Source organism: Scyliorhinus canicula, chromosome 2, assembly GCF_902713615.1.
Source record: "Scyliorhinus canicula chromosome 2, sScyCan1.1, whole genome shotgun sequence".
Lineage (NCBI taxonomy): Eukaryota > Metazoa > Chordata > Chondrichthyes > Carcharhiniformes > Scyliorhinidae > Scyliorhinus > Scyliorhinus canicula.
The window spans coordinates 47,459,978-47,531,730 of record NC_052147.1 but is presented as its reverse complement, the minus strand read 5'-3'; the positions used below and the strand labels follow the sequence as shown (position 1 = coordinate 47,531,730).

General features: G+C 48.2%; 1 protein-coding gene across 4 annotated transcripts; it reads right to left on the bottom strand.

Annotated features, from left to right (window-relative positions):
- Window positions 1–14,012: 14,012 nt before the first annotated feature.
- LOC119953300 (tumor necrosis factor alpha-induced protein 2-like) lies at window positions 14,013–65,157 on the bottom strand. 4 transcript variants are annotated; one of them, XM_038777439.1, is made up of 13 exons: window positions 64,940–65,157; window positions 63,267–63,392; window positions 62,335–62,490; window positions 54,656–55,301; window positions 53,606–53,717; window positions 53,291–53,413; window positions 48,580–48,680; window positions 37,558–37,656; window positions 36,316–36,442; window positions 35,830–35,952; window positions 26,428–26,583; window positions 20,379–20,500; window positions 14,013–16,565 (listed from the first exon to the last, which is right to left on the bottom strand). In XM_038777439.1, the coding sequence occupies exons 2-13, from the start codon at window positions 63,289–63,291 to the stop codon at window positions 16,409–16,411; spliced, it is 1,947 nt and encodes a 648-aa protein (XP_038633367.1). In that variant the 5' UTR covers window positions 63,292–63,392; window positions 64,940–65,157; the 3' UTR covers window positions 14,013–16,408. The 4 variants fall into 4 exon arrangements, with proteins under 4 accessions (XP_038633367.1, XP_038633359.1, XP_038633377.1 ...); XM_038777431.1 differs by having other exon boundaries at window positions 63,267–63,358; window positions 64,940–65,155; XM_038777449.1 differs by having other exon boundaries at window positions 63,267–63,358; window positions 65,024–65,101.
- Between the last annotated feature and the right edge of the window lie 6,596 nt (window positions 65,158–71,753).

Genomic DNA, 71,753 nt, shown 5'->3' with positions numbered 1-71,753 from the left:
CAGCACCTCGAACGTCCCATCGAACCCCTGAGGTGGCGAGTTGGGGGACAGTGTTCGGGGTGGCGGGGGGAGTGGGGTTGGGTATCGAGGCATTGATGGGTCACTCACTGGCTATGCACCACTACATGGCACCCCCATGTATCTGGCCCCGCCTCCTGCCACCTCCGAGCGCGATCCTGGGGGTGACCAACTTCCCAGCAGGCCCTGTCCCGTGTACACCTCCAACATCCGTGCCCCACACCACTGGCCACCCAGCCCAGCCCAGCCCATTCCTCACACCCTTCAGACAGTTCGGAACGTTGGTGAACAGTTTATTGTGATAAATACAAGTATTGTGCCCTAGCTCCTATCATTAACCTATGTGATTCATCCATGCCAACTTAACTGGGATCTAACTTTTTTACCTTACATTCCCCAATGCTCCTTCTAGTGGGTCCCCCAGTCAGTATATCAGAAGTGAAGGCCGTCTGCTGCGTGGGGAGTGTAGCCATCTAAGATGGACACTGGGCTACAAAATGGAGAACTGCTAAGGCTGCAGGGAAAAACAGTCTTAGTGAGGACAAGCAGCTTGCAGAAGACTAATTTGCATTCTGCACGTACAGAAACCAGTTTCTGGCCAGGTGCAGAGTTTCAGCCAAAGGTGCAAATGGGAAACAGATCTGCATAGTAATGAGGTGATCCAGATCCAGACCCCGCACAATAGAAACATTTAAGTATCAATGGATCCTTTTCCGTAGACGCCCAGACAGAATGGCGCCACAGCAACCAACACAAAGAGCCGTAGGGACCGCCCCACCCATCGAGGACCGACCCTCAGATTGGGGGGTTTGGAAGATATTGATTGGGAGAGGCCCAATCGATACCTGGCAGGTGAAAGAACCGCCCCAAGGGGGCACGGACTTCTAGGACCTATAAGAGTAGGTCCCGCACATGGTTCGGTCTGCTTGCTTGCTCCGGCCCAAGTCTGTTGTTTGCTACATCGCATCCTGACTCCAGTTTCATCACCAGCCGTTGAGCCTCAGCCATCGAACTGTAAGTGCCAATACAACGATCGCAACGTGATCCAGACCTTGCTAGATCTTGACAACTTTACGAATCAGAAAGTTGCGGACCAAGAACGGGATGAAGGCCTTGTTCCCTGACCTTGCCTGTTCCTGTCTAGATAAGTATTTAGTTGTTTAGTATTAGAAGTAAGTTAGTCTCTTTAGCGTATGCATGTGTATTTATTATATTTGTTATAATAAACACCAATCGTTTGGACTTACTAATCAGTGTACGGATTTATTACTTTGAACCTGACCTTGATATACTAGTGACGGTGTCTCAATACGGCACCTGGCGACTCCGAGCATACTTACATATACAGAGCCATTGCAGTGTTAAGCACACGGCCTTTAAACGGAGGCGTGTTAATCACACTCCAGTAAAACGTGCAACAGGGGATTCAGAGGTGTTGCAGTGTTCTGGCACCTCCCCTGCGGGAGTCACTGGCACAGGTCCCATCACTTCCTCCTCCTTTGGGGTGCCCAATGGCACCCGGGCTACTCCTTGGGATGGGGGTGCGGACGGAGCGAGCTCTGGGGGTCTTGCCATCAGCTGGCACTGTGAGTTCTGGAGACCCGCTCCGGTTTCGACCAGGGTCTCCATGCTTGCGGCCATGGAGCACAGGGACTGGGTCACATCCCTCTGGGACTGTGCCATGTCACTGAGTGGCCGTGCCAGCTCCTTCTGGGACTGACTAAGGTCAGCCAGTGCCAGGCCAATGCCCTCGGCGCCCGCAGTCATGAACCGTTGTGACTGGGCCATGCTCTGGAGAGCGGCTGTAATGTCCAGGTGGCTCTGGTACATAGCTGCCTGTGACATGGCCGCCCTGTCCAGTGCCTCAGCCACCACCTGCACAGAGTGCCCCAGGCCTTGGACATCTTGACCCATGGCTGATGTCTTCACCCCCAAGGCCTCCACAGAAGACACCACCCGTGCAGTGTTGGCCTGGGTGGCATTCATGATCGCTACTCACTCCCGCCTTGTAGGCGGTTGGACTCCTCCAACTGCACCTGCAAGCGCTGGATGGTTGCTGACACCCCCTCCTGTAGTCCCCGGCTCTGCTCCTGCATCTCCAGCATTGATGGGACCGCCCTTTTGCAGAAGCACTAGACCTGTCTGGACACCAGCTAGTCCCTGGGATTGGGGCGCCCTCTGACCATCCGCCGCCTCAGGGGTCCCTAATGCACCGCTGCAATGTGTGTGGTTTACACCAGTTAGTGTCCCAGGAGGCTCTTCACTATAGGCCAAACTGAGGTGAGTGTCTCTGGGATGGTGGAAGGTGCTGGTGACAGCAGGGAAGAATAGTCAGTGTTGGCCTCGAACATGTGCCAACATGTGGGTGTTACGGGGTTGCGGCTGGAGGCGCGAGTCACCGGCAGGTCTTGGTAACTGCCCGCCGACCAGGTCCAACACCCTCTGCTCTGCGACGGTGAGGGGCCACAGGCCCGGTAGGCCCAAGGCAGTCTTCTCTCTTTCCCTGCGGTTATGGGCCACCATCTCCTGGGGGGACAGATAATGCACAGTGTGAGACACTTGAACGCGGGTAGCACAGGGGGTCTGTGGCCAGTGGCTTGTGTGTGCAGGGCACCCGGCCATGGTGGGTGGTTTGGGTGTTGGCATGTGGTGCTGGGTGTGGTGTGATCGGACTGCCAGTGGGTGGGGTTCGATTGCCCTTTAGGGCGGGTGGGGGGAGGAGGGGGGGGGCTACGTGTGTGTGGGACAGGGGTGGTGCCAAGGACACAGTGGTGGTGGTGACTCACCCTGGTCACCCTGTGGAGGTTGTGCAGTCTCTTCCTGCACTGCTGCTCGGTCCTGATGGTAGGGCCCACGGTGGCAGGTGGCAGCCGCTTTCCCTTCAGCTCTGCATCGGCCAAGCTTGGTGCCGCTATTCGGGGTGGCATCTTTGTGGTTGGAATGAGAGTGTGTGGGGAGTGGAGTGCTGAAATGCGGCTGCAAAGTGACAATCCCGGTCCTGGCTAATCACATGTGTTGGAATCACACTAGTCCCACGTGGGGCCGCTGCTAACACATTAGCATGTCCTGGATGGGTCCGGGTCCGGCACCACCATCGGGGCTGTAGAATACCCGTGATTCAGCCCCGGGATCAGCATTTCTGTAAAACAGTCTCTGAAACGGAGAACCCTGCCGTTGTTCGATAGTTTTCTGTGCCTCTTATCTAACTGTCTTTGCCTTTCATCAATAAACCCCTTTCTTTACTATTGGAAGCCTCCAGCGTATGTCTTGAGCCACCACAACCCATCTGAAAACTCGTTAACAATTGGTACAGGAACTCTGGCGTAGAGAAGGATAAAGGGCAGGATTCTCTTTCCCGCCACACCCACTTTCTGGTGCCCCCGCCAGCAGCTGGATCCTCCAACCCGTCAGCCAGCCAATGGGGATTCCCATTGTGGACACCCCCGTGCCGTCGGGAAATCTGCGGGCGTGGGAGCGCTGCCGGCAAAGCAGAGGATCCCGCCAACGGAGAATCCCGCCCAATATTTAGAGGCCAGTAAAATGTTGCAGAATTTCTAGACTCAAGTCTCAAGCAAAGGGCATGGTAGATACAAGGGGGTCTTAAATGGTAAGAATTTGCAGCATTTGCTGTGCAGAGGGACCTGGGTGAATCACAACAAGTTGGTTTGCAGATGCAGCAGGTAATTAAGAAGGTAAATGAAATTCTGTCCTTCATTGCTCGAAGGGTGGAGTTTGAAAACAGGGAGGTTATGTTGCAGCTGTATAGGGTGCTGGTGAGGCCACACCTGGAGTACTGTGTACAGTTTTGGTCTCCTGACTTGAGAAAGGATGTATTGGCACTGGAGGGGTGCAGGGGAGATTCACTAGGTTGATTCCAGAGTTGAGAGGATCAGCTTATGAGGAGAGGCTGAGTAGACTGGGACTATACTCATTGGAATTCAGAAGAATGAGGGGAGATCTTACAGAAACATATAAAATTATGAAGGAAGTAGTTAAGATAGAAGCACAGAGATCGTTTCCACTGGTGGGTGCAACTAGAACTCGGGGGCATAGCTTCAAAATAAGGGTGAGCAGATTTAGGACTGAATTGAGGAAGAACCTCCACCCAAATGGTTGTGAATCTGTGGAATTCCCTGCCCAATGAAGCAGCTGATGCTACATCCTTGGATGTTTTTAAGATAAAGATAGATTTTTGAACAGCAAAGGAATTAAGGGTTATGGTGAGCGGGTGGGTAAGTGGTGCTGAGTCCACAAAAAGATCAGCCATGATCTTATTGAATGGCGGAGCAGGATTGAGGGGCCAGATGGCCTACCCCTGCTCCTTGATCCTATGTTCTTATTTAAAATTGAGGGTCACCGAATGCAAACGTTGTGTCTATTTGAAAATGACAAAACTTGGTATGATGTTGGCTAAGTTTTCAAAATGGTAGAAAAAAAGACATGAACCACACATGACTACAATGGAATTTTAAACTTGTTAATTTGAAAAAAAACATTTTTTTCTTGGCCGTCAACTCCACTCCATATGGTATGGACCAGTGAATACCTTCCACTTAAATATCTGCAGCTGTCGGAATGCATAAAACATTCGAAACATATTTTGTAAATTGGAAATTGGAAAACAACAGAGCGATGAAAAACATGCCGTCTGTAGAAAGAGCACGAAGAAAATTACTGACAGAGTGATGGGCCAGGGTTTTGCCAGTCGCCAGGAGCCTGGGAGGCCAGGGAGCCAGTGAGTTGGATCAGGCCCTGACACAGTCTAACGGTCAGGGCTTTATTGATAGTGGGATCAGTAGTGGAGAGGCTTCCTGCTGCAAGGAGCCGGGCAGCCAATTACCATAATCAAAGGCTGAATTAAGGAGCATACTACAATGCCATTGACATTTTCCAAGTGGGACAAAAGCCACACTCCCCCCCCCCCCCCCCCGTCACATGGGGAGGATGATAGCCGGAATTCTTAACGCAGAGAGCTGCAGAGGCGGGCTTGTTAAGTATGTTTGATGCACTGTCAATTACGACAAGACGAGAGTAGAATGTAATTGAGGCTTTATTATACAGAGAGGTGTAGCCTCCTACAGCAGCTGACAAAATGGCTGCTGTACAGTGAGCACACACATTTATACTCCGCCTACTGGGTGGAGCCAGCAGGCAGGGATCTACCCCTGTACCTGCAGTACAGGGGCCTTACCATATATACAGTATAATACATCAGTGGTGACTATCACATTCACCCCCTGTTAAAAATGAGTCCAGCGGGGTGGTGGAGAACTATATACATACAAATTCTTTTAAAAATCACAGAGAATGTTACAAATCTAGGCGGTCTGGTGCCTTGATCTGTCGTTGAGAGTGCCGCAGTGCTGGTGGCGACTCCGGTGTCGGCTTGGTCTTCGGTGACTTCGGGAGCGTGTTGAAATCCTCTTCATCCCCGGGTGGGAGAAAGGGGAGGATGGATTGTCCTGAAGCGGGGCTGTGGTGGGGTGCGCCGGGGGAAGGGAGGGTGGCGCCGGGGGAAGGGAGGGTGGCGCCATGGGGAACCAGCTGGTGCCAGGTCCCTGAGGGAGACTGTGTCTTAGCGGCCGTCGGGGTACGCTATGTAAGCGTACTGCAGGTTGGCGTGGAGTAGCTGTACCCTCTCAACCAACAGGTCTGCCTTGTGGAGTCGCACGTGTTTACGGAGGAGAACGGGTCCTGGAGCTGCCAGCCATGTTGGGAGCGAAACCCCAGAGGTGAACTCCTGGGGAAGGCAAAGAGACGTTCATGGGGGATTTCGTTAGTCACGGTGCACAAGAGCGACCATTCTCCCGCTCGACCTGTCTGTTTCCCCGGGGATTATAGCCGGTCGTCCTGCTCGAGGCAATGCCCCTGTTGAGCAGGAACTGGCGCAGCTCATCGCTCATAAATGAGGATCCCCAGTCGCTGTGGACGTTGGCGGGGAAACCGAACAGAGCGAAGGTGGTGTTGAGGGCTGTGATGACAGACATCATATCAGGGCATGGGATGGCGAAGGGGATTGGGAATATTCACCGACCACACTGAGGAAGTACATGTTTCAGTCGGTGGAGGGGAGGGGTCCTTTGAAGTCCATGCTGAGGTGTTCAAAGGGGTGGGAGGCCTTCACCAGGCGTGCACGGTCTGGCCGGTAGAAGTGCGGCTTGCACTCCGCACAGACCTGGCAGTCCCTGGTGATAGCCCTGACTTCCTCGATGGAGTACGGCAGATTGCGGGCCTTTATGAAGTGATAAAAACGGGTGACCCCTGGGTGACAGAGATTGTTGTGCAGGGTCCAGAGTTGGTCCACTTGTGCGCTGGCACATGTACCTCGGGATAGGGCATCAGGGGGCTCGTTGAGCTTACCGAGACGATACAAAATCTCGTACTTGTAGGTGGAGAGCTTGATCCTCCACCTCAAGCTTTTATCGTTTTTGATCTTGCCCCCCTGTCTGTTGTTGAATATGAAGGTAACCGACCGTTGGTCAGTGAGGAGAGTGAATCTCCTGCTGACCAGGTAATGCCTCCAATGTCGCACAGCTTCTACGATCACTTGGGCCTCCTTTTCACGGAGGAGTGCCGAATTTCAGAGGCATGGAGGGTACGGGGAAAGAATGCCATGGGCCTGCCAGCCTGGTTGAGGGTGGGGTGGCCAGAGCGACGTCTGATGCATCGCTCTCGACTTGGAATGGGAGCGTCTCGTCGACTGGGTGCATCGTGGCCTTGGCGATGACGGCCTTGATACAGTTGAAGGCCTGGTGAACCTCGGCCGTCAGGGGGAAAACTGTGGAGTGAATGAGTGGGCGGGCCTTGTCCGCATAGTTTGGGACCCACTGGGCGTAATACGAAAAGAACCCCAGGCAGCATTTGAGGGCCTTGGGGCAGTGGGGGAGGGGGAGTTCCATGAGGGGGCGCATGCGAACGGGGTTGGGCCCTAGAACTCCGTTCTGAACCACATAGCCGAGGATGGCTAATCGGTTCGTGCTGAACACACGCTTCTCCTTGTTGTAAGTGAGGTTGAGGAGAGTGGCGGTGTGGAGAAATTTGGAGAGGTTAGCGTCATGGTCCAGCTGGTTGTGGCCGCAGATGGTGATGTTGTCCAGGTACGCAGCCTGTACCGGTCAACCATTTGGTCCATCTCCCGTTGGAGGATCGAGACCCCGTTGGTGACACTGAAGGGGACCCTAAGGAAATGGTAAAGGCGGCCGTCTGCTTCGAACGCAGTTCATTGGTGGTCCGCCTTACGGATGGGGAGCTGGTGGGAGGCATATTTCAGGTCCACTGTCAAGAAGACCCAGTACCGTGCAATCTGATTGACCATATCAGATATGTGTGGGAGGGGGTATGCGTCGAGCTGCGTGTACCGATTGATGGTCTGACTGTAGTCAACGACCATCCTGTTTTTCTCCCCGGTTTTGACCACTACCAATTGGGCTCTCCAGGGGCTGTTGCTGGCCTCATTAATACCTTCCCGCAGCAGTCGCTGGACCTCAGACCCGATGAAGGTCCTGTCCTGGGTTCTGTACCGTCAGCTTCTGGTGGCAACGGGTTTGCAATCCCGGGTTAGGTTTGCAAAAAGGGAAGGCGGGTCGACCTTAAGGGTTGCGAGGCCGCAAACAGTAAGGGGTGGTAAGGGCTCGCTAAATTTCATGGTTAGGCTCTTTGGTTGCACTGGAAGTCCAGGCCAAGTACAAGGCAGCGCAGAGGTTGGGGAGGACGTAGAGGCGGAAGCCCCTGAACTCTACGCCCTAGACGGTGAAGGGTGGCGATGCAGTACCCCCGGATCGCCACGGTGTGGGATCCGGAGGCCAGGGAGATTCTCTGGTTAGTGGGGTGTACCGCGAGGGAGCAGTGCCTTACCGTATCGGGGTGGATGAAGCTCTCAGTGCTCCCGGAGTCCAGAAGGCAGGATATCTCGTGCCCGTCAACCTTCACCTTTGTCGAAGCAGTCGCGAAGTTGTGTGGTTGAGACTGGTCAATCATGACCGAGGCGAGACGTGGCTGGTCGTCGGCGATTGCAGGCGATGGGTGGCCTGATGAGGTGCCCGACGGGCAGCGGTCCTGAGGTGGGTAAGATGGCGATGCCCACCGGCCGCACAGGTCCTGGGGCAGGCAAGATGGCGGCGCCCATTGGTTCTGAGGCAGGCAAGATGGCAGCGTCCACGGGCTGCATGTGGTCCGAGGAGGGGAAGCTGGCGGCGCCCACTGGCCGCACGTGGCGGGGTGTGCCGGGATAATAGCGGCGATTGAGCAGCCTGGCACACTGCAGCGAAATGTCCCTTCTTGCCGCAGGCCTTGCAGAGCATGCTCCGCGCCGGGCAGCGCTGCCGGTAGTGTTTTGTCTGTCCGCAGAAGTAGCATCTGGGTCCCCTGGGGTTGGTTGGCTGCGGGGGATGCGAGAGGAGGGAGAGTTTGTGAGGGGAATGTGGGAAGGAGAGGGTTTGTGAGGGGAATGTGGGAAGGAGAGGGTTTGTGAGGGGGATGCGGGAAGGAGAGGGTTTGTGAGGAGGAAGCGGGAAGGAGAGGGTTTGTGAGGGGGATGCGGGAAGGAGAGGGTTTGTGAGGGGGATGTGTGAAGGAGAGGGTTTGTGAGGGGAATGTGGGAAGGAGAGGGTTTGTGAGGGGGATGCGGGAAGGAGAGGGTTTGTGAGGGGAATGTGGGAAGGAGAGGGTTTGTGAGGGGGATGCGGGAAGGAGAGGGTTTGTGAGGGGAATGTGGGAAGGAGAGGGTTTGTGAGGGGGATGCGGGAAGGAGAGGGTTTGTGAGGGGGATGGGAGATGAGGGAGAGTTTGTGAGGGGGATGCGAGAGGAGGGAGAGTTTGTGAGGGGGATGCGGGAAGTAGAGGGTTTGTGAGGGGGATGCGAGAGGAGGGAGGGTTTGTGAGGGGGATGCGGGAAGGAGAGGGTTTGTGAGGGGGATGCGGGAAGGAGAGGGTTTGTGAGGGGGATGCGAGAGGAGGGAGAGTTTGTGAGGGGGATGCGAGAAGGAGAGGGTTTGTAAGGGGGATGGGAGATGAGGGAGAGTTTGTGAGGGGGATGCGGGAAGGAGAGGGTTTGTGAGGGGAATGTGGGAAGGAGAGGGTTTGTGAGGGGGATGTGGGAAGGAGAGGGTTTGTGAGGGGGATGTGGGAAGGAGAGGGTTTGTGAGGGGGATGTGAGAAGGAGAGGGTTTGTGAGGGGGATGTGGGAAGGAGAGGGTTTGTGAGGGGGATGTGGGAAGGAGAGGGTTTGTGAGGGGGATGTGGGAAGGAGAGGGTTTGTGAGGGGAATGTGAGAAGGAGAGGGTTTGTGAGGGGGATGGGAGAGGAGGGACAGTTTGTGAGGGGGATGCGGGAAGGAGAGGGTTTGTGAGGGGGATGGGAGAGGAGGGAGAGTTTGTGAGGGGGATGCCGGAAGGAGAGGGTTTGTGAGGGGAATGTGGGAAGGAGAGGGTTTGTGAGGGGGATGAGGGGAAGGGCGAGTATGTGAGGGGTTTCAGGGGAGGGAGAGATAGTTAGGGGGAATGCGCAAGAGGAGAGTAGAGTGAGCATTGTTTAAAACCTATGATCAGAATCACAACTCCAGAGTTAAAAGATGAACCATTTTTGTAGAGCTGGATAAAAACATGGGATTGACTGTACAAACGCCTGTCTTTTCAGACACTTTGGGCGCAATCTACCAGCCGTGCCCTGTTCGCCCTTGGGCGAGGCCGTTCAGTACTGATCCCCACAAATGTGTACCGGGCAGGATGGCACTTGGCGGGTGGACGGGTGGACGGGGGGTGGGGGGGGGGGGGGGGGTGGGGGGGGGGGGGGATGGGGGGGCTCCAATGGGATCGGAGGCCCCTAGTTGGTTGGTCTCTGGGCAGGATAACATCCTGGCATTGCTGGTTCTATCACTGCACCTTATCACTGCCAGCTTGGCACCTAGGCAGTGCCACCTGGGTGCCAGTATGGGGCACTGTCAGGGGCATTTGCAGTGCTAAGATGCCGGGCTGGCATTGTGTCTGTGCCGGGATTGGGCTGGGGGGGGGTGCCCTGCCTGTGAGAGGTCAGGTAGGGTGCGAGGTTTGGCAGCCCGAGGAATTCCTGATGAAGGAGCAATGCTCTGAAAGCTGGCGATTCCAGACAAACCTGTTGTACTTTAACCTGGTGCCGGCATCTCCATACTGAGGAGCTCCTCAGTGCAGGAAATGGGACTCAGTGCAGCCTCGGTGGGTGGATGAAACTCAGGCAAGAGAATGGAAGTAACATCAAGACAGTTTGTCATTCCATTTTACAAGGTTCGGAAATATTGAAACGTTTTTGTGGCTTCCACCTTGGCGTTTTGTGGGGTGAGGGTGGGGAGGGTAGGGTGAGGTTGGTGGGAGAGGGGCTCCAGAAATTAAGGTGAGCACAGGGCTCCCACTACCTGTAAATCCACCTCTGGTAGCTGCCTGGAGGAGTCAGCATGGGACCCGTCTGAGTTTTGGGATTGGGTTTCACCATCAAATGGCTGGAGCTTCCCATAGGCAGCTTACTGACTGGGAGATGGGGAAGCAGGGGACACGATTTCAGCCGAGGGCTTGCAGTCATCGCTTAAAGAGCAGAGATGATCAGAATCAGGAAGAAACGGCGTGGGGGGGGGGGGGGGGGGAGGAAACCTTTCAGCGCCAAACCTACATGAGCTGGTGTGATGGTGGCGGGACTGGAAGACCCTACCACCGTGAACGGCCGGAAAGTTCCGGCAAATATTTCTAAAAGCTCCACCTAGCTCATCTGACAGGAATGAATGTCACTTCAATGACACTGGAAATGGCTCCTCACCAGACAACACCACCAACACCATGTTCAGATGGTGATTGGCAAAAATAGTATTGGGATTTAAAAGACATTGACCCCTATTTTCATGAGATTTTTCCTGTGTACAATGGGAGTGTGGCAATTAGGATTCAATTCAACCTGAAAATTGGACAGCATGTCAAAGCAGCTGTGTGCCCAGTTTGCTTCTGCTTTATGGCCCAGTGTTTTGAGCTTACAATGTTCCAAAAACAACTTTGCAAAATATTTGAAAAATTATATTGCCTGGGTCTTTGTTTTCGTTTGCAGATGAAAATCAGATGGCCTCCTTTCAAAATAAACTGTGGAAATACTTTGATGGATTTCTGGGAAATCTGCTGGTTCCCATTTCTCCTCAGGGTTCTCCTCAGAACATATTTCAAGAAGCATCTAAAGTTATGAAAATTATTTCATATTTTTAAAACAATATTTGCTTTGCATTAGGGCCTCTGTTTGATCTGATGCAGTGAGAAAGGAAGTCATCCCCTTTTTTCATTGACATTTGTAATCCAATAATAAAGTCATGGGAGCATGCAATTGGAAGTAATAAAACACTCACAACTGGCCTTCAAATGTGATCCTAAAGTACTTCTCAAGTGGCAAATAAGTCAATTATATGGAAGATTGGCCTGCTTGGAAATGAGTAGTGGTGTGCCATAAGGTTCAGCTCTGGAGCCATTCCTGTCCACTACCTTTGTCAATGTTTTGGATTTTCGCCAACTTTGGGTTGCATGGGTGTTGCAGCGCAGCCCTCTTCGGTATGAGGGGCTGGAGGTGTGTCGCTCACAGGGAGGAGGGGGGGGGGGGGGGCTGTCAGATGGGCTGGACACCCCAAGGGTTTCTTGGGTGGAAGTTCCAGGGCTGCGCTCCTGCTTCTCCTCTTCCCATGTAGATGATAGTATGAGCATTGGAGTGCAGTGCTTGGGGCCAAAAAAAGGGCCTAATCAGTGACATACTCATGCATTGCTATGCTGATTTAACTGGCACAATTGACTCACCAACAAAGGATCAGGCAGCTGATCAGGCTTACAGGCGAGGTGATGCACTATCAATTACGACGAGACGAGAGTAGAGAGTAATCGAGGCTTTATTACGCAGAGATGTGTAGCCTCCTGCAGCTGCTGCCGAAATGGCTGCAGCTCGGAGAGTACACACATTTATACTCCGCCTACTGGGCAGAGCCAGCAGGCAGGGATCTACCCCCGTACCTGTAGTACAGGAGCCCTGCCGTATTACATCTCATATGTGTAATATATACAATCAGTGGTGACTACCACATTCACCCCCTGTTAAATAAGAGTCCAGCGGGGGTGGTGGAAAACTATTTACATGTAAGTGAGTATTGTTAAGGTGTATGGTTCGGGAAAAGTTCACAAATTTAGCCGGTCGGATGCCTTGATCCTCTGTTGTGAGCGCCGCCATCCCGGTGGCGATGCAGGCGCTGGCTTGATCGCCGGTGACTCCGGGAGCGTGTAGTCCTCATCTTCATCTCCGGGTGGGACCAATGGGAGGACGGATCGTCCTGGAGCGGGGGTTGTGGCGAGGTGCGCTGGGGGGGTGGGGGGGGAGAGAGGATGGGTGGCGCCGGGGCAGTTGGGACCCAGCTGGTGCCAGGTCCCTGAGGGAGACTGTGCCTTGGCGACCATCGGGGTATGCTACGTAGGCGTACTGCGGGTTTGCATGGAGCAGCTGTATCCTCTCGACCAACGGGTCCGCCTTGTGGAGCCGCATGTGTTTGCGGAGAACAGGTCCTGGAGTTGCCAGCCATGTTGGGAGCGAAACCCCCGAGGTGGACTTCCTAGGGAAGGTAAGGAAATGTTCATGGGGGGTTGCATTAGTCGCAGTGCAAAGTAGCGATTGGATGGAGTTTGAAAAGTCCTGCTCGAGGAGAATGGGTAAGTGGTGTTCAAATCAAAGATCAGCCACGGTCTTATTGAATGGTAAAACAGGCTTTAAGGCAGTATGCCTCCCTCCTGCTCCTATTTCTAATGTTCTTATTGATGATGCCTTTAAATAGTGCTGGTGGAATTAAAGTGTGGCCCTTCATGCTGCTTAATGTGCATTTGTTTCTGTGAACCGGAGGTGGGATACCGTGCAGTGCAGGCAGCATCAGCTGGAACCCGAAGCTCCAAAACAGCAGGGCTGGCATCATATCAGCGTGGCATACTGATTGATGGTTTATCTGCCTGCTCTATATACTTCCATAGTATATACAGTGTGGTGAATGAGATTCACACGGCATTATAGTTACCAATGTCACTCTGTTCCAAGTATATACATGTATCAATATTGTAAGTGCAGTTGCACTACCTGACCACCAGGGGAAGTAGCTCTGGGAGTACTCAAGAGTTTGTACTGGGCTCCCCCCTTGGCTCCGCCCAGAACTCCTCCCCCTGGAGCTGCTGTATAAAGATCAGTGCCACATGGTCAGCCGGCCAGTTCACCGAAAGTTCAATGGCTAATAGACTGGCTCTGTTGTAAGTATATTAAAACCGCTATTCTAATCCTACAAGCACGTGTGTATTAAAACCGCTATTCTAATCCTACAAGCATGTGTCCGTAGAATTGATGGTTCCATCATACAGCCATAGTTATCAAACAACAACTGCGGCCTAGCAGGTTCTGGTGTCCGTGAATGCTGTGCAGCATCCAGATTTTACAACTTTCAGCTGATTATGTGCCTTATCAACTTAACAACCAGCTGAACAAATTCATTCCAGGTGTTCTTTAATGGCTGATCAGAATCCTGCATCCAAATCAAATCAGACCTTGAGGAAATTGTACTGCGCAATTTAAAAAAAAATTAGTGTACCCAATTCTTTTTTGCCAATTAAGGGACAATTTAGTGCGGCCAATCCACTGACCCTGCACATCTTTGGATTGTGGGGGTGAGACCCACACAGACACGGGGAGAATGTGCAAACTCCACACCAACAGTGACCCGGATCTGGGATTGAACCTGGGTCCTCAGCTCTGTGAGGCAGCAGTGCTAACCACTGCCCCATCGTGCCGCCCTTGTATTACACAAAATATTACCGACCCTTGGGCTTGGTATAATGCATTCAAATTAATATATTTTTCATAGGAAAAAAGGAATTATGTCAAGGGTTCTAAATTTGCAAAGCAGAAATTGCGTTTTATAGAATACCTGGCTCACAGATTAAATGATTGCTCTCAAAACCCCAAAACAATAAGAAGACAAATAACAATTGTACTCTTTATTGGTGAAGAACTAGAGAATAGCTAGTGATTTGAGTGGTTAAACCTCAGTTACGTCACTGCCTCCAACAGAGAATAATGCAAAAAATTGTTATCAAACATCAAATTGGTTTGTACATACATTCAGAACAAAAAGTGAGATTTTTTTTAATACTGTAGAAGTCATAATAGAACTCAGACTTATGTAATTACAGAGTGCATTTGTGTTTAACATAGAGACATCAAAGTAATGACAGTCGCAATACTTTTTGTTATTTTAAGTACATTAGATGGCTCATTTCATTTTTAGATATATTGTGAATCTATGCAAACATTTTAATTCTGTAAAATACTGGGCAGATAGATGTACATAACGAGGCGACATAATCAAAGACCTCTCCCACCCGGCTTACTCACTCTTCCAACTTCTTGCATCGGGCAGGAGATACAAAAGTATGAGAACAGGCACACACAGATCCAAAAACAGCTTCTTCCCGTTGTTACCAGACACCTTAACGACCCCCTTATGGACCTGATTAATACTACACTCCTATATGTTTCACCCGTTCTGGTGTCTATGTATTTACATTGTATACCTTGTGTTGCCCTATTATGTATTTTCGTTTCCTTTCATGTACTAAATGATCTGCTTGAGCTGCTCGCAGAAAAATACTTTTCACTGTACCTCGGTACACGTGACAATAAACAAATCCAATCCATCCTCTGCACTCCCAGTGTAGGTAACAAGCTGAATAATTTCTGAAGAAAACTAACGTTAAATATAACATTGAAATTGTTTATGACCTTCAGGTGGCAACTAGGTATTAAAATGAAAGAGTTCTGGTGTCAAATATGGTGCCTAATAATTACAAGTTTTATATCGAGTAACCTAGAAGCTACTGCTTGCAATATTAGCAAATGCCTATGTTGATTTGGCCCTCCTCTTCCTTGTATTTTTGGTATCGGCACACATCCATTCAGCCTCTGCTACAATACTGGGCAGTAGAACGTTCTGGTCCTGTCAACAGTAATTTCCAGGTTACAGTTTCCAAAGAATCTTACTGGCTTAAATGTAATAAGGAGACAGTACGTTTGTATGAATATCTATAGCTACCCTTTCTCTTATTCTTATGCTCGGGAGACAGTCTATAACTGTGCTTGTCCGAGTATCCTGTGGCACTACACCTGTGAAAATTAGCATGGAAAATAATCCAAAGAACCTCGCAACTTCATGATTGTGAAAATAGTCAGATACAGATACATTAGTGACCTTTAAGATGTATCTGGATAGGCACATGAACAGACAGGGTATAGAAGGATACAGGTGGTTGGTCTAGATAGGACACGTGATCGGCGCAGACATGGAGGGCCAAAGGGCCTGTTCCTCTGCTGTATTGTTCTTTGTTTTGTTCTTTGAAATGGCCAGGCAAGCTACTCCATTCAACGGCCATTATGGATGAGCAATATATGTTGGTCTCATTAATGATGCCCAATTCCCAAGAACAAATTTAAAAATAAATGTATTGCCTCTATACCATTTTCAGAATGAATTTACTTTCTGTTGAAAATGCTGGCTATACGAAATCGTACCTATTACAGTGTGACCTTCACTCCAGAGCAGAGTCTCATGTTGCTGCAGTCTGTTGTGCTGTTTCACGTCAGCCTGCCTCCTCTGTCTGTTTTCAGGCAAACAGACACCTCCTCCCTCCATCCAACAATATAATTTGGTCATGACCCCCATCGCTGCCACTTAACCTGAATAAATAAAGATGTCACAACAGCAACAGAATCTGAACAAACACTGGACTGTCAATGGACTTATCTTTGTCCACAGCATGACATCGGAATCCTAATGTACAACCTCTAAATCTTGCTGTCCTATGCACTTATTCCCTCTAGAGATCGATTTAGGTTCACATGAACGTTTTGAACACATATTACACCAAGGTCATTCAGTGACAATGCAGTCAGATATCTCTAAAAATGGTTCAAAAAAAAGTTATTTTGGACAAGCTAAGAACATGTTAGATGTTCCATTAAATGCAAGTGGCTGGTTTAGCTCACTGGACTAAATCGCTGGCTTTTAAAGCAGACCAAGCAGGCCAGCAACACGGTTCGATTCCCGTACCAGCCTCCCCGAACAGGCGCTGGAATGTGGCGACTAGGGGCTTTTCACAGTAACTTCATTGAATCCTACTCGTGACAAGCGATTTTCATTTTCAAGTGCTTTCATTCTAATTAGTCAATCGACCACAGTGCGGCTGGTGTGTGGGCCACAGTAGTAGAAATGATCTGATACGTTACCATTTGAATGTGCTACATCTGGCCGTGGCATGCTCAATGTTGACTAAAAAAAAAAATCATTCTTTTGCTGCACAGTTTCCCAATGGCGAGTTGATTTCTAGATCGCTTTAAGAAGGGTCGAATTGGAAAAGAGCTTCCTGTTTACGGAAGAGTCCACGTTGTTCAGAGGAGCGTTGAGAATGTTCAGAATCTTCTTTTCGTCTGATTTTGTCACGTTGACTTTCATGTGCAAGATGGTTCTGATCTGCTCCTTTCTGCAGAGAGAAGGACATTGGATGAGGAGGAGTGATTCAAGAGAATTCTGTTGTAACAGAAACTATGCTTGCACCTACAGAAAAGTGAAGCATGATTATTCTCTCCAGGCATAGTGCTCAGCAGATATCTGTGTGCGAGTGCGAATTGCTGGCTTAGCTAGTAACAATTCTAGAAAGAAATCATCCTATTGTAGTAACAAAATCTTAGTCTGTTATGCCTGATTTCCGCATCAACATAAATCAGAATTCTCAAAATTGTGACATGAGTTCTATGGGGTTTTGTGGCAATGGTGTGTGGCAAGTCTAACTTTACACTTTGGAAATTTCTATATCGGTGGATGATAAGAATCAACAATGTCACCTACTTTTTAGGAACACTGCTGGCTGCAGACTGGGGGCAGAAACTTGAGTTGACCGATACCACATACGATTTGTGCAGCTTTTGCTCTGATGAATGCAATTTATTTAAGGTTATTGAAGTATAGATAATAATTGCCTGTGCAAGTGATTGCAGAAGCTATTTTGGAATTAAAATGATGATACTGCCAGCTTGTATCTTGCCATAGGACTGCCAGTTACATGCTCAACAAGCCTCCAAGGCCACGAGTAATCCATACTTGCAGCATTCATTTTATGTCACCTCCAGGCAGACTCTCTGGCAGAGGCTGCAGAACCTGTTTCAAATATACAAAGTAATCTGACCCGGGAATTGGGCTGGGGTCAGAAAACTACAGTTGTGGTGGATGATACTCAGGAGTTGCGCAAATGTGGGAAGTCCAGGCCCATTTATGGAGGACTTAATAGAGAGTTTGTCTGTAAGATTGTGTGCGAACGTAGCACTCATTCCATCATCACTATTGAGCCTGGAGATTCAGTGCTGAGTGGAATTCAGTGGCCTGCACATTAATGGCAGTACCAGGCAAAGTTTTCATAGAAGCACAGAATTGTCACAGGACAGAAGGAGGCCAATCGGCCCAGCACATCTGTACCAGCTCCCCATAGGAGCATTTTACCATGTCATTCCCTCACCTTCTTGCCATAACCCTACACATTTTTCCTGTTCAGATAGCAATTCAATTCACTCTTGGATGCCTCGATTAAACCTGCCACCACCACACACTCACAGCGAGTGCATCCCACAGTCTAATACTCATTGCGTGAACAGGTTTTCCCCCTTATGCCAATACTACTGGGGCAGCACAATAACAGTGGCTATCATTGTTGTTTCACAGCGCCAGGGTCCCAGGTTCGATTCCCGACTTGGGTCATAGAATCATAGAATTTACAGTGCAGAAGGAGGCCATTCAGCCCATCGAGTCTGCACCGGCTCTTGGAAAGAGCACCCTACCCAAGGTCAACAACTCCACCCTATCCCCATAACCCAGTAACCCCACCCAACACTAAGGGCAATTTTGGACACTAAGGGCAATTTATCATGGCCAATCCACCTAACCTGCACATCTTTGGACTGTGGGAGGAAAGCGGAGCACCCGGAGGAAACCCACGCACACATGGGGAGGATGTGCAGACTCCACACAGACAGTGACCCAAGCCGGAATCGAACCTGGGACCCTGGAGCTGTGAAGCGATTGTGCTATCCACAAGGCTACCGTGTTTGTGGATCACTGTCTGCGGAGTCTGCACGTACTCCCTGTATCTGTGTGGGTTTCCTCTGGTTTCCTCCCACAAGTCCCGAAAGACGTGCTGTTAGGTGAATTGGATATTCTGAATTTTCCCTCTCTGTACCCGAACAGGTGCCAGAATGTGGCGACTAGGGGCTTTTCACAGAAACGTCATTGCGTTGTTAATGTAAGCCTACTTGTGACAATAAAGATTATTATGATTATACCTCTTTTCCCAGTTACCTTATCTGTGCCTTCTTGTTCTTGATCCTACCAGCAATGGGAACATTTTTCCCGATCTACTCTGTCCAAATTTTGAATGCCTCCATCAAATCTCCTCTCAACCTGTCCTGTTGCAAAGAAAACAACCCTTTCTCCAACCTGTCTTTGTAACTGAAGTTCCTCATCCTTGGAACCATCCCTGTGAATCTTTCCTGCACTCTCTCTAATTCCTTCACATCTTTCCTAAAGTGTGGCAGCCAGAACTGGATGCAATATTCCAGTTGAGGCCAAACCTGATGGTCGATAGTCATTTTACACAGCTTCCTTGCTTTATACTCTAATAATAAAAAAGCCCAGGATGCTGTTATGTTTTATCAACCAATTTCTCCTGCCACCTATGATTTATGGACATATAAACCCAGGTTCTTCTGCTCCTGCACCCCCTTTAGAATTGTACCCTTTGTCTTTCCGAGTGTGAAAGGGAAATTCAATTTGTGAAGTTACTCTTGAGAAAGGCGGCATATAGGCTATCTGTAAACCAGAAAGAATAATTTCCTATTGTGCGTCAGCCATTTCCTAGTGATTCCTTTCCATTGCCAGCATACTGCAGCCATTGTAGGGGTTCTCCGGGTGGCATGGTTACATCATCAGTTCACACAGTCAACGCCTCACAAAGTCGCAAACATTTCTTTAAGATCAATTATCATTCGGTTTTGTAATAAAAATGTTTTCCTAGTGTTGGAACCAACAATTCTACGGACATGTGCTTGTAGGATTAGAATAGCGGTTTTAATATACTCACAACAGAGCCAGCCTATTAGCCATTGAACTTTCGGTGAACTGGCCGGCTGACCATGTGGCACTGATCTTTATACAGCAGCTCCAGGGGGAGGAGTCCTGGGCGGAACCAAGGGAGGAGCCTAGTACAAAATCTCGAGTACTCCCAGAGCTACTCCCCCTGGTGGTCAGGTAGTGCAACTGCACTTACAATATTGATACAGATATATACACATTATAATACCGTGTGAATCTCATTCACCACACCTAGGCAGGATTTGAAAGGAGCTGTAAACTGATCATGTTAAGTTCCTGCTTTGCTGCATCTGATTGCTCCATTTCCAATGGGATTGCACATTTTTTCAGAAATATTTGGCAATACCCAGATTTGTTTAGAAGATGCTTTTCTGTTGCAGAATTACTTTCCACACGTATCGTTATTGCATCTTTAACTTTCGTACAAAGATTAACTGAACATTGCGACAAAATGCTGTTTGAATGTGGTTACGAATATAAGTAAAGTCGATGCGGGTCCAGATGACCATAGGCTGCTTTCCCCTTTGAGGGGGAGAGCCGACTGGTGGTGATTCAACCCGAGGATCACCACATCTCAGGCAAAGGGCAAGGTTGAGAAGACATCATGAATAACCTCAGTTGTACAGAATTGAACCCGCGCTGCTGGCCTTGCTCTGCATCATGAACCAGCTGTCCAGCCAACTGAGCGAAACCAACTTGTAATGCAGAACGAGGCCAGCAGCGCAGGTTCGATTCCCGTACTGGCCTCCCCGAACAGGCACCAAAATGTGGCGACTAGGGGCTTTTCACAGTAACTTCACTGAAGCCTATTTGTGACAATAAGCGATTATTATCATTATTATTATTATTAAATGCCAGTGTGTTATAATAAACCAAGTTTTATTTCACCTTCTCGGTACGGACTCACTTGTGGTCTACAAAATACAGCTTTCAAAATATGGAAACATCTTATCAAAATGATCTGTGTAGATTTCAAAATGCAAATACTGCAAAGATTGCTTAAAGATCGTTAAATATCTTCACTACATGCCTGAACAGATGAGAACTGAACTCTTTTAAAAGCGAAAGCCAATTTCTAATGTGTCACCTTCCTTTACTAAATGTCCCAATCAGATGTATTGATATTTTTGTTTGAGACTTTTGTAACTGTTCTTACCCAACGTCAGGGAAATCTTGAAAGAGTGCAGCAACTTCTATTATAATTGCATCAACATCTTTCAGCCTGATGATTTCAGCTATCTCAGGGAGTGCAGACCTGAGATATGTAGCTTCAGATCCCTGGTTAAGTGAGAAACAAAAAGAATCCTTTTGTTAGATATATTAAAAAAGAAATGTTATGAAAGTGGCGGCAGAACAGTAATCAATGTATCTTGGTAATGTGATGAATTGCAACAAGTGATTTATAACCATCATCTGAAATCTCATATATAAAGTAACAACAATCAACTCATCCCTTTGTACTTGTTATTATTAATGATGGTGCATTGCTAGATTAACACGCTAAACCTCTGATGTATTTAATTGGGCGAGAAAGTACAATGTGGGAACCCCACCAGCTGATCAAGTCTGGGATGGGGAGGCTCATGGACAGCTTTCCCAATTGGACACCAATTGACGCCTTAAGTGGGCAATGCATAATGAAGCATACTCAAGTAAATCATACATAATAAGACATGGCTGGGAGCCCAGGCAACCATTAGCGTACAAAAACACCTGTGCTCCAAAGAGAACATTGTTTGATTGACAGATCAAGCTTTCAGATCTCTGCAGTCAATTTCACAATGTTTGTTCACACAGGTTAAGTGGTTTTAATGGTTTGTGGGTTTTGGTATTGATACTTTAAAGGGTCTGAATGATTGTCACTTTTATTAGTTTGTAGTGAAATTACTTTTTGTTGAACATAGGAGAAGTTATGAATTTCTTACAAAGTTTCTTTTTTCCACATCCCACTTTAAAGTATGGGGTTCATTGGTTCCAGACAGTGTATAGTTGATCAATAGGCATGTAAGTGCCAAAGATTGGCAGTGGGCAGGTGGGGCCATATAAAGTGTGTGGAAGGACAGAGCATGGCATGGAGCCATAGGGGCTGGGTGGCAGGGCATAAACTGGAATAGAGGGCTTGAGGGGCTATGAGGGAATATTGGAGCGCATCAGGTGGCGTGGATGGGGCCTGGGGAGAGTTTTGAGGGTGAGGGGTTCAGGTCTTTGTGTTTCTATTTTAACTGGGACACGGTACAAAGGTAGGCCTTTTAAACAACGCATTTCCACACTGAGCAACCCTGAGGGCTGGCTCAAAACTTCTTCATGGGTCAGCTGGCTCTGATTGGGTTTCCTCCGCGTGCTCCGGCTTACTCCCACAGTCCAAAGCTGTGCAGGTTAGGTGGATTGGTCATGTTAAATTGTCCTTGGTGACCAAAAAGGTTAGGTGTGGTTACTGGGTTATGGGGATAGGGTGGAGGTGTGGGCTTAAGTAGGGTGCTCTTTCCAAGGGCTAGTGCAGACTCGATGGGCTGAATGGCCTCCTTCTTTACAGTAAATTCTATGATTCTGACCTGACTCCAGCCCACACCCTGGTGATGCCTTTATGGCGACTTTCTAGCGAGGCGGGCAGACCAAAACTCTAATTTGCGCGGCACCCACCTCAAGGGTGAAATACGACCACCGCCCCACCCCCTCCCCATGTCTTGGATAGGAAATAGCTCTTCTGTGATCAAGAATTTGGCATTTTAGAGTTTCAATTGGGGCAAGGGTGGATGGGTCAGCAGAGGCCTCGCACACCCTGGTGTAAAATTACAGCGAGTTTGGCATGCACTGGGGCCTGGTGGGAAGGCCATATGAAACATATTTTTTGGTCATCCACTCCCTTGCCGACCAACCTGTTGGCAGGAAAATATTTAATCCTGCCCTTGACAGTGAACACAGAAACATGTCAGAAGTTGGCTTGTAAATTTACTGCAAATTATAGCATTTACTGCATTGTTGATATGAACAATGGGCTCGATTCTCCACTTGGCCATGCCGGAAGCGAGATTCATGATCGGGCAGAGAACTGCGCAAAATGGAAAAAAATCTGTTTTGCGGCAGGCACCGATTCTGACACCATGCTCCAGTCCCTGGCTGGCGGTGATATTGAGGTTTGTGCCCCGCGCCGGCAGATCCAATTAAACCATGATTTGCATGGATTTTAACATCGATACCAGCTTGGTCATTACAGGCTCCACGATGCTCTGCCCCCCTTAGACTGAGGTGTCGCGGGCACAAATTAGTGAATGTATTTACAAGCGGGTCTGGGTGCCATGGCTGCGGAGGGGGAGCGGGAGGCTAAAATAATTCTGAAAAAGCCTGAAAGTTGTCAGGCTTGCTTGGGCATCGCTGCCCGGGCTGGGGGAATGACTTGGTGCCCCCTCAGGATCAGGTGGCCTGGGTCAGACTGCCATTGCTGCAGTACGTGGATTTAAATGCGCCTCTTTGATGCTACTTACAGGCCCCTGGCTGTTCACACTGCTGACTGCTCAGTGTGTCCTGGAAATGTTCAGAGAGCCTCTGGTCATCTGGAAGCCCACCCAGGCCACCCCTCTGGACATCCTCATACCCCAGCTGTTTCATGAAGGGCATGGGCATGGCCAAGTTCAATCAGGGGCCTATCAGGTTTTAACACTCCTCAGAAGCGCTGCCCCACTGCAGAGGAAGCTGGAAATCAGCAGAGCTCACCCCAACCAAAGGACACCTGCACCGTGGCCTTTAGAACTCCCCTGGTCCTCTGCCGCTCTCAGGGCAGAGGCCTCACCAGTGATCCCCAAGCCCAAGGGTCACCAGCTGTCTCTTGGTGAGGCTGGCAGCACCGACTGCCTCTGCCACTAACTCACAGACACTGTACAGGACGGCAGGCTTGAGACTGTGGCCCACCCAGGGGAAGAGGGTGTCCCTCCTCTCCGCACTGGCATGGAGCTGTGGGTCCACCTTGGACTCCTGAACTCGGGGGGCAAGTCTTCTGTGAGCCATCTTCATGTCTGCAGTGAGTGTTTGTGGTAAGTGGAGCGCTTAAAAGCAGTTCCAACTATCAGGCTCTTTGCTGCCAATTCCAGCCCCAGTGGTTACAACATCCGCTGGTTACAAAGTCAGAGTGCTAGCTCATTTGCATTTCCTAACTCGCTTACCGAATAGCGCCCCCAATGAAAGTGCGAATTGCATGTCATTCAGTCCCGGCGGGAACACTTAGGCCGAAATTCTCCGTTTGGGAAATTATGGGCGCGATTCTCCCAAAATATTTCTAAGTGAATTTGTGGGGGATTTTTTCAGGGTGTTTCCTGCAGGCTCTGCCATCGAGTTCCCCACTGCTATGCCCCACCATCAATGACACTTTGTCACTTTTTTGGGCCCTGGGGAGTTTCTCGCCTGTTTAGTCCACACTTAGGGTGCGATTCTCCGGCCGCATTACGCTCAACGGAGAGCGCAACACAGCCGCTGAATGCCAGGAGAGGCTTCCCGCGAGACATCGGAACTCTGCCCTAAGTGGGCGGGACTGAATGACGCTTCCGGAAGTATATCGTAAACCTACTTATGACCTACTCGCATGGGATCCACCGACATCCCTCGATTCCTTGGCCTCCCCAGGGAGGCTGCATCGATGTGCCGATCAATGCTGGTCCATACAAATGGGGACCAGGCAGAACGGCACCCTGGGGGTCACCAATCGGACACGCCTGAGTGGTCAGGGTAGGTGCAGGGTGGCTTCCTGGCCCTCCCCCTTGAATGCGGGCAGCTTGGCACTGCCACCCTGGCACATCGGGAACTCCTCTACCAGCGGCAGGAGGCGGAGAATCCATACCTTAGTCTCCCAAACGGAGAATTCCGGCCAATACAACAATATGATACCAGAATGCTTCTGTTAAATACTTTAATGCTATTTTAAGTTGTCTTCAAATAGCAAAGGTTGTCTTTCTCAAATCTTCAGTGGGTAGCTGTGTAGTGAACATTCCAACAGCGGAAATCCAGAGCAAAACAGGCCATTTGGCTCAGAAAGCCAATTCCATTCTGACGCCTCTTGAATTGATGTGTATCCAGACTGTTTAGATTTTCCCTTGTCAAGTGGCTCCGCTTATCTGGATCTAACTTTTAAAAATGTATTTTTTCATGAGGATGTGAGTATTGGTGGCAAGGCCATCAAGAATTGCCCATCTTTAATTGTCCCTGAGAAGGTGCTGGTGAGCTGTCATCTTGAACCAATGCAGTCCATGTGGTTTGGATACTCATGGTGCTGTTATGTAGGGGGTTCCAGCCTTTTGACACAGTAACACTGAAGAAACAGTGAAATAGTTCCAAGTCGGGATGGTGTGAGACTTGGAGGGGAATTTGCAGGCAGTGGTTCTATGCATCTGTTGCCCTTGCCCTTCTCGGGGTAAAGGGGTTGCACGGTGGCACAGTGGTTAGCACTGCCGCCTCAATGTCAGGGGCCCAGGTTCAATTCCGACCTCGGTTGACTGTCGGTGTTGAGTTTGTACGTTCTCCTCTTGTCTGGGTGGGTTTCCTCCGGTTGGCTCCCACAACCCAAAGGTGTGCAAGTTAGGTGGATTGGCTGTGTTGAATTGCCCCGTAGGGTGGGGTTGCAGGAATAGGGCGGGGGGATTGGGCCTAGGTAGGGTGGTCTTTTGAAGGGTCGGTGCAGACTCGATGGGCCGAATAGCCTCCTGCACTGTAGAGATTCTATGATTTGCAAGGTGCTTGCGAAGAAGCCTTGGCAAGTTGCTGCAGTGCATCTTGAAAGACACTGCTGTCACTTTGCATCGGTGGTGGAGGAAGTACCATGTATATGTCTATCTTTTTTATGTATTACTATTATTAATTATTATTGCACTATATTGTTTCTTATCTTTTTCCATAGCGGACCCAAATATTATGATGCTGTGACCACAGTTGCCTAAGGATTCCATTTTGACACTTCTCTTATTTTTTCCAATTAAGGGGCAATTAGTGTGGCCAATTCACCGACTCTGCACATCTTTGGGCTGTGGTGGTGAAACCCACTCAGACACAGGGAGAATGTGCAAACTCCACACGGACAGTGACCCAGGGGTGGGATCGAACCTGGGACCTCAGTGCCGAGAGGCAGCAGTGCTAACCACTGCGCCACCATGCTGCCTCCCATTTTGACACTTGATACATTTTTTTACCCACCTCATTCCTCAGGATCACCTTCCTTGTTGAGTTGGAAACATTCTGATCAAGAACATTCTCCTGAAAACATTTCAACAACATGTCCCCTTCCCTGACCTTTACACTATTACTACCCCAATTTGTATTAGGATAATTAAAGAGCCCATTATCACTACCCTGTTGTTTGTACTTCACAATAGTTTCCCTGCAAATTTACTGCTCTCTATCTTTCCCACTATATAAGGTGGTCTGCAGAATACACCAGTCTCAGTATGGTACTTCTATTGTTTCTTAACTCTATCCAAATGAATTATCTCATTAAAGCAGCAACATGGTAGCACAATGGTTAGCACAGTTGCTTCACAGCTCCAGAGTCCCTGGTTCGATTCCCGGCTGGGTCACTGTCTGTACGGAGGCGGCACGTTCTCCCCATGTGTACGTGGGTTTCCTCCGGGTGCTCCGGTTTCCTCCCACAGTCCAAAGATGTGCGGGTTAGGTGGATTGGTCATGCTAAATTGCCCATTAGTGTCCAAAAAGGGGGGGTAGGGTGGAGGTGTGGGCTTGGGTAGGGTGCTCTTTTCTAGGGCCGGTGCGGACTCATTGGGCCGAATGGCCTCCTTCAGCACTGTAACTTCTATGATTCTATGAGCCCTCTGGGACGTACTCTTCCCCCAACCCCCCCCCCCCCCCCCCCCCCAGCACTGTAATTGTCTCTTTGATCAACACTATCACCTCTCCTTCTTTCTTTCCTTCCCTATCTTTCCTGAATAACTTGTATCCATGAACCTTCAGTCCTTTTTTAAGCCTGAACTCCATTATCGCCGCAACATCGTACTAGCCTATACTTGTCTGTGGCTGCAGCTTACCAGCTTTATTTGCTGAGCTTTGTGTGTTTCCATAGATGCCCTGTAAAACCTAATTTAGACCCATCACATCACTATTTTGTACTCGAGTGCTGTCTGTCTCTCGCAATCCTTTGTGCAACTTGTTCCTCCTTTCCGATATCACGTCCCGGGTCCCCATCATTGTCAGAACTCATTTGGTGTACTTACAAAGCAACAAAATAATGCCCACAACTGGTCAGCTTCACACTGTATCTGGTCTGCCACTTGTTTCTGTTGATTTTCTGTTTTGCAATTCAGCCTTCTCTTCATAATTCTTAGGATATATTCCGTAATGAGCTGCTTGTGGATTTCTTTCAATAGGTCCTGTTTTAAATAAAAAACAAGAAGAAAAGCTGCAGTCGGGTGTGGATACAGAACATTTTTTATTCCTCTAAAAGAAAACATGTTCAGGCACGGCAGAATCCTTTTTTTTTAAAATGAAAGGACGTTCCGTTTCCAAGTAAAATGTTTATCGAAGAACTTTACTCAGAAGCGGAGGCTCCCCTCCAGCCCGCTGTTTCCTACAGTTTCTCTCCTGAAGGTTTGTTTTCATTCTGGCCACTTTCCACCAGCTGCCCGTGCTCTTTATGGATTGAACTTTCCCCTCGGTAGAAGATAATTAGTAGGAGGAAACAGTTTTGGGCCCTGACCCCGTTCGTTGTCATAGGCCATTCAATGGCATAGTTCCTCCCGGTTCGCTGTCCAGCTTGGGACCCCGGCTTGGAGATGTCGGAGAGTCAGTCAGAGGGTCAAAGTAAAGGGTGGTTGGCAGCCCTACTGTGAGTGCTGCTGAGGTGAATGGAGAGGGAGAGAGCAGAATCAGATAGAGGTTGGCAGCCCTACTGTGAGTGCTGCTGAGGTGAATGGAGAGGGAGAGAGCAGAATCAGATAGAGGTTTGACATTGCTGAAGGTGCTGATTTTTATTCCCTTATTTCTCCTTTCTTTTATTTTGCTGTCGCACTTTTGATCAATGGCTGACTTTTTTTTTTAAACATTATTTTTATTCTCCTTCTTTTCACATTTTTCCCCAAATTTACACCCACCAACAATAAACAATAATCAGTAACAAATATGTCAATCCCCATATCAATAACAATGATCCCATCCTCCATTCAAACCCCAAACATTAAATGAAAAAAAAAATGAAAATCGCTTATTGTCACGAGTAGGCTTCAATGAAGTTACTGTGATGTGAACCCGCATGTTCCCACAAACAAATGACAAAAAGGAATTAGGGATCACCTATAGTCACCATGAACACACACAGCCCCCCTCCCCCCAACCCTCCCACCCACACGCCCCAACTAATGTTCAACGTTATCCAGTTCTTGAAAGTGCATAATGAATAATGCCCATGCTCCATCCTTCCCCTCAGTTCAAACTTCACCTTCTCAAGAGTCAAGAATTCCAACAGATGCCCCCCGCCACACCAGGGCACAGGGTGGAGAGGTTTCTCTCCATCCCATCAGGATCCGCCTTCGGGCGATCAACGAGGCGAAGGCTACAATATCTGCCTCCGCACCCGTTTCCAACCCTGGCTGGTCCGACACCCCGAATATGGCCTCCCGAGGGCCCGGGTCCAGTTTCACGTGCACCACCTTGGAAATTACCCTAAAAACCTCCTTCCAGTAATCCTCTAGCTTTGGACAGGACCAAAACATATGAACGTGATTAGCAGGGGCCCCCCCCCGCAATGTTCACACACATCTTCTACTCCTTCAAAGAATCGGCTCATCCTCGCCCTCGTGAGGTGTGCTCTGTATACCGCCTTCAGCTGTATCTGCCCCAACCTTGCGCACGAGGTGGAGGCATTCACTCTCCGGAGCACCTCACACCAGAACCCCTCCTCCATATCCTCTCCTAACTCTTCCTCCCACTTTGCTTTGATCTCTTTCAGTGGTGCCTTCTCCTCTTCCAAAATAGCTCCGTATACTGCTGACACTAACCCCTTCTCCAGTCCCCCTGTCGTCAGCACCTCCTCCAGCAATTTGGAGGCCAGCTTCACCGGGAAGCTATGTATCTTGTTTCTGGCAAAATCTCAAACCTGCATGTGTTTAAACATTTCCCCCTGCTCCAGCCCATACTTCGCTTCCAGCTCCTTCAATCCTGGAAACCGACCCCTATGAAACAAATCTTTTAGCGTCTTAATCCCCTTCTCCTCCCATATCCGAAAATTTCCATCCCACCTCCCTGGCTCAAATCTGTGGTTCCCCCGAATCGGCATTTCCCTTGACCCTGCTCCAACCCGAAGTGTTGGCGAAACTGCCTCCAAATTCTCAATGAAGCTATTATTACCGGACTCCCTGGGTATTTCCCCGGAGCTATCGGTAGCGGTGCTGTTGCTAGTGATTTCATTTCTCATAGAATTTACAGTGCAGAAGGAGGCCATTCGGCTCATCGAGTCTGCACCGGCTCTTGGAAAGAGCACCCTACCCAAGGTCCACACCTCCACCCTATCCCCATAACTCAGTAACCCCACCCTGCACTAAGGGCAAATTTGGACACTAAGGGCAATTTATCATGGCCAGTCCACCCAACCTGCACATCTTTTGACTGTGGGAGGAAACCGGGAAGCGAACCTGCGACCCTGGAGCTGTGAAGCAATTGTGCTAACCACAATGCTACCGTGCTGCCCACCCCTGCACAAACTCTCCTCCATTCTGACCCACTGGGAATCAACCCCTCTTACCCAGCTCCGCACCTTCTGCACATTCGCTGCCCAGTAGTAATACATCAGGTTCGGGAGACCCAAACCCCCTGCCTGCCTTTCCCCCTGTAGTAGCACCTTTCTCACTCTGGCCACCTTCCCTTCCCATATGAACGAGGTAATTCTTCCCTCAATCTCTCTGAAAAAAGCCTTTGGCAGGAAAATCGGTAGGCATTGAAAAATAAACAGAAATCGTGGCAACAGGTTCATTTTAACCGCCTGTACCCGACCCGCCAGTGACAGAGGGAGACCATCCCACCTTCCCAGATCAGCTTTCACTCTCCTCACCAAACTAGTGATGTTGTACTTGCGAAGCCGCCCCCATTCCCGGGCAACCTGCACCCCCAGATACCTAAAGTGAGTCCCTGCCCTACGGAATGGCAAACCCCTACCCCTGCCCCCACCCCCAGCCAAGACACCACAAAATACTCACTCTTGTCTAGATTTAGTGTGTCCCCCGAGAAAGACCCAAACACTTGAAGCAGCTCCAATATTCCCCCTATCGACACACTCGGTTCTGGCACGTACAACAGCAAGTCATCAGCATTTAAGGACACCCTATGCTCTATCCCCGCCCCGCACTATTCCTTTCCATACCCCCGAACTTCTTAATGCGATGGCCAATGGCTAAATCGCGAGTGCAAACAACAGGGGGGACATAGGGCATTCATGGTGGAGAGAAAAGTATCTCGAGCTGATGATGTTTGTGAGGACACTCGTCCTCGGCTCCTTACACAGTAGCTTTACCCAGTTCACAAATCTTGGTCTGATCCCAAACCGTTCCAGATCTGCCATCAAGTATCCCCATTCTACCCGGTCAAACGCCTTCTCAGAGTCCAATGCCACAACCACCTCTCTTTCCTTCCCCTCTGCCGATGCCATAACATAGCGACGTTCAATACCCTTCTAACATTTGAAAAGAGCTAGCTCCCTCTCACGAACCCCGTCTGAGCCTCACCTATCACCTTCGGGAGGCACTCCTCCAGCCTACCCGCCAGTACCTTCGCCAATACTTTTGCGTCCACATTCAGAAGCGATATGGGCCTATACGACCCACACTCCGTTAGATCCTTATTTTTTAGCAACAGTGAAATCGATGCCTGCCCCAAAGTTTGAGGCAACACCCCCTTCCCTATCACCTCTTCAAACATCCCCACCATCAGGGGTGCCAACTTATCCTTGAATTTTTAATAATATTGTACCAGAAACCCATCCGGCCCTGCCACCTTCCCCGACTGCATCCTCCCCATCGCATCTTTTATCTCCTGCTCCACTATCACTCCTTCTAATGTAGCCCTGTCCCCCTCCCCTAGCCTCGAGTACTCCAACCCATCTAGAAATTCCTGCATCTCATGGTCTCCCCCAGGTGGCTCTGACCTGTACAACCTCTCATAAAATTCCTCAAAAACCTTGTTAATCAGAATGGGAGCCACCACCAACTTCCCTGCCCTATCCCTCACCTAAACCATTTCCCTTACCACTGCCTCCCTCTGGACATGACCGGCTAATATCTCCATGTTTGTAAACTGCACCCCTTGCTCGTCTCAGTTGGCGCACCGCCTTCCTGGTAGATAGTCGGTCAAAGTTCGCCTGTAGTTCCTTCCTCTTTTCCAGCTTCGCTGGATCCCCATATTTTGCATAACTCCTATCTACCTCTAACATCTCATCTATTACCCTCTGCCACTCCAACCTCTCCTCTTTGTCCACCCGGGCCTTAAACGAAATCACCTCACCCCTCACCACCTCCTTTAGAGCCTCCCAGACAACTGCCTTCGACACCTCACCCATATAGTTGAAACCTACATATTCCTCAATTAGCTTTTAAATTTTGTCACAGAACACTTGGTCCCCCAAAAGTCCCACATTAATTTCCACCCCGGTCTCTGCGTTACCCCCTTCTTATCCACCATCATCATAGCCCTGCCCCATGAGCCTGACCCACCCCTATCCATTATTAACATCGAATCCCCCCCCCGCTCGCCTCGTAGGCAAATCAAAACCTGCTAACCAGGTTCCAATGTCCGCAGCCCTCCTCTCACCTCACCTCCGTTCACTAGCCGACTTTAGTTAGCTCGCGCGGGTGGCTCCCCCCGCCAAGGTATACCGTCCCCTCCCACCCAGTCCCAGAGAAAGAAAAAACAAAAACAACAATCCAACCCATACAATTCACTAAAATAAGATATAACCGTCGCAACACAGAACGCCAATCAACCCAACCATTAACTTGAATTCTGTAACAATGTGAAGAGAAGTAAATCACAATACACGTCAGTAAAAAGAAAGTTATAGCATTTATACATTTTCCAGCTCCCAATTACAGTCCACAGTCTCTCTCCCAGCTCCGCTCCTCACGTCTGTCCCAAACCTTCTGCCCTCACGAACACCTCAGCTGCCTCCACTGTCTCGATATAAAAGTCTTTGGCATCAGACGTCACCCTTAGCTTCGCCGGGTATATCATACCAAATCGCACCCCCTTTTTGTACAGTGCCTCCTTCACTCGCCCGAATGACGATCGTCTTTTTGCCAACTCCACCGTCACGTCCTGGTAGATCCAAACTCCAGCAAACTTCAGCACCATCCCACTGCACCTCGCGCTTCTGCTTCGTCCAGCGTAACACCTTCTCCTTCATGCAGTACTTATGGAAGCAGATAATTCCTGCTCTTGGCGGCTCATTCGCTTTGGGCTTCGGCCTTAATGACCGATGAGCTCGGTCCAGCTTGTACCAGGAGGAGTTCTCACCCTCCCCCATCAACTCCGCCAACTTCCTAGCGAAGTATTCTGTTGGCCTTGGGCCCTCTGTCCCTTCGGGCAAGCCCACAATTCTCAGATTGTGCCGCCTCGAGCGGTTCTCCAAGTCCTCGAGTTTTGCTTGGAGTCCTCTGTTGACCTCCACCACCCTCTGCAGCTCGTCCCCCATCGAGGTGAACTGGTTGCTGTGCTGCGACACGGCCTCCTCCACTTCCATCATCTTCTCGCCCTGCTCTCTCACCTCGGCCAATGTCTTTGCCACAGCTACCCTCACCGGGGTGATTGCCTCCTCCACCAATTACTTCAATGCGACCTCCATCTTCTTCCTCAAAGCCTCCATGTGCCTTGCAAACTGCTTTTCTAGCTCCACCGCCATCACCTCAGTCATCTTCTCCACCGTAAGTAGTGCGACCACATCATGCGGTTCGGCATCCGCCATCTTGTCAGCACTTTTGCTCGTCCTCTCATTCAACGGCGAGCCGCGCTTCCTCCCTTCCTCGACGCTGCTTTTCACATCCTTTAACGACTGATTATTTTTCCTTTTTTTTCACCCTTGTTTCCTTCTTCAATCTTTTTTTTCACCAAGTTTCTTTAAAACTTCTTTCTCTTCTTTTTTTTATTCCTCCAGAATTTCCCTGGGACTGGACTTCAGCCTTATTCCCACATTCTAGGCAGGAGCCACCCGATGTGGGACATCTCACTAACATCGCGCCCTGGCTTCGGGCCTGTCGCCTCGACCTCCATTTGGCTCCACCCCCGCTGCTCCGACCTCCGCTGGGCCCGACGCCTCAGCACCAGCCGCCCAACACCCTGGCGGGATTCCTCACCGGTTTTCGAACCTGCGTTGCTTGATGCACGGTATGGCCCCAAATGCCGACAATAATTGGGGGGGGGGGGGGGGGAGAAGAGCGAAGAATTGGGGATGCGGCCGACCCGCTCGCAAATGCCACCGGACTGATCGATGGTTGATTGATGGTCATCTCGCTTTAAGGTAAGCAGCCTGTAAGAAACCTGTACCTTTCATTCAAAAAGAAGAATCTGGAAGGTTGTGCTCATTTAAACTGGTGGTTGCAAACTGGCCGGCATCAGTGAGGACTCGGTTTAATTGACTGGCTGGTGGCCAATGAATTGGCCCAAAAGATTGTGTTCTGTCCAGTAACAGGTGGTGATTGGATCTGATCCCTTTGGTATGTTTTTCACAGTCCCAAGGGCTTGCGTTTGGTTTCAGCTTTGATTCTGGCAGCCTGGTGAAGAGACCCAACTAACTCTCTCCAAAAAGATTCAGCTAATTCTCTCCAGAAGGCCATAGGGGGAGCCGACTCCACCTCCAGTAAGCCTCTGGGTAATATTCCCTTGGGACTGCAGAGGCCTGAAGTCAAACCAGGAGCAGAAACCAAAGTTTGATGTGAAATAAAGTTTGTCCTCTGAAAGATAGAGACCTAAATGCGAACCTCGAGCTGAAGGCCCAGTTTTATGAGAGATTGGGGGCCTCACGGTAGCATGGTGGTTAGCATCAATGCTTCACAGCTCCAGGGTCCCAGGTTCGATTCCCGGCTGGGTCACTGTCTGTGTGGAGTCTGCACGTCCTCCCCGTGTGTGCGGGGGTTTCCTCCGGGTGCTCCGGTTTCCTCCCACAGTCCAAAGATGTGCGGGTTAGGTGGATTGGCCATGCTAAATTGCCCGTAGTGTAAGGTTAATGGGGGGATTGTTGGGTTACGGGTATATGGGTTACGTGGGTTTAAGTGGGGTGATCATTGTTCGGCACAACATCGAGGGCCGAAGGGCCTGTTCTGTGCTGTACTGTTCTATGTTCTATGTTCTATAAGGGGCGTGATTCTCCGTTGGCCGATGCCGGAATCGGGAAAAGCGGTTGGACGGAGAATCGTTTCCGGCGCCAAAATCATGGTAGGCGCCGATTTGACCCCGAATTGCGATTCTCCGTCACCTCGAAAATGGGGTCAATGCGATTCACTCTGCACGTACAGTAGTCACCGTTTGCATATCGTGAGCAGGCCCGACCTGGTATTTCCGGGGCCTCCGCGATTCTCTGCCTCTGATGGGCCAAGTTCCTGATGGCGTGATTCACTTTTGCTTTTAAAAATCATTGGCGTGGCGGCTGCTGAGGGCGAGAGAGGGGGTACGGAAGGTGTCCAACATGGCCATAGTATGCTGACAGTTGTGCCACTGGCTGGGTGGTTTCTGCCAGGGCTGTGGGGAGAAGTGTTGGGTGGGCTGCGGGGTCATAGTGCGCAGGCACGGAGCACCAATGCCGCAGCCGGCAAGGTAGCCATGCAGCTGCGCACATTGCTAACAGCCCACTTTGAATCTTGCACCATGGGTCGTATAGGTGTCCCCTCAGGGCTGGCTGCCCTCTGGCCCCAGATGGACCATCAGCTGTATGGGCATGCTCCAGCACAACCAGTGACATCTTTTTGGCTGTGATGGTGTGTGGGGAGTGTAATGTGTTTATGCGGCTGCAGCTTGTCAGCCTCCCGAGTGTCAATCACCAGACCGAGCCAATCAGGCATCGTTTTTCATTGGAATCGATTGTGTTACACACGGTGCCGGTACTAGCCCCTCAATGGTAGCGGAATCGGTCCAGGTGTGGCGCCAATTTCTCTGTTGTGAATGTCCACGTATTCTCCGTTGGCGTCAACACTGAGTCTCAGAAATGGAGAATCAAGGCCTAAGGTGTCTCTCCAGAAAACCTGCTGCCCATGAATATGGCATTTCCCAAACTACAGGGACTCTGAATGAATGAATCTACAAAGGAGACCATTACCGGCTGTAAACCAGAGACTTTAATCAGCAAGTTTGCTGTTAAGAAAGTGTGCTAAAGAACCACTATCTGATGCAAAGACTCATCTTTTGACCTTCACCCGCATTATTTTTTTACTCCTTTCGTACCATCTGTGTTTGTCAGTCTTGTGTGTAGGTAGTGGGTGGGGAGGTTAAAGTATGTAGTAGGTATTAGCTTGTCATTAACCAGTTGTATTTATTGCATTTTTCATGATCGTCCTTGTTATAAATAAACAGTAATCGTGTTTAAACGTTCAAACCTGGTGACTGTAGTTATTGGGCAGCTAAGACTTTGGGTATTTTTATTAGAATTATTGGTTCATTCACTTGTTGTGACTCCAGGGCACGTGGGGCTGGAAGTGACTGTGCACTAGCCCAAGGTGTCGGAACAATGGGACTGGCTATTAATTCTTGACAGCCAGTACTATCCAGTCACACTGTCTGCAGGTGAAACACATATAATTTTATGCCTATGCAGGCAGATGTCCTGAGGCTTGCTAATTCGGTCCAAGCTTCAAAGTAAACACTGCATAATGCATCGCAGGGTTCTCTGAACTCCCAATGTACTCTGACCTTCTGTGAAGGTACTCTGACCTTTCCTTGTGAACGAAAAAGGAGTGGCAAGGAGGCACAGTGGTTAGCACTACTGTTTCACAGCGCCAGGGACTTGGTTCAATTCCGGCCTTGTGTGGACACCTCTGGTCATCCGGCTTCCTCCTGCAGTCCAAGCATGTGCAGGTTAAGTGGATTGGCCATGATAAATTTCCCCTTAAAGTGTCCAAAGATGGGTAGGTTGGGTGGGGTTATGGGGATGAAGTGGGGCAGTGGGCCTTGGTGATGTGCTCCTTCAGAGGGTCGGTGCAGACCCGATGGACTGAATGGCTTCCTTCTGCACTGTAGGGATTCTATAAGTCTATGAGTAGAAAAACAGCAGACAAGGCGCGTTCTCCTGTGTGCTCTATTCTGCCTCAACAATTCCCCGCTAATTGACTCAATACTTACTTGGCTTCCTGTCGTTGCTGAGCGAGCTACTGTCAAATCCTTGCAGCTACCTCTGGAAAGATCATAAGGAGGCGTCAGCCTGTCAGGAAACCACCCCCCCACGCCCCCTCCATGTCCCCATGAGTGGTGCAATTTTGATATCTGAGGTTCGGCACTGACTGCGAACCTTTGCAATCACACTTGATTCCGCCCACACCCATGCATGATTCCAGCACGGGTCCCTGGGCAGAGGTCACTGGACATTTGGAAAAAGCTGACCACCATGATGTGTTTTCCCTCCGAGCCCCAACCCTGTCGAGTCTGTGACATACCTGATACTGTGGTGGTTTCAATTTCTTGAGCTCTGTGAGGTGCTCCTCTGTTATTTCAAATATTTTGTCTATGGGCTCCGGGCAGTCCAGCCACTTTGCTGTCACCAGCATTTTGCAATGCGGCTAAGGAAGAATGTAAAGGACTTCATTTATAATAACTCGAATTATGCAAACAGAAAATTAATAATTGTTCCTTTCAAAACCTGACCCTGAACAAAAGTCAACAATTTGTTAAGCCAGATATTTCCAAATTTTATCAAATATTTTCTAATGGAGATTTGCACATTGTCAAGAGCAATGTAAGTTCAACAATTGTTTAAATAATGCGAGTAAAAGCAGTGGAAAATGGAAGGGGTTAAACACAGTGCACTGAAGTGTTTATATACCATATACTAAATAAGATGAAGAACCTTACTCAACATTTCTCAATTTTATGGGAACTTCTTCTCAAAATTCATGTTTTGCATACATGTGCTCACATCATACCTTTAATTTACAAAACAAGATCTTTATCAAGGTGTCCTTTCTCCTCTTTTCCACTTCATTCAGAATTGAAAGGATGTTATCTTTCAGCGCAACATTTGTGATTTTCTCATTTTTATTGAGGTAATCCCTATAAGCAGAATGAAAAATTCAGAAATTAAACCGGTTTAAACACAAAAGAGCCTTGAGAAAGTCACCTGCAAGGGTGAATCTATTGAATATTTGCTGCCTTGTTGGCAGCAGACCCTGGGTATATCCTGGAAGGTGGTAGGGTGGGAAGTGGAGTGGGAAGGTGACTGGGTGCGCTGGCGAAAGAGCATGGGAGAAGGGTCAGTCGTGGGACATCAGCAGACCTCAGCAGTGCTGTAGAACTGCGCCACTCCTGCTTGTCCTGGCTCCATAGGAAGGTGAGTCAAATTTTCTTCGCTTGTTAGCATTGAATATATTTCTATAGGGGCTGGTTTAGCTCACTGGGCTAAATTGCTGGCTTTTAAAGCAGACCAAGCAGGCCAGCAGCACAGTTCGATTCCCGTACCAGCCTCCCCGGACAGGCGCCGGAATGTGGCGACTAGGGGCTTTTCACAGTAACTTCATTGAAGCCTACTCGTGACAATAAGCGATTTTCATTTCATTTCAATATATTTCTTGGGGCACCAGATACAGCCCTGTGAAACTGGTGATTTTGTTTTTGTTTTCATCCTGGTAATGGGTGCATCGAGGATTATCTATCCCTTGTGTCAATTTCACCACTTAAGTGTGGTCTATTTATGGTCGTAAAGATATTTTTACATAACGTTTTATTGATCTAAAAATTAATCTGAGAAATCTAACCTTTGTAAGGGGCAATGAAAGGAGACAACACGGAGTTGTAGAGAAAAGCAAAACTTATTTTTATTTAACATGTTAACCACATACACAGCTCCAGTAGCTCCCAACTGGGTCGTCGCTAGCCGATGCCTGACTGGCCGACTCTATTTATACAAAAGCACGTTGACTTAGTTAAGGGTGCTCTACCCACTTATCGGGGACGGGGGGGGGGGGTGGAGCTCGTATTCTGCAAACCCCACGGGATAGTAAATCACCCCTACCCAGTCAGACCCGTGTGGAATATAACATAAACTAAATACTAATTATTGTCCAAACCAAAATATTTTAAATTATTTTTCAGAAACTCCGTTCACACGTCTATACAACTTCATTTATGCTTAGCATTGCATGATGCTAGACTCAGTTTACCAAAGGTACCTGATAGTTTCACAGCTGTTGATAATTGCGATGACAACGGGAATGAAATTTGGGTGGTTAAAATGCCTCTTTTCAAAAAGCTCTGCAGAACTCTGGAAGCTGAAAGATATTTTACATTGTATTCATTATTTGTGCCACAAGAGCGATAAACAAAATATCAACATATTTGTATCACTATATGAAGTGCAGTGGTATTTCAGAATAATTCCAATTTATCAATTAGATCACTGATTTGTGTCTCAGCTTTCTCTGTTTATTAATATTATTGAATATAGAAGTTTGGAGGCAGCATGACTGAGGTTTCAAAATATTATAAAAATTGAATAGATAGAAATACACTATTTGCTTTGATGGGAAATCAGGAACAAAGGGGCATAATCGTAAAATCATCGAAACGTCACTTATGAGTGAAATCAGAATGTAGTTTTTTTTTTACACAAGGGGTCATGGAAATCAAAAGACTTGGACCCTGTGTCAATTGAAATTTTAAAGATTAAGATTGAAAGATTTGTTAAGGTACGGATAGCAAAGGATATGGAGAATGGAAGGTGAATGGACTTGATGGATAGATCAATCATGCTCTGGTTAAATGCTGGAAAATGGACTTCCGGTAGCAGCCATGACCAGCTAGGTCGCATACACGGCAGCTCCCGCCAGGATTGGGAATTCGGGCCGTTAAACGGGGCGGCGGCGGCACTTGAAGGGCGGGTAGCGGCATGGGAACGGACGCTGGAGAGGTTCCCCCTGATGCTGTATGGAGGGAACCAGGAGCGGGGCAGTAAAACAAACAGTTGCAGGGAGGAAGAAAGAGCGAGTCCGGGAGGACAAAATGGCAGAATGGGCCCAGTAGGCCAGAGTGCAGCAGGACTTCTTGAGGAGCTGTTTTGCGGAACTAAAATCGGAGATGCTGGCCCCTATGAAGGCCTCCATGGAAAAGATGGTGGAAGTCCAGAAGGCACAGGAGAAGGGCAGCACGGTAGCATTGTGGATAGCACTGTTGCTTCACAACTTCAGGGTCCCAAGTTCAATTCCAGCTTGGGTCACTGACTGTGCAGAGTACTGCACATCCTCCCCGTGTGTGCGTGGGTTTCCTCCGGGTGCTCCGGTTTCCTCCCACAGTCCAAAGATGTGCAGGTTAGGTGGATTGGCCATGATAAATTGCCCTTAGTGTCCAAAATTGCCCTTAGTGTTGGGTGGGGTTACTGGGTTATGGGGATAGGGTGGAGGTGCTGACCTTGGGTAGGGTGCTCTTTCCAAGAGCCGGGTGCAGACTCGATGGGCCGAATGGCCTCCTTCTGCACTGTAAATTCTATGATAATGATAACGAGGTGGAGAGGAAGGTATCGAGAATGAGGACGAGATCCTGGGCCTGGCAGTCAGGGTGGAGGCGCATAAGGCCCTACACAAGAGATGACAGGAGGGGCTGGAAGACCTCAAATACTGGTCTCGGAGTCACAACCTGCGGATCCTGGGCCTCCCTGAAGGTGCGGACACGACTACGTATGTGACTGCAATGCTGGGGACGCTGATGGGCACGGTGGCCCTTGGAACTGGACGGGGCGCATAGAGTCCTCGCGAGGAAACCGAGGGCGAACGAACCACCGAGGGCGATGGTTATAAAGTTCCACCGCTTTACAGACAGGGAGTGTGTCCGGTGTTGGGCAAGGAAGGAGCGGAGCAGTAAATGGGAGAATGGAGAGATTCGCATAGACCAGGGCTTGGGAGCTGAACTGGCGAGGAGGCATGCGGGTTTCAACTGGGCTAAGGCAGTCCTCCACAGCAAAGGGGTGAAGTTCGGGCTCCTGCACCCGGCGAAACTTTGGGTAACGTACAAGGACAGGCACCATTATTTTGATACGCCGGATGAGGCGTGGACATTCATTAAGCACGAAAAGCTGGACTTCAACTAAGGGGCAGCTGCACGTGGGTGAAACATGCAGGCGGAGATGTGTAACCGGTGTTGGCCTGGTGTAAGTTTGTTAGTTGAATTTAAGTTTGTTTGCTTTTCTTTTCCTGTTTTTTTGTTTTGGGGTTGGGGTAATGCCAGAGTTGTGTTGTCCGATGCACGGGAAGGGTCTGGATGGCACTTACCCTCTTGCCCTGTGGGGGAGGAGGGGTTGGGGGCCCGAAGGAGCAGACAATAGTAAGGTTGGAGATAGAGGCGGAGTGGCTGGGGTCAGCTGACTTACGAAAGCACAATTGGGGGCAAATCAGTGCTGAACATGTGCTTGGAGGGGGGAGGGGGGGAGGGTTGCTGCTTTGCTGACTGAAGGGGAGCCAGTTGTTGCGGATGGACGGAGAGTCGGGTTGGGGGGCCTCCGGCGGGAGGGCTGGAGAGAGCGGGGGCCGCGGGCACGTGGCTGGCCGAAAAAGGGAGATGGCTAGTCGGCAGGGGGTGGGGTCAACTCCCCGTCCAGGCTGATCACATGGAATGTGAGGGGCCTGAATGGGCCGATCAAAAGATCCCGCGTGTTCTCGCATTTAAAGGGGTTGAAGGCGGACATGGCCATGCTGCAGGAGACGCACTTACAACTCGCTGACCAGACGAGGATGGGTGGGCCAGGTGTTTCACTCGGGGTTAGACTCAAAGACCAGAGGGGTGGCAATTCTGGTGAGTAAACGGGTGGCGTTTGAAGCAGGGAGCATCGTGGCGGACAAGGGGTGTAGGTACATAATGGTGACTGGCAAGCTACAGGGGGCCCGGGTGGTGTTGGTGAACGTGTATGCCCCGAACTAGGATGATGCGGAGTTCATGAGGCGCATGTTGGTAAGAGCCCGGACCTGGAGTCAAGTAACTTGATCACGGGGGGGTGACTTTAATACTGTCTTGGATCCGGCATTGGACCGGTCTAAGTCCAGGTCGGGAAAGAGGCCGGCGGTGGCCAGGGCCCTCTAGGAGTTTATGAATCAGGTTGGAGGCATGAACCCGTGGAGATTCGCGCGGCCAAGGGCGAAGGAGTTCTCCTTTTTCTCCCACATCCATAAAGTGTACTCGCGGATTGACTTTTTTGTGCTGAGCAGGGCGTTAATCCCGAGGGTGGAGGGGGTTGAATACTCGGCCATTGCGGTCTCTGACCATGCCCCGCACTGGGTGGACCTTTGACTGGGGGAGGAGCGGGGGCAGCGCCCTCTCTGGAGACTGGATGTGGGGCTGCTGGCGGATGAAGAGGTGTGTGGGCAGATAAGGAGGAGCATTGAGAACTATGTGGCAGCGAATGACACAGAGGAGGTAACTGCAGCAGTGGTTTGGGAGGCTATGAAGGCGGTCATTAGGGGGGAGTTAATCCTATTAGCTCCCACAGCGAGAAGGAGAGGGCGGAGGGGGAGAGGCTGGTTGGAGAGATACTTAGGGTGGACAGGAAGTATGCGGAGGCCCCTGAGGTGGGGCTGCTGAAGCAGCGCTGGAGATTACAGGCGGAGTTCGATTTGCTGACCACTGGGAAAGCGGTGGCACATTTGAGGAAAGTGAAAGGGGCAGTCTACGAGTATGGTGAGAAGGCAAGTAGGATGCTGGCGCACCAATTGCGCAGGAGGGAGGCAGCCAGGGAGATCGGGAGAGTGACGATAAGGAATGTGTTGAGCCCAGAGTGTATCAATGCAGGCTTGAAGGAGTTTTATGGGAAGCTGTACGAGTCAGTACCCCCAAGGGGAGGTGAAGGGATGAAGCAATTTATGGATTGACTGAGGTTCCGAAGGGTGGATGAGGAGCGGGTGGAGGAACTGGGGGCCCCGATTGAGTTGGAGGAGGTAGTTAAGGGCTGGCAAGTATGCAGTCAGGCAAGGCCCAGGGCCGGATGACTTCTCTGTAGAATTCTATAAGAAGTTCTCGGAGCTGCTGAGTCCATTCCTGCTCAGAATCTTTAACGAGGCAAAGGAGAGAGGAGCCCCCCCCCCCCCCCCCCCCCCTCCCCCACCCCCCGACGATGTCGCAGGTATTGATCTCGCTCATTTTGAAGAGGGAGAAGGATCCGCTTCACTGTGGGTCCAACAGGCCGATATCTCTCCTGAATGTAGATGCCAAATTGCTGGCAAACATTCTGGCCACCAGAATAGAGGACTGAATCCCGGGAGTGATCGAGGAGGACCAGACGGGTTTCGTTAAGGGCAGGCAACTGAAAACAAATGTGAGGAGGCTCCAGAATATTACTATGATGCCCTCTGAGGGGGGATGTAGAAGTAGTGGCTGCAATGGATGCGGAGAAGGCCTTTGACAGGGTGGAGTGGGAGTACCTGTGGGAAGTGTTAGGTAGGTTTGGAAAAGGGGGAGGGATTCATAGGGTGGGTCAAACTACTGTGCCAGGCCCCGTAGCGAGCGTGTCCAAGAACCGGCTGAGGTCGGAGTATTTCAGGCTGTACCGAGGGACGAGGCAGGGGTGCCCCCTGTCCCCGTTACTATTTGCCCTGGCAATTGTGCCATTGGCCATAGTGCTCAGGACTTCAAGGGACTGGAGGGGGTTGGTCTGGGGGAGAGGGAAGCAGCATCAGGTTTTCCTCTACGCGGATGACCTTCTGTTGTAAGACCCGCTAGAGGGGATGGGGGAGGTCATGCGGATCCTGGGGAACTTTGGGAGCTTCTCGGGGTACAAGTTGAGCGTGGGGAAAAGTGAGCCGTTTGTAATCCACGCTAGGGGTCAGGAGGAGAGGCTGGGGGAGCTCCTGCTCAAGATACTGGAGAGAAGCTTTTGATATTTAGGTATACAGGTGGCTAGGAACTGGGATGCCCTATACAGGCTCAACTCTCGGTGGTGACGGTGGCACTGAGGGTCTGGGGTCAGTGGAGGAGGCACAGGAAGGAGGAGGGGGCCTCAGTTTGGACCCCAATACGGAACAATCATAGATTTGCTCCGGGCAAGATAGACGGAGGGTTTCAAAGCTGGTATAGGGCAGGCATTAGAAGGATGGGGGACCTGTTTATAGATGGGACTTGCCCCAGCGTGCAGGCGCTGGAGGAGAAGTTCGGCCTGCCCCCGGGAAATGCTTTCAGATACCTCCAGGTCCGGGACTTTCTCGAAAAACAGGTGGGGACATTTCCGCTGTTACCCCCTCGATGGATACAGGACAGGGTTGTGTCTGGCATCTGTGTAGGAGAGGGGAAGGTGTCAGACATATATTAGGAGCTGCAGGAGGCGGAGGAAGCCTCAGTGGAGGAGCTGAAGGGCAAGTGGGAGGAGGAGCTGGGCGAGGAGCTGGATGAGGGCCTTTGGGCTGATGCCCCGGGTAGGGTGAATTCGTCCGGATCATGTGCCAGGCTCAGTTTAATTCAGTTTAAGGTGGTTACCGGGTTCACATGATGATGGCGAGAATGAGCAAGTTTATTGGGGTAGAGGACAGGTGCGCGAGATGTGCAGGGAGTCCAACGAACTATGTCCATATGTTCTGGGCATGCCAGGCACTTAAAGAATTCTGGCAAGGGCTTTGCGAGGGCGATATCCAGGATTTTGGACACGTGGGTGAAGTCGAGTCCAACAATAGCGATATTGGGGTGTCGGAGGATCCGGGAATGTAGGAAGCGAAAGAGGCCGAGGTGTTGGCTTTTGCTTCCCTGGTAGCCCGGAGAAGGATCTTGTTAATGTGGAGGGACTCGAAACCCCTGAATGTGGAGACCTGGGTTAGCAATATGGCTGGGTTCCTCAGCCTGGAGCGAATAAAGTTCACCTTGAGAGGGTCCTTGCTGGGGTTCTCCATGCGGTGGCAACCTTTCCTTGACTTTCTAGGGGAGCGTTAAAATGTCAGCAGCAGCAGCAATCTGGGGGGGGGGGGGGGGGTGGTGTGTGTGGACATTCATAACGTGGTTGAACAGGTGGAGTGTCAGCCTGTAAATCCTTCTAAACGTGTCGATGGCTGGTGGTAGGAATAGGAGAGACTCCTGGCTGGCCACTCTTAATGTGGAATGGCACCCCTCAAGCTACAAGCTCCTGGCAACAGACGAGCTACCCGTCCCGGGAATTGCTAGCTATGGAAACACACAGAAGTCTGCCTTTGTGCACTACTAGGTGCGGGAAGAAAATTGAAATTTTCGGAAGTTAAATTTCACTTATAAATATTTCATTTTACATTGGCTACACTTTACTCACATGTGCATTACAGTTGTTTGTTGAGACTAGGTTAGTCAGAGAGCTCATGGCTGCCATACATTGATGGTTATGGGGCATTTCCTTTATTGTGGGAGAAACAATGTTGTGTTTTTATGTTCACCCCTTATTGAGTGTTTATGTTAGTGTCCTCCGGTTTCCTCCCACGGTCCGGGGATGTGCAGGTTGGGTGGATTGGCCATGATAAATTGCCCTTAGTGTCCAAAATTCTATGATCTATGATTAACCCAGGACAAAAGTTCGGCACAACATCGTGGGCCGAAGGGCCTGTTCTGTGCTGTATTTCTCTATGTTCTATGTATTTGCCACTCTGTGAGACATGGCTGGACTTTCAGACTCAAGTGGCCCTCCCTTCAATGCATTGTATACGACATTGTCTGAGATAGCTCAGCAGGGTTAACTGAATTGTTGCGGGTGAACCCAGTAAGGACTCTGCCAGTCAAAACCTTAGATGGACACATATTTGGACAGTACTGACATTGCCATTCAAACCCTTCATTTTTTATCTTGATTGACTGAATATTCCCACCACTATCCTGCACCCCCCCCACCCCCACCCCCACACACACAACAGAAGATAATTTTGTGTTCTATTCTTTCACAGGAAGTAACCATACAATCATGAAGAAGCCACCTCCTTCCTGTTAACTGCAGCCTTCAGACATTCAAGCTGCAGTTCTGAAAAGTGAAAAGATTCCGAGGCTGGCTACTTGCTGCGTCTTTCCCGCAGCTTTCCCAAAATTATAGCTTTGGAGCTGAAACATTGCTTTGCCATCACATTCCCTTCAAACGCATATGTTTTCTATTATAGGAAGCCAAGGAAAATAATGTTTGATCCCAACAGTTTCCATCCAAGAATTCTTGGCTGTATTAAATTAGGCAGGGGGAAAGGAATATATCCCTCCTTTAGTGGGATGAAATGGTGGCCCGACGGCAGCATCCATTTATCAAATTTAAGGTGTAAAAAGTTGGAGAGCCGGAACATCAAAATGGAAGAGTTTGAGATTGTGCAGTTCCACCAATTAAGTTTTTAAGTCACTCAGGGACTCATAGGCCACTGGTACTTTTTCCCAGCCTGGCTGGGTCCATGTTCCACATATGTAAAAAGTGAGAGAGGTTGCAGTTCCTCTTCCATTTTTGGAAGGACTTGTGCCTAAGTTCTGGCAACTTTTCTGTCCTATTATCCTGATCTTTGGCCACCCAGTGGAGAATGGGGTGGACAAATCAGAGGACCTCCTCATGGATATGTTCTTGGGACTGGCCAAGGTAGCCATTGTATCACTTCATCCATGCAGGAACTGATCCTGCGTGACAGGTCATTGACTTGCTCGATTGGTGGTGAACATCCACCGAACATCAAGACATTGTAAGGACCAAAATTCCAAGAGGAAGTAGATCAATGGCTCAGTCGGAAACTAGCCTGACCAAAAAGAGAAATTCCATGAAAAACCCAGAAAATCTTCACACATCCAACAAAATTCCAGAACAGTGGGATAAAACAGTCAGCTTTTTTAGATTCCTGTACCCAGGCCATTGGGTGTGGGTATTATCATCACCAGAAATGGTTTGATGTACAAATAAGTGACCTCCTGGAACAAAAATGAATAGCCCTCAATGCCTGTCAGAACAACCCAAGAGGGCAGCATTTCAACAATTCAAAGCTCATGTTAAAAGATAAACGGTGTTGAGAAGAGAAAACCAGGAGATCCAACAATGTGCTGACCATCTGTCATGTCAAGCTTTTTGAAGTCACCAAGGTCAAATGGAGAAAATCCCCTTCTCTCATAGGGTGGTGGTCCAGCGATGCTGGAAAGAATAGTTTGACCAACTCAACAACAGTAAATCCGCAGTGACAGCTGGTACTCTCCAGGCTATACCCCGGTAACCTGTGGTAGAATCCTTGGGTGAACTACCATTGATGGGAGAGCTGCAATAAGCAATCAAACCCTTGGAAAACAACAAAGCCGACAGTCCTGACTGTATTCTAGTGGAGATCCTTAATGCTGGCATATTTTTGTTCTCATCAAGTCCCATTGCTTTTATTCTATGCATTTGGGAGGAAAATTAACTCCCCCCCCCCCCCCCCCCCCCCCCTCCCCTGACTTCAGGAATTCAACAATTCAAGAAGGAAGATAAATCATGCAGCGGAAATTATTGAGATATTTTCCTTTTGACCATAGCAAGGAAAATCAAGAGACACAGTCTCCTACACCATCTTCCAAAAGCTGAGGAGATCATCCCGAAGACACAGCGTTCCTTTAGAACTTATTGGGGAACTTCAATTGTTTGTTGCCAGACAAATTCAAGAAAAATGCTGAGAACAGCACCAGGTACTCTTCATTGACCTGGCCGAAACATTTGACTCAGTAAATCACAAGCCTCTGTGAATGGTGCTCCAAATGTGGATGTCCAAGAAACCTCGTTGCTACCTTGCAATTGCTTCATGCTAATATGACTGCAATTGTCTCGCGTGGGAGATCGGGAACTAACAGCTCCAAAATCAGGACCCGGGTCCGGCAAGGCTGTGTGATAGCCCACATATAATTGTCAGTCTATGTGACAGTGGATATTCTCCCTATCTATGATCAACTGCTCTTTGGTGTCAGGATCAAAAACCAACTAGATGGAAAACTCCATAACCTTAGTTGCCTTTGTACCAAAACTAAACTGACCACCAGAAATACACATTGTCTACAGTTTGTGTGATGTCTACTGTGCACCAGATTTGCAAGGCACTCTCGATCTCTTCATTTCTCTGTAGAAAAAAAACAAGTCTGTCCTTGAAGGTTGCTGTAGCCACCTGGGGTGGCCACGTCCCGATTACAAAATGGACACTTGCAGAGAATGAAGGGAAAATTGGACAATGCTAAGAAAGCAAGCAGGTGCAAGGTTGTCTGTGGATTGGAGTTTGCAGCTCCCAGACAAGACCGATACTGCAAATCCATTAGCATACTAATGAGCCATCTCCGGGGACAAAAGATAAATATTTAAGCAAATGATACCAAAGCAGACACCCCGGCGCCAGTGGAGACTAAAACAAAGCAGGCCATCGGCCACCTAGGGCCCGCCCAGCAATCAGGGCAGCCACCCCTTTATTGGAAGAAATCAAAACCAATGATTAGGATATGGCCCAATTAATTGGGGCCAAGTTCAAGGCCCGCCCAAAAGCTCGCGAAGCCCCTTTGGGCTATAAAAAGAAGTCCCCAAGCAAGAATCGTTCTTCTTGGCCTTGGCTCTCAGCGACGAGAGGCCTGCCTAGCAGCTGTACCAGAACAAGTAAGTCCAAAGTCAACGCACGCTACGAGACAGACGCTCCTAGCTACTATTCCGTACCAGCTCGACCCCAGCAGCCTCAGAACCGGACAATGGCCATTGTTCCTCTGATTGAGTGGGCGCCCGAAGCTAAGTATAGGCTTTAGTAGTAGTGATAGTTTAGTTGGTAGAGTTTGTGCATGAGTATAATTGACTGTGTGTGTAAATAAATGAGTATTGATTTTGAACTTACTAACTGGTGTATCGAGTCTTTGATCAGTATTCAGTTTTGAACCTTATAGAACAGTACAGCACAGAACAGGCCCTTCGGCCCTCGATGTTGTGCCGAGCATTGATCACCCTACTCAAACCCACGTATCCACCCTATACCCGTAACCCAACAACCCCCCCCCCTTAACCTTACTTTTTAGGACACTACGGGCAATTTAGCATGGCCAATCCACCTAACCCGCACATCTTTGGACTGTGGGAGGAAACCGGAGCACCCGGAGGAAACCCACGCACACACGGGGAGGACATGCAGACTCCTCACAGACAGTGACCCAGCCGGGAATCGAACCTGGGACCCTGGAGCTGTGAAGCATTTATGCTAACCACCATGCTACCGTGCTGCCCAACCTTGTGGCGGTATCGAAAAGATACTGGCGACTCTTGAGCAAACATAATTAGAATTAATGACGGCGACCATATTAACCGTCATAAACAGAGCCAATTAAGGAGAGAGCACAACAAGCAACATTGCCAAAATAAAATTCACATATCAACCCAGACCTGGTCAGTAAAATTGCAACCTCCCATATGTGTTGAAGGACAAACTCTGGAATATGTTGAGATCGGCACAACATCGAGGGCTGAAGGACCTGTTCTATGCTGTACTGTTCTATGTTCTAAGTTTCTATACCTCACCTCTCTCAAAGGCCACCACTGATGAGCAGATCCAACACCGGACCAGAGCTCAGCCATCTACAAACTACAGCAGCAAGTGTTTGTCAACAAAGACTTTTGCGACTTTACTTTAGTCTCTGTAAAAGGTAAAGTTGACATAGTCCCAGATGGCCATTGGCTGCTTTCCCCTTTAAGGGGAGAGCTGATTGGTGGTGATTTAACCTGAGGATCACCACACTGCAGGCGAGGGGCAAGGTTGAGAAGGCGGAGCCTTCATAAATCACAGAATCATAGAATTTACAGTGCAGAAGGGGCCCATCGAGTCTGCACCGACCCTTGGAGAGAGCACCCTAAGCCCACCCCATCCCGCAACCCCACCCAACCCAACCCCTTTGGGCACTGAGGCCAATTTAGCATGGCCAATCCACCTAACCTGCACATCTTTGGACTGTGGGAGGAAACCGGAGCACCCGGAGGAAACCCAAACAGACACGGGGAGAGCGTGCAAACTCCCTACAGACAGTGACCCAAGCCAGGAATCGAACCTGGGACCCTGGCGCTGTGAAGCAACTGTGCTAACCGCTGTGCTACCGTGCCAGTACCGGAATTGAACCCGCACTGTTGGTCTTGTTTTGCATCACAAACCAACGATCTAGCCAACTGAGCTAAACCGGGCCCACCTGGGGTTTTGAGACAGCCTCTGTGCCATGATATAAATAGCATTATGTTAATAACCTGTAACATTATCTACATTTCACAGGCTTTACAGTACCTTTCCAGGAAGTAATTTGTTTCCTCAAGCATGATGCTTAGTGCTCGGTCACCGAGTTCATAAGTGAGATTTCCGGTGTCGCGAACAGCTCCGTTAATTATCTGACAGATAAGAGAAACATATTTTGCAAATGCTTGATGAGTAAAAAGTAGGAAAAGCTTTAGTCCCTCAGAACCAGTAAATCAACGTGATAAAATCGTGACGGATTGATTACATTTAAACAGAAAGACAGCACAGTCTGGGAATAGATAAATATCGAAGGAATGAAAGTGCAAGTTACACAAAATTGTAAAAATGAATTTCTACAATACTGTAAACTGCATTTGTAAATAGGAAGAAAATGATTTAAAACCGATTTTCTTTTCTTTTTACAGCTGATTTTCAGATTATTGAATCAAAAAGTTTTTCTTTCATAGCTGGGAGCAAGGTTGAAATCTGTCCAAAATGATTTTAAGGCATCACTGCTGACCAATTAGTTTGAATAGATATCGCCACTCAGTTTCTGATGAGCAGCAGATTATAGTATAAAAGACCTCAATCCAGAGCACCAACTGGGGACAGAAGCGACAATCTGACCACAAGCTTCAAAAACAACTGCTACCCCCTACCAAACAAAAACAGATTGAGGTATAAATCATTACAGATTTATTATCCATAGACTCTCTACAAGTGCAGAAGGAGGCCATTAGGCCCATTGAATCTGCACCGACCCTCTGAAAGAGTACTTCAGCCAAGCTCACTCTCCTCTCCCCCCCCCCCCCCTCCCCCCAAACATCCCATTAACCCCTTAATCTAACCTACACATCTTTTTGGACACTAAGGGGAAATTTAGCCTGGCCAATCCACCTAACCTGCACATTTTTGGACTGTGGGAGGAAACCAGAGCACCCGGAGGAAACCTATGCAGATATGGGGAGAATGTGCAAACTCCACATAGACGGTCACCCAAGGTTGGATTGAACCCGGGTTTCAGGTGCTTGGAGTCAGCAGCGCTAGTCACTGTGCCACCGTGCCGCCCCAATACAATATTGAAAGAAACGCGTTGCATCTTCTGAAGCAATGTTGCAATTTACAGAAAGGGAGCCCTGCCATTGTTTCCAATCCTCATCGCTACGACTCAATTTCCTTTTGCCCTCTTTGGTTTAAAGCTAATGGTTTTGGAGAACCAGTAGGAACCTCCCTTTTCATGGCTATTGCAGTTCAATCAGGCACTTAGCTGGATACCTTTGACACTCGCACTGAATTAAGGCCCCAGTGTGGGGGAAATCCCAGTCCCGAGAGCTGACAGTGAATCAGAGGCCAGCAGCTCTGCAGTTTTGGCAGCACCGTTGGAAGTAATGGCCACTGCCAATATTGCTCTGGGGCCTATGCAGAGGATCGGTAATTAATCCTCCAGAGCCAGGTCAGGGGGTGGGATGGGATTCCCATGAAGAGGGTGCGGGGAGGCAGATTGACAACAAAGGTTGGGGGAGTCTTCCTGTGGGACCCCCTTTCCAGATGCTGAGCCCCCAATCAGACAGTGTTTGAGAATGAGGGACTCCCAAACCCCCCCACCCCCAGACCATGGAGAGGGGGGGGGGGTTGCAAATGGGGAGGGAGTTTGGTGGTATCCCTGGATAACAAATCCCCTGCTCGCCAATGAGCTAAATTGCAACAGCAGCAGGATGAGGCCTTTTATGCGGCCATTTAAGGGCCTCATTTAGTTTCTGGGCAGGAAGGCTGCCTGCAAAAAGGTAGTGGCAGAATCCCCACCCTGAATACTGCTGCCTGATTACACAATCATCCCTGTCTCCCAACTCATACCCAGGGGCAGGGCACTAAATTTCACCCAATGTGTTTAAGAGAAATAAAAACTGGACATCGTAGTGACAACGACATAATGGAAAACATATTTTCCTGGAAGTTTTTTAAATCAGAATTTGTGCAGAAATAACACTCTGGTTTCTGCATCAATCTTGCTCCCCTAAATTTCCTATTGACTTTTTGATGAATTTGTGACGGGTAGGTAATGCTTGACCAACCTGATTGTATTTTTTGTTTTAGAGAATATTTTATTCAGGCATTTATAATTTTAACACTTTTTTAAACAGAAAAATCCAAGAAAGACAAAAAAACCCACAATGACATAGCCACCCCCCCCCCCCCCCCAAATACAGAGCCCAACCAACATGGTCCATATAAACACTGTCTCACGGCCCTCCCTTCATTGGTTTTCCTCCCCTTATTCGTCACTTCCATTCCTCCCCCCCCCACTTTTCCCCCTCCATCTACCCCCGCTCTGCTGACAGACTAATTTTCCTTAAAGAAGGTCGATGAACGGCTGCGCCCTCCGAGCGAACCCGCAACGAACCCCTTAAGGCAAAGCCAGAAGGAGCACTGCCTTGGTGCAAGGGTGCCCAAGTGCCAGGGTGGCACTGCCAAGGGTCAGGGGCAAGGGGTCCATGCCCATTAAATGAGGGTGGAGGGGGTTGTTTGAAGGGTGGGGGAGTGCAGGGCAGGTAAGTAGGGGCCTCCAGAAGGTTGGGGGATGATAGGTGGGTATCCTAGATGGGAGGGGATACTGTAAGGGGGGGCTTGGTGGGGTTTGAAGAGGGGGACCCCCAGGGACCCCATAGCGGGGTGTTCTCACTTGGGTGTGTGTGGGGTATGTCCATGTGCGTGGGGGGCGACATTGGAGATTGGGACACCCTTTCGGAATGGTGGCCCGATCTCTTTTCAGCTCCCCAGTGCTAAAAAATTCTAAGGGCTGGATTCTCCCGCCCTGCCCTCCGCAAGAACTCCACGGATGAGCCGTAAACAATGAAGAAGTCCATTGACCTCGGGTGGGTTTCTCCGGTCGCCGGGCGGACATGGCTGGAGAATCCCACCCTAAGTGGTGGCTAAACCGGTGAGAAACCCCCCAGGGCCCAAACAAGTGACTGAAGTGTAATTGAATAACGGTGGGGAACTCGCTGGCAGACCCGGCGGGAAACTCCCTGAAAAACCCGTCGCAAATTAACTTAGAAATTCTGGGGGGAAATTCCGCCCTTAGACAGTGGAATAGAAAGCCTTATATTCAATAATGGTAATCAAAACAGAAAATACTGGATAAACTCAACAGTATCTGGTGAGAGAGATACAGAGTTAATGGGCGTGACCTAACGGCCTTGTCATGCCCAATGTGGAACGCAATGAGGACTCTCACAAGATTTACTTTATAAAATAAATTTAGAGTACCCAATTCTTTTTTCCAATGAAGGGGCAATTTTACATGGCCAATTCACCTCCGCTGCAATCTTTGGGCTGTGGGGGTGAGACCGACGCAGACACGGGGAGAATGTGCGAACGATACTGGGACAGTGACCCAGGGCCGGGATCAAACCCTGGTCCCTGGCGCCGTGAGGCAGCAGTGCTAACCACTGCGCCACCCTGCCACCCCATTCTTAAATGTTAAGTAAAATGTTTATTGCTGTATATGGTGCCTCAGTTGCTCTGTGTTAAGTTATCTTCAGTGGGTAAGAAAAGCTTGCTAACTTGGAACAACTTGTGTCCAATAACACCGAACAAAAATACATTTTAATTTGTCTTGTACAGTTCAGAAGAACACCTAGACATTGAATTGCGCTGCCTCCCCTCTCTCACGAGATTTATGATGCTCGTTATGCCTAGGGGGATCTAACGGGATCTCGCAAGGCATCGCGATCTGGATCTCCAGACAGACACATTTAAATGAGCCATTCGGCCTTGACCGGGATCCAATTAGCACTGGTCCACAAAAACCTGGATCAGTCATACCGGTGCCAGGGGGGATGGGGGTCTCGCAGGCAATTGGAGACCCCTGGGTGGTCAGGGACAGGGCAAGGTGGAAGCTTGGCACCTGGGCACTGCCAGGCTGGCACAGCCAAGGTATATGGGTGGCACTGGCAGGGGCACAGCCAGGGTGGCAATGCCAGGGTACCCGGGAGTCAAGGTAGCACTGCTAACATTGCAGTGTGGGCTAGACCGGGGAGAGACTCTCCTCAGCCCATAAAAATGACTAGGGCATGGTCTAACGGAAGTGAAACAGGAGTCCTCTTTCGAACGTGTTTAGCCGGATATTTCCCGGCACTCGCAGTATCTAACAGGACTTTCATTTCGAAGCCTCAGCAGGAATGTCCTGCACTTAGTCTAATTTCTTGCACTGAGGAACTCTGCTTGTCAATGCAGGAAGCTATAGGGGTGCCATTTTTAAATGGTGCCCCAATCTCAAGACCCCCAAATGTGACCCCTAGACCCCCCAATGCACCTAGGGTAGGGCACTGACATGGCAGACAAAATGCCATCCAGGCACCTTGGCACTGCCATGCTGACACCACACCTGCCAACTCCACCTGAGCATCCTGGCAGTGCCAAGGTGGCACCCAGGTGGCACTGCTAGGTTGCCCAGGTAACATCACGGGTGGCAGAGTGTCATCCTGCCCAGAGCCCAGCCACCCAATCCCCTGAGAGACACCCCCCAAGCGCCGGTACATCCGGTCCCCATTTGTGGAGACCAGTACTAACTAGTCTCCAAGGTGAGGGAGTTAGATCCCGTGTCTTGGGTAACTCCGGCGAATGCATATTAAAGTGCGCCTGACTGCAATATTTTAATATGCAGATTAGCCGGATCTCGATCCCGCCCATTATTTCACAACAGTGAAATGGAAGAGAAATAGGCATGCCCTATTTTGGAAATTTATTCTAATTTAGGTACCTGAATGATGTCAATAGGTAATTCGCTGTGATAACAACCATTTATCACCAAAGGTTCTTCTTCACTGCTCCAATTCTCTTGTTCCACACGCAGACCGTTAATCATGTGCTTTCTAGCATCCGACTAAAATGCAGAAATGAAAAAAAACACCATTACCCTTAGAATTCGTCGCATGTAGACAAGTCACCCACAAAATATTGCGGCAGAAAATGTTTGTGATGAAATGGCCACCAAGGACTAAGAGTCACCAAAATGTTACCCTGGAGTGTTTTTTGAACTTATTTCAAACTGAGTAAGTAAGTGCTAATCATTTACCTGTAAAGCAGAAAGGTACTCATTTTTCAAATTATTGATTGCCCTTTCTGGGAGCAGGGTGTTCAACAGTTGCTGTCTTGCATCTTCAGAAGGTAGGAGTGCAATCATTATGCTAAACAAGTAAACAGAAATGATCAAATTCACTAATCCGATGTGATTCACAAGACTCACTTGTAATAAACATGAAATTAAATCCGTCTTTCAATTTTTTGTTTTCCACTCTTTTAATCCGCTAGATGCCATTGAAGGAAATAACTCCGGCAAACATGCAGGGCAAAATTTTAAGCCCGCTCTGTGATATGTTTGGTGGTAGGAGGCATTTAATTGGGCGGGGCCCCAGCCATCTTCCTGCCTCCGCCCGGAGTAAGCCCGTAATGGGAAAGCCTCCCTGCCCCGCCGCCAGTGGAGTCCCTTAAGTGTGAAAGTAATGACTGCTTAAGAGCCTTGTTCTACTGCCACGGGTATTCAACCAGTGGTGGGCCGGGATACCGCCATGTAGGAACCTTGAAACATAAACGCTGTTGGGGTTACTTGGGCGGGGGCTTCTGGGGCCGGCCAATAATGCAGCAGCATTTTGCGTAATGGAATTGGCGGCCGTCCAGTCTCCCTTACATTTCTCCTCAGAGATCCAGGCAGCCTGGAATACTAAACAATGTAAGGTGCTTCTTCATAAGGAAGGCAGAAAAACAAAAGGGTACGCTGAAACACGTACAAGATGCTGGTTGCACAGGGGTACTTACAGGAACTGTGGTGACAGAGAAGTTATATATAAGTATTTAGAAGGGGAACAAGAAAGGGGAAACGCAATTTACTGAAAATGTGCAAGGAGTAAGTCAAGATAGTTAAAAATTCAGAATGAGTAATCGAGGTCAGTGATCAAAGTTCAGGCTTAGTGGTCGAAAAATGTTGCTGGTACACAAATCTTTTTTTTCTTTATCTTTCTTTGTTGCACAAAGGGATGGGAAAATGAGAATTTTCTGACCATAGCAGTCATAAAGATTTGCCATGGTTAAGGTAATAATATTGCAAGCTCAAAGCCATGTGACTTACTCTGGATAACAATTGTAAATCCAGTACAGAAGTGGATGAACTTCTTTTTCTTTAAGTCCATTTTCTGCGAACAATGCGATGTGAGAAGAAACTTTTTTATGATAGCATTCAGCATACTTTGCACTTATGTCATATCCCGGGAGATAACATGGTTTAATGCACTTCACAATGGTGTCAAAATCTGCTTTGAGTTGGCTACGAAGCTGCGTTAAACAATGTGCGAGCCATTCAACTTTGTTGTCATCAGACTGAGTGGGGAATTCACCTATTCTTTCGTTCACAGAGTCCTGTAAAACGCTCAGCCATTTCGTGTCCCATTGCCTTGGCCTGCCCTCTGGAATACTTCCCGATTTTTCCTTTTCCTCCAGGTACGTTTGATCTGCTTTTCCTTCTTGGATTTTCACTTGCACTGCCTCTTTCAAGAGATTTGGATGTTCTTTGGAAATGTTCATTGATTCTTTCACCACTGTGAAAATTTCAGCACTAAGCAGCTCATATAGTGAATCGATTTCTGTCTTCTCCTTTTTGCTGCTTTCTTCATTTGTGCCTGTTGCATCATTAGTGAACAGCTCATATTCTAACTTGATGAGATGCTGGTCAGCCTTAAAATATCTTTTTTGTTCAATAAGTTCTTTGATGTCTTTTTCTAGGCAGAAGAAAGTTGTTATTAGTATTCAGCTGAGATATGCCAATATTTCTGCTTGGATTTAATTGAAAATGGTCCGATTTATAAAAGAAAGTTGATAACTAAAACTAGTTTCCAGTTAACGTTTTGACTGCGATCAGAATCGTCACTGCACAAATATTTACCAACTTTAAATGCTACTAATTTTCAGGGTTCTGACTCAGTTTGAACTAACATTTAGGATTTTACCATGGCTATCTTTTCATAGATTATCATAGAATTTACAGTGCAGAAGGAGGCCATTGAGTCTGCACCGGCTCCTGGAAAGAGCACCCTACCCAAGGTCAACACCTCCACCCTATCCCCATAACCCAGTAACCCCACCCAACACTACGGGCAATTTTATCATGGCCAATCCACCTAACCTGCACATCTTTGGACTGTGGGAGGAAACCGGAGTATCCGGAGGAAACCCACGCACACACGGGGAGGATGTGCAGACTCCGCACAGACAGTGACCCAAGCCAAAATCGAACCTGGGACCATGGAGCTGTGAAGCAATTGTGCTATCCACAATGCTACCGTGCTGCCCAAATGTAAATAGTTAAACAGCAGGACTCATTGTTGCAATAGCTCAAATTACTAGTCCTGTGAGAAGAATGTCTTGTTTAAGGCCTGGTGCCTGCTAGGACGATGAGTTACAGTATCCACCTCTTTTTAAAAAAAAGTTGCCACAATTTGAGGTTTCTCTGACAGCTTGAAAGGCCTAAATAAAAGTTTGGAAAGCAGCATTCTTAACTCAGTGTGGATTCTTTATCTTCACCTTTTGTTAAACAGGAAGGTCTTTGAATTAAACTGCTAATGGTGAGATCTATTAACCATATCAAGTACAACCGAGGACCCCATTTGTACAACTTAAGAATGCGGAGTCTAGATATTTTAATTAAAAGGGTTTTATACCTCAAAACTTCTCAAAGTTACAAGGTTTATATAAATATATTCTTCATTTTTTTAGTATAGACTATTGTATCATCAGTTCGTTGGTGGAGAGTTCAATATTCCCTAGTTGACTAGAATCATACTCAATTATTCAGGATTGAATCTCAATAACATTAAGCTTGGAAAATATATCTTATCTATGCTGCAAATTTGATTTTAACCTATTTTAATACTGCTTAAACTGAAATAAGTGCATTGTTGCAAGCTTTCAGCAAAGTTCTTATTACTCCAGTGACATCTATTCATCCTTCTGAAAATGAACAGTGTGTATGTGAGGATGAGGGGGGCCTTCTGAAAAGACTGAGGGGGGAATTTTTTGCTTTGGTTTCCAGGGAGTGGGATTGGTGGTGGAAGTTGTGGGAGTCCAGAAATGTGGGCTATACTGGCGGAATTTCCCGTTGCGATTTCCCCTAGCCCTTGACAATGGTGTAATGGGAATCCCAATGTTCAATGTCGGAATCCCCATTTGAATGAACTTAATTGTCGTTATCAGACCGTTTACGCCTGATGATTGCCCTGCCCCCCCCCCCAACCCAAGTTGAGTTGTCCATTTACATTGGTGTGAGGACATGTGGATGTGAATCACAACCGGTCTCCCACAGTGTGCACCAGATGAACAGGACGCTGGAGGGGTTCAGGGGGCAGTGCCAAGGAGCAGTGCCGGAGGACATTCCTTTGGGGAAGGGCGTGTTGCAGTGTTGTGTGGGTGAGCATTCTGTGGGGGATTAGTTACATGGGGGAGGGGAGTAAGGGGTGCTTTCTAGTTTTAATTTCTTGTAAAAGACAATCCGATCTATTAAAACCGTGCCGCCCGGCCAGCTTGACGATGTGGAACCCGCCCCTTCATTTTTTTTTGTTGGCTATGAGTCAAACGATACGGTGGGGAAATCTGCCTTTGGGGCTAGCGGCTTCCTCATTGTTTACCCCACATTTTGGGGAAAATTCCACCCATTAGGTCTATTTCTTTTTAAACATGGCAGAGTTGAGGTGAGATTTCTCCCCCCCCCCAACCCCGATATGTTTTGCTGCGGTAGAGCTGCCCCACTATTGGCTGGTGGCGAAATCTTCAATCTCGCCGACACCCATGACCGTTTCCATGCTAGCACCCTCTACCGCCGTGGAATTTGCCATCGGGGGTGGCCATCGGTGGGGGAGATCACACTGGCGGGAAGGGCTGGAAAAGCTTGCCGTTAGTGTGACAGTAATGGCCTCAATAAGGGAGTCGGTAGATTTGCGGCACCCTCTGGGCGGTTGGAATATCTGCCTGTTGTTCCAGGTGGTAGATGGCTTTTAAAATGCTAATGACGTACCAATGCACCTACAGAACTCCAGTTGCCATTTTGGCATTGCATTCTCTCTGACAAGTTTCATTGCAGTCGAGGCCTTAGAAAGGTCCAACCCAAGTTATTCCCGTGGAACCAGGAGGTACAGGAGTTCTGTTGCGGGTGCCACGGAAATAATCTGGTCCATTGGTCCCACACCAGCAATTTCAACATAACCTCCCAAACTCCAGTCTCAGCCTCAGGTGACCTAACTTGTTCATTAATTCAGCAGTTTTTGATCCACCTGATGTTGGATCAGTCTGTAACTGGCAAGCCGTACCAAAATGCCTGTTTAGGGCCTGCAGCTTGCCAGTTTGATTTCAAAGAGGTCTGGGTTTCAAAATGGCTCCAGCCTCCTGACCTAACAATGCAATGGGCCACTGGTGCCAGGCGACCATCCATTGGTAAACTTTACACTAATTTATTTTGTGAATAGCCACCATTAAATATTGAAGATAGTAGTAACCGGTGAAAGCTCCACCATATGGGTGGCACGGTGGTTAGCACTGCTGCCTCACAGCTCCAGGGACATGGGTTCAATTCCAGCCTCGGGTAACTGGTAACTGTCTGTGCGGAGTCTGCACGTTCTCCCTATGTCTGTGTGGGTTTCCTCCGGGTGCTCCGGTTTCCTCCCACTGTCCAATGATGTGCAGGTTAGGTGGTTGGCCATGATAAATTCCCACTTAGCATCCAAAGGTTAGGTGGGGTTATGGGGATAGAGTGGAGGCGTGGGCTTAAGCACGGAGCTCTTTCAAGGGCCGGTGCAGACTCAATGGGCCAAATAGCCTCCTTCTGCACTGTAAATTCTATGATTTGGATGAAAGGAGCAAAGTTTTAATATGATAGGTAGGTGGAGAACTGATATTTTCTCTAATTGGCATTAGTTAAATGGAAGTTCCACTGTCTTCCAATTAAAAACAAAATACATTGATATTTGCTGAATCAAATCTTAAATAAATTTTTTTACAGCAATGTTGATTCACAGTGTTACTGTGGTTTGTTAAACAGTCTAATTTTGTTTTAAATTATCCGAATCCACACAGCAAAGAACTGAAACTTTTGGTCGATTTTTTTGTTCCCTTAGCAATCGTTTTAATTGTCCTTTTTCAATTTTTTTTGTTTTAGATTAAGTGCATATCTGAATTTGGGGCAGGAAACTAGGCCGCGAATTTCCGCCCATGTTCAGCACAAGCACAAACAGTGACATGGACGCAGATTATCTTGAGAGTCAAAAACACAAATCTCGACGGCAATATCTCACTTTCACATTTTCCCCACCGGTGATGTAACGGGATTCCCACCCATGAATACCAGGAACCTCTTTTCCATACATTAACCACTCATTAGTGAGCTGCTGTAACCTCCCCCGATTGCATCTTCAAATTTCATCAGAGTGGTTGACAACTGCTTTATAAAAACGTGAAACATGGTGAATTCACTTGCAAGGGCTTGTTTAGAGGTGAGCACACAGGTTGCTGATACCCACCAGGGAGTCCATGGGTGAGAGGGCACCGGAAAGCCATGGGGGGAGGGAGATCGAACCCAGATAAGAGAGACTTGGGTCGAAGGGGGTTGCTCTCTGGTCTGAGGGGAAAGGAGGGAGGTTTTCTTGCAGGTCCAGGGTAGGGGTGTTTCTCTGGGTTGCTTGCAGGTCCTGGGCAGGAGGATGTGCTCATGGGTCCCGGGGAGGTGGTAAGTGGTTGCTTGCAAGTCGGGGGGGAGGGGGGGGGGGTGCTGAGTGTGGGTTCATGGTGAGAGGCAGTGTTGAGTGTGGATCTGAGTGGAGTAGACTGTGCGTCCAAGGGGGTTGAGTGTGGGTTGAATGGACACCTGAGAGGGAACCAGATCCTGGGAGTCTTATATATGGGTTATTGCAGTTGTGTGCAATGTCTCTTTAAGGATTGAGTCACGATGACATGTGTGACATCATTGTCTCCTTGACGGGTTTTTGCCCTCAGTTTAGCATCAGTCTTTGTACAGTGAAGACCTAGTTAATAAACTTCTTTTAATGTTGCCTTCAACTCATGCGCATTAGCCATCTATTTATTTTGTACTGTTAGCCTAAAGATACAACAGTTTACAAAAAGAAGACTGGCGACGAGGAATAGCTCAGGCAAAAAAATATTTTCAGAAGAAAGAGAAAAAGCCGAACTTCGGCATTCAGAACTTTGATGGTTGATATAGAAGAGTTGAGCCACATCAAAAGAGAAGTTAACCAAGTAGATTAACAGAAGGTCAGAAATCATACCTGGCAACGGAAACAGGAAGGATTTTGGGCAAAAAATTCAAAGGATGGTCCCTTACCAATTTTAAACTGGCAATCTGAGGAATTCAGGCTGAAAGGCTCATCATATGTGACACAGTAGTAGAGCGGGGCACAGACCAAACGATTCTCACAGCTTGAGATGTTGTTACAAATTGGTAATTCTTTGTTATTTAACTAGGCCATTCATTTAAGGGAAGTTGGGAGAGTATTCCAATACTGTTAAAAATGGCGGGAAGGTTTGGCACGATGGACTAATTTGATGTAGTCTCAGAGAACTGGAAATCATACTCCGAAGGATTCTATTATTATATTCTAGCCAATAAGATTTCAGAAGATATAAATGTCCTCCTCCATTCCTAAATACAACTGAAAGCAAAACTTTCAATTTATTAAGAAGCTTGGCGTAAGATGTATCAAGAATTGGTTGAAATATTAGAAGACCATTATGCACCAAAGCCATTGATTATTGTGAAGAGGTTTTGATTTTATCGAAGGAATCTGTTAGAATGAGAAAATTTTGCACAAGTTTGTTGCACCCCTCAAGTGACTTGTACAGTTTTGTGAATTTGGCAACGTGTTAGACGACACAATTAGAGATCGTCTGGTGTGTGGTTTGAAAAATGCAACCATTCAGGGAAGATTATTAAAGGAACTAAATCTAAGTCTGAAGGCTGCATTAGATATTGGTATTTCAATGGAGCTCGCAGCTAAGGAGGCTTCTCAGCTCGGATCAAGCGCAAGGATCCATAAACTGGCTGCTGGTCAGACGAAATCTACCCAGCAACAAATGTGTCATCGCTGTGTAAAAACAGGCCATTCACAGGCTGATTGCTGGAGAAAGGACAGCCAATGTAAAAATTGAGGCAGAACTGGCTACACAACAAGAGCTTGCTGGAGTAAAATAACTTCTTCAGAGATGAACACTCAAAAGAAGACACAGAACGCATTTAAAGGAAGAAACAAAACAAATTCAACAAAGAAAATTCACAATGTGGAAGAAAAGAACAAAAAAAAACACAAAAAAACATCATTCTGATGAAGAACTGAAGCTGAATGTACTCTCAGTCCAGTATGGTTCACACCGTTTTTGGATAGTCCCAAAACTGAATGGACAGCTTATCAAAATGGAGGTTGATATGGGGACTGCAGTCTCCCTAATTCCTGAGACCATCTATGAACAGAAACACCTGCCTTTGAAGCCAGCAGATGTGATCTTGAGGACCTATACTGAGGAAATCGTGCCTCTGAGAGGTACATGACAGTCAAGTTTGAGCCAGTGGACAAACTGCAGAGCTACCACTCCATGTGGTGCAAGGAAGCTTGCCATCTCTCTTTCGCTGCTCTTGGCTGGAAAGGATTGAACTGGAATTTTGTAATCAGTTTAGTTGATTCAAAGTCAGACTTTTAAAAATTAAATTTAGAGTACCCAATTAAGGGGCAATTTAGCATGGCCAATCCACCTAACCTGCACATCTTTGGGTTGTGGGGGCGAAACCCACGCAAACACGGGGAGAGTGTGCAAACTCTACACATAAGGTGACCCAGAGCCGGGATTGAACCTGGGACCGTGGCGCTGTGAGGCTGCAGGGCTAACCCACTGCGCCACCGTGCTGCCCCCAAAGTCAGACTTACATTATTGAATTTGTCCATACATGTGATTGTGGAACCCACCTCTTCATTCACCTGAGGAAGGAGCTGCGCTCTGAAAGCTTGTGATTCGAAACAAACCTGCTGGACTTCAACCTGGTGTTGTCAGACATCTTACGGTATCTAAGACATGTATTTGATAGTTAGGGTCTACACAAAGCACCTAAAAAGCTGGAGGTTAGGGTGGCACGTAGTGTAGTGGTTAGCTCTGGGACTACGGTGCTGAGGACCCGGGTTCGAATCCCGGCCCTGGGTCACCGTCCGTGTGGAGTTTGCACGTTCTCCCCCACAACCCAAAGTTGTGCAGGTTGGGTGGACTGGCCACACAAATAAATTGCCCCTTAATTGGAAAAAAGAAAATAATAAAAAAGATGGAAATTATTATGGAGGCGCCACCACCAACGATTCCTAGGGTTAATCGACTACTATGGAAAATTTGCCCACAATCTGGCAACCTGATAGAAACTATTACATATGGTTGCATGCAAAACAGGCATGGCAATGGACACCTGAATGCCAAAAAGCATATCAATCTGCAAAAGAGGCACTGAAGAAGTCAAAAGTATTGATACATTTCAGCCCAAATTAACCATTACAATTTGCTGTACAGTGTTAGAGAGGTGATGTGATATGATAAGTTTCCACCCATAGGATAATTCCAAATATTTCACAGCAATCATGCATTCCAATCTTTCTTATTTTTTTGGAAGATGGCATCCTACCTTTGATACTCTGAACATCCACAACTTTAAAGCTTTAATACCCCCAAAGGTATTTTCAATAGTAAGCCTTTCTTTACATGTTAATGAAGGAAACCTACCTGATAGCAGCTTAACTGAATGCCAGTTATCACCATTGATTTCTAAGATATTCACAATGTTGTCTCCTGAATTCAAGTCTGATTTTGGATTTTTGTTTGAAGGGTCAGCTTTCGGTGGTGACAGGTGGCTCTTGGCAACAGCCTTATTATTTGTCCCTGTAATAAGTGCAAATTTCATAAGGCAGAAATTAAAACTACTGGTTGTCTTTACAATACATGAAATTTCAAAATGCAACAGTAATATAATTGATCATAAAATGGGGATTAGGAGAGGAGGAAAGGGATAACTAGTGGCTTTCAAACTTCTGGTTGGGCTCTGATCATCATGAGCATTACAAATCTGAGCTAAATACCACTGTATGTTTATCTCCTTTTAACCTGTACATATGTTGATGCACCCGAGCCATTATCATAGCCGAGCAACCATCAGACAGAAAGAGAGATAGATGCACCTAGCAAAAAAAGATTTGTTTAGCCTTGGAGACAAAACTTAAAATCTTGTCAATCAAGTATTCTAAACAATCAAATCTTGTCAATAACAAAACAAGGTTTTACATTTCCTTTGCAAAAGAAACTAAATTTATGTTGCTGTGGATAGACATGCAAAGTTTATTCAGAATTAAACAAGGGATACTGTTTAAGATGATGCCAGTTGCAGTTAGATAAGAACAGTGTATATAATAACCATTAACCTAGATTTGACTAACACAAGAAAGATCACATTGCGATCGGGCACCGTCAGTTAACAATACTCCACTTGTAAATTGCTTTTCTTGCTGAATGAAGAAATAAATGGAATCTCCCGAGCATTGACTACTTTTGTTACTACTCAAGGAACAACAGGAAGGTTGTTAATAATAACAATATTTAGGTCTTTAACATGCTTCACATTCATTTGTAAGGATAAAGGGTCTTTAATGTCAAAAGCTTACCTAAGAGCCTCTTAATTTTCTTCATGATTCTAACCAGTGGTAGCCAGATGTTTCTGAATTTGGTTCAGGTTGTCTTTTACTTTACTGTAAGCCTGAATGACAATGACACCGAAAATAAGTGCTTTCCTGGAATGAATTCAAACATCATTGGCAGTTTTTCTGGCTGGCCAATTTCTTTAAGCATGTTCTTTAAGCAAATTCTTTAAAATGAACAGCAAAAAGAGGTCCAGCGATATGAAGATCATGACTGAGGTATTGCAGTCAAATAATTATTTAAATGTTTCATGATTTTTTTCAATATCTGTTAAATCTGCATCCATCATATTTCAAACAAGTATCATAAGTATTTGTGACAACAGCTTACAGCATGCACAACTACCTAAACACCCCAAGCGTATAAGCACATGAAATTGGGGCACTTGCAGCTTTTAAGAACTAGATTTTACACCTCTCATTCTCCTGCCTCAAACATGACCGCAGGAGAGTGTGAGGCAGGTGAGAAAGTTAGAACATGTTACCGGAGCCTCATTACCACCTGACCCACAAACTCTCTCACTGACCCCGAATCACTCTGACTGTTCTTATTCACTCAAATTCCCACTCAGCCACTCATTCTCACTGATTAACACCATGGCACACTCCCACTGGCATGCAGATCTCCTCTGTAAAGATTTGGATCATTCTAAACCACACTCCCACTGGCATGCAGATCTCCTCTGTAAAGATTTGGATCATTCTAAACCCAGTCACTTGTACAATCTTTCACCCCCGCAGACCTCCACTTAAACTCTCGCGATCACACTTTCACTTAGTCATTACTCTCACTCGGGAATTTACAGTGTCATTCACTTACTATCACAGCCACTCGGTCCCATTCTCTTACCCACGTCCACATTCACCCATTTACACCCTCACTCCCTCATTTACTCACACTCTCACTCCCTTATCTTTCAGTCGGCGGCAGGTGGACAGGTAACACTGAAGCCAGGCTGGGAGGACCATAGCGTGCTGGATGGAGAGTTGTACTCTTTTCCATTTTATTTCACACTTTTTATTCGCTGACGTGACCTCCCTGGCCGAAGCTATTCCACTCCCTTCTCTGTGTCTTATCTGGGGCCCCAGAGACAGAACTGCACACCCAGTGGCAACACAGTATCCTTATCATTCCCCGGAGTCAGCAAAGACTGGCTGACTGAACAAGGGGCAGACACCCATTAGCTCCAGATATTCAGAGGGCGATATGGCTGGCACATTTGGATATAACAATCCTTATTCATTTACTATTAACCCGATTGCACAACACAGCCCCCAGACCTTTTCTCCCATTTACCTCCAATAAGCTGCACAAACTGAACAATTAGGAAAATATAACTACTTATTTGTCACTTCTTGTCAATATGCAAACGAGGTTAGAAACCTTGGGTGGATTGGGTTGAGATGCTGCCCAATGCTGCAACGTTGCAGTAATTCTGATAATGGGCCTGTCTCTGAGCTGGAACATTAACTCCCCCGTTTCTCTCTCCACAGATGCTGCCCAATCCTGTTCAATATTTACAAACATCCTTGTTTCAGGTTAGGTTCTCTGGCTGGTTGTCTGTCTATTTTGGTTCGGATGACCGACCCCCATTCCCCCAAACTGCCCGCAGATTCAGACCGTTATCCATTGAACCAACCTGTGGAGGTGCGGATGGCTCCCCCGGGGGACTAACTCTTCAGAGGAACGAATCGGATCAGCCCGCTTGTCCCCAACTCTTTACCTTTGCTGAATTTCGGAACGGACGGAAATTGATCTTGGAAAGCCGCTGACGATTTCAGCTCTGCCTGTTTCAGTTCTATATTTATACCGAATCCACAGCCAGGGGGAGGAGCCTTGACCAATATTGGGAAACTACGCGGGGGGAAGCTGCAGCTGCCTCTAGTGGTTCAGACAAAACAACTCCCCGTCCCACTCCCTGACTGGAAAAATGAATAGAAGAATATAAATCGTTCAGCCAGTGGCAAGGAAGCCTTCATCATTTTCCTTCACCATTTATCTCTCCCAAGATGGGAAATTCCCTTGCCTCTTTCCACAATGTTACACACACTTACCACCCGGACCAAAGCAATGTCAGCTTTGTTCGACAACAACAACAAAAAAACACAACAGATTATTGTCATCACCGCCATTTACATTCCCCTTCTCTTTCTGTCCACCACATATCTTGGTCAATCTCACCTATTCCTGTTCCTCTATCCAGCTCTACTGTTCCACACCTCTCCCCCCCCCCCCCCCCACTAATAAATCTGACACCATTTGCTGGGATTCAGTCACTGCGGGGTCTATCTGCTGGGATTCAGTCACTGCGGGGTCTATCTGCTGGGATTCAGTCACCGTGGGGTCTATCTGCTGGGATTCAGTCACTGCGGGGTCTATCTGCTGGGATTCAGTCACTGCGGGGTCGATCTGCTGGGATTCAGTCACTGCGGGGTCTATCTGCTGGGATTCAGTCACTGCGGGGTATATCTGCTGGGATTCAGTCACTGCGGGGTCTATCTACTGGGATTCAGTCACTGCGGGGCCTATCTGCTGGGATTCAGTCACTGCGGGGCCTATCTGCTGGGATTCAGTCACTGCTGAGTCTATCTGCTGGGATTCAGTCACTGCGGTGTCTACCTGCTGGGATTTAGTTAATGCAGTGTTTATCTGCTGGGATTTAGTTAATGCAGTGTTTATCTGCTGGGACTCAGTCACTGCGATGTTTATCTGCAGGAGTTCAGTCACTGCTGGGATTCAGTCTCTGGGGGGGAAATCTGCTGGGATTCAGTCTCTGTGGGGGCAATCTGCTGGGATCCAGCACTACTGGCTGTACCTGTTGGGCTTCAGGAGATGCCTTTTTACCTCCTCCCTCCTCACCTCCAAAGACTCCAAACATACACCCCAGGTGAGGCAGTGATTTATCTGCTGGGATCAATTTGGCATACTGCATTCGCTCAATCTATTGGGAAGACCAAACGCAGATTGGTTAATTGCTCCGTGAAACGCCTCCATTCAGTCCTCAAGCATGACCCCAAGTTTCCGGCAGTCCATTTGAATTCCCCACCTTGCTCTCATACTGACATCTCTGTCCTCCACCTGCTGCAGTGTAGCTCAACCCAAGCTTGAGGTACATGATCCCAACTTCGATGAGGCTCCTTGCAGCGTTCTGAGCTTCACATTCAACAATTTCAGATCATAATCTCAGCCTCCATTTTGATTCCTTTTATTTGCATATTTCGGCTTTTCTGTTTTTTTTCCTCCTATTTTTGCAGAGCACACCGAGTCGAGTTACATATTTTACTCCTTTGTTTCTTTTTTATCGTCTCACCATTTTCTCATTTGTCCTCTTTTGTCATTCACCCTCTCCTGTCTTCCACCCTCTCACAGAATTTCCTTTTGACTCTGTCCCACCCACCCCTTGCTTAACTTTCTAACCTTTTTGATGAAAGGTCACCAACCTCTTCATTAACCCGGTCTGACCTGCTGGGTATTTTGCAGCATTTTCTGTTCTGATATTAGTCACTGCTGAGTTTATCTCCTGGGATTCAGTCAGTGCTGGGTTTATCTCCTGGGATTCAGTCAGTGCTGGGTTTATCTGCTGGGATTCAGTCAGTGCTGGGTTTATCTGCTGGGATTCAGTCACCGCTGAGTTTATCTGCTGGGATTCAGTCAGTGCTGCGTTTATCAGCTGGGATTCAGTCACCGCTGAGTTTATCTGCTGGGATTCAGTCAGTGCTGCGTTTATCAGCTGGGATTCAGTCAGTGCTGGGTTTATCTGCTGGGATTCAGTCACCGCTGGGTTTATCTTCTGGGATTCAGTCACCGCTGGGTTTATCTGCTGGGATTCAGTCACCACTGAGTTTATCTGCTGGGATTCAGTCACCGCTGAGTTTATCTGCTGGGATTCAGTCACCGCTGAGTTTATCTGCTGGAATTCAGTCACCGCTGAGTTTATCTGCTGGGATTCAGTCAGTGCTGCGTTTAGTGGATGCGTGGGTTTGAGTAGGCTGATCATTGCTCGGCACAACATTGAGGGCCGAAGGGCCTGTTCTGTGCTGTACTGTTCTATGTTCTATGTTCCAGTTCTCTCCAGCACTGGGCAAAGAGTCACCCTGGAACGCGAAAACCAGGGCACAGCATGGCCATTGGGGTGTGAGATGGTCATTCAATCCGTGCCATTCCCTCCAACCCTTGCAAATTATTCTCCCTTAACGCATTTCTTCAGTTTCTATTTGTGAGTTATTGATCCAGGTGGTTATTTCTGGATGGGTGGCAGAAAGGTAAACAGTCAGGGTTCCCTCTCGTGATCAGCCCTCTGAAAATGACCTCAACTTCGGGACAAAAAAAGTCAAGCCAAAATAACTGGGGACTGTAGCTATCTAAGATGGCCACCTGTAAAGGACCATGGCAATTATGGCCAACCCAGGACTCAAACAGATACACAGCCTACGTGTATCTAAAACACAGGTAACCCTCCGTAATGCTCGTTTACATTTTAATGGCCCATTTTCCCAGGACAATAGAACTTCAATCAAGTAACTGGTACAGCCACAGACTGATCGGCACCACTCCCCTTTCTCAGAAAGCCCAACTGCCAAGGTCAATGACCACTAAGGACCCGCCCAGCCACCAAGGCACCCACCCCTTTATTGGCCGAAATTGAAGACAGTGATCAGAGCCCTGTCAAACTATTGGGTCCAAGGTTAAGGGCAGCCCCAAAGAGCGCGAAATCCCAGAGGGATAAAAGAGGACACAGCCATGTGTTCTGTCTCTCTTGGATCCAGCCTGTGCCAACCCCATTGCAGCAGGAACAGCCAGCCAAGTTCAAGACCAACAATAGCTACCTGACGGATGAGCCCAGCAGAGACAGAGCCACTTTCTTCGAACCAGCCAAGTGAAATCCAGATAAAGGCCATATCCATTTGCACAGCGCCGGTCGCCCTGAAGTTAAGTACAGGTTATTGTAGCAGATAGGTGTAGTTTAACTCGTAGTAGATATTGTGTTTGCATGTTGAGATAACTCTTGTGTATGTAAAATAAACCATCTTTTGAACTAACTAACTGGTTGTGTGGTCATTTGATTGATATAAGGGCAAGACGTGTGGTTCACCGAGATAAATAAATAGAGCAACGGGACCTTGGAACCTCGGCAAAAAAATAAATGCAGAAAATGCGGGAAAATCTCAGCAGCCCCTGTGGAGAGAGAAAAAGAGAGTTAACTTTTGGAGCCCTCAAAGAGCTCTGGAGGAGTCATAGCGGACACCAAACGCCAGCTGCTGCCACGATCTGCTGAGATTTTCCAGCATTTTCTGCTTTTTTTGTTGTTGTTGTAATTCCTCCACCTCCAACCCTAGTCCCCCTCACAGACAGTAACCAATGGCAACCAGACACTCCCACTTGGCTGTCAGGAACCCCAGCAGAAGTTACCCTTGTGTCCATACAGGTGTAGCTGGCTTTAGAAACATTTGCGAACAAGGAAACCAGCCCCGATAAAAAAAAAAAACAATTTCATCGTTGTGGGATGCTGTTAACTAAACAGTGGCGCTTCTAACCCGATTTTTAAAACAATAACTTTGAGAAATGTTTTTTCAGAACATTTTAGTTTCCATCTGCATCCCCCGCCCCCATGTCACCATCTTTCATTTGCTCCGTCTAAAAAACATTTTAAAAGCGATGCTATTTTGCTGCTGTCGAAGGCTTTCCTGTGGGTGGTGCGGCCTGGGTTGTGATGCGTGGGCACACGGCGCGGCCTTGCATTCAAGGACAATCCTTTAATAAGTGCCCGGGCAGCCTGATTCAGTTCCATGTTGGAAATGCCCAGTAAAGGACACATCAATTAGTTGCGGGCTGCACAGGGGTCGATGGAACTTTTCACCATGGAGATTCCCTGATCTCCCAGCAACACTTACTTAATGGTCAGTGAAAGTACTGTTGCTTTGCTAATGTCTGCACCCAGTATGTTTCATTTTATTCTCTCATGGGATGTTGGCAATGCATGCATTTGTTGCCCGTCCCTCTGCTAGACCACAGCCAGAGGTTAAGAGCCAACCATGGTCAGGATTCACGTGTAGGCCAGATCAGGCCAGGGTGGCAGATTTCCTTCCCTAAAGCGAGGCGGATGTTTTTTTTTTAAAACCACACTTGGTGACAGCTGTTATGATCAGCATTACTGAGACCAGCTTTATAATTCACAGAATGCATTCATTGAATTTAAATTGCCCCAGCTGCTATGGTGGCATTTTAACCCATGTCCCCAGAACATTAGCCTGGGCTTCTGGGTTGCTAATCCGGTAACATTCCCACAATGCCACCGTTTTGCCTGTAAAATGGGATCTGCTTCACCACCCTTTCAAGAAGTACATTCCTGATCATATCAACTCACTCGTGTCTTTCTTGGCAATTATCTTGGAAGTACAAGAAAAGAAAGAAAATCCAAATGTTAAAGGTGCATCATTGTTTAGGTGCATCTAGATTTTCAACATACATTAAATAACTTTGAATGTTAACATTAAAAAAAAATTTAGAGTACACAATTATTGATATTTCCAATTAAGGGGCAATTTAGCGTGGCCAATCCACCTAACCTGCACATCTTTGGGTTGTGGTGGTGAAACCCACGCAGACACGGGGATTAATGTTAAAATTAATGGCTACCCTTTAAACATTCATAGAACTTAATGATTTTTTAAATGCAAAACAAAAATAAATTTTAATTTTCAACACACCAGCGAGACCATCATTGATCAAAAGTTTCCTGAACATTCTCTCATAGTCAATAGCCACTGCGCTAGTCTGACACCACTCGGCTCCATGTCGAGGATGCCCAGTAAAAAATGTTGGATCAGTTGCAGTAAAACGCAACAGCGATTCAGGTGAAATTCGTACCAGACAGATTCCTCGATCTCACAGCAAGACTCACTGCGAGGTCAGTGCAAAACACCCTGGCTTTGCAATTCAATCTATCACCACTTGCAACTTAGCATAAGGTAAAGCATAACTTCTTTGTTGAAAAGCATTGATTTAAAAATAACACTTTTTTGTTCTGATGTACCATCAATGACCATGAGATGAAATGGTGAAACTATTGAGGTTTTATTGCACTAGATGTTAAGCCTCCTGCAGCTGGAACCAGAATGGAAGCAGCACAGGAGAGTGTACACTTTTATACAGCTCCTGCTGGGAGGAGCCAGCAGGCCGGGATTTGCTGTATTGACTGTAGTACAGGGGCAGTGCCATAATACACGTAGTGTATAACCATTGGTGTTTACCACATTCACCCCCTGTTTAAAAAAAGAGTCCAAGCGGGGGTGAAGCAACGTTACAGGTCGAGTCTGTCAGAGCTTTGACCCTCCGCCGCTATCGCCTCAGTCCCGGTTGTGGTGTGGGCGCCGATGTGGTTACCTGCGACTCCGGGAGCGTGTTGTCCTCTCCTTCTTCACCCAGTAATGGATCCGGTGGGGGGACGGGTGCTGCTGGGGTGGGGGCTGCGGTGAGGGTTGCTGGTGGGAGGGTGAACGGCACAGGGGCGGGGGTGGCAACCGGAGGGGAAGGGGACGGTACCAGGTCGGGGGTGGTGGTGATTGTGGATGGGGAACCAGCGGGTGCCAGATCCTGGAGGGAGACTGTGCCCTGCCACCCGTCATGGTGTGCCATGTAGGTGTACTGTGGGTTCTCATGGAGGAGGAAGACTTTTTCGATGAGGGGGATCCGATTTGTGGCACCTCGCATGCTTCCGGAGGAGGACAGGCCCAGGAACTGTCAGGCAGATTGGGAGCGAGACCCCGGAGGTGGACTTCCTAGGGAAAGCAAACACACGTTCGTGAGGGGTATCATTGGTAGCAGTGCACAGGAGTGACCGGATGGAGTGGAGCGCATCGGGGAGGACCTCCTGCCAGCGGGAGACTTGGAGACTCCCAGACCGAAGGGCCAGCAGGATGGCCTTCCAGACCATCGCATTCTCCCTCTCCACCTGTCCGTTTCCCCGGGGGTTGTAGCTGGTCATCCTGCTCTAGGCGATGCCTTTGGTGAGCAGGAACTCATGCAGCTCATCACTCATAAAGGAGGACCTCCGATCGCTATGGATGTAGGTGGGGAAACCGAACAAAGTGAAGATGCTGTGTAGGGCCTTGATGACCGTGGCAGAAGTCATGTCAGGGTGAAAGGGAAACGGGAGTACTCATCAATGATATTGAGAAAGTACACGTTGCGGTCAGTGGAGGGGAGGGGCCCTTTGAAGTCCTTGCTGAGGCGCTCAAAGGGGCAGGAGGCCTTCACCAGATGTGCTCTGTCCAGCCGGTAGAAGTGCGGGTTGCACTCCGCGCAGACTTGGAAGTCCCTGGTCACAGTTTTGACCTCCTCGATGGAGTAAGGCAGGTTGCAGGCCTTGATAAAATGAAAAAGACGGGTGACCCCTGGGTGACAGACGTCATTGTGGAGAGCCCAAAGTCGGTCGACTTGTGCGGTGGCACATG

Coding starts and splice junctions, on each gene's coding strand:
- LOC119953300 (XM_038777439.1), bottom strand. CDS start 63,291: ATGAAGAAAATTAAGAGGCTCTTAG. Junction 36,443..37,557: donor AACAGCTGTGAAACTATCAG/GTACCTTTGGTA, acceptor TTCTGCTTATAG/GGATTACCTCAATAAAAATG. Junction 26,584..35,829: donor TGAAACCACCACAGTATCAG/GTATGTCACAGA, acceptor TATTTAAAACAG/GACCTATTGAAAGAAATCCA.